The 63,700-nt window shown below is 46.7% G+C and overlaps 5 protein-coding genes and 2 pseudogenes across 6 annotated transcripts; 4 read left to right on the plus strand and 3 right to left on the minus strand.

Annotated features, from left to right (window-relative positions):
• Nucleotides 1–12,240: 12,240 nt before the first annotated feature.
• Nucleotides 12,241–13,929, plus strand: LOC125541139 (GDSL esterase/lipase At1g28570-like; annotated as a pseudogene). The gene is made up of 3 exons (XR_015615031.1): nt 12,241–12,585; nt 12,705–12,947; nt 13,024–13,929. The product of XR_015615031.1 is annotated as a GDSL esterase/lipase At1g28570-like (transcript).
• A 2,978-nt stretch (nt 13,930–16,907) lies between these two features.
• LOC147984088 (uncharacterized) lies at nt 16,908–23,674 on the plus strand. Its single transcript, XM_087543369.1, has 2 exons — nt 16,908–17,273; nt 18,382–23,674. Exon 2 carries the CDS (start codon nt 21,184–21,186, stop codon nt 23,344–23,346), a length of 2,163 nt encoding a protein of 720 aa, XP_087399495.1. The 5' UTR covers nt 16,908–17,273; nt 18,382–21,183; the 3' UTR covers nt 23,347–23,674.
• Nucleotides 23,675–30,596: 6,922 nt separating this feature from the next.
• LOC125535213 (GDSL esterase/lipase At1g28570-like) lies at nt 30,597–33,100 on the plus strand (annotated as a pseudogene).
• Nucleotides 33,101–34,330: 1,230 nt separating this feature from the next.
• Nucleotides 34,331–46,719, minus strand: LOC147984089 (uncharacterized). Its single transcript, XM_087540976.1, has 4 exons — nt 45,532–46,719; nt 44,872–45,138; nt 34,998–35,693; nt 34,331–34,381 (listed from the first exon to the last, which is right to left on the minus strand). Exons 1-4 carry the CDS (start codon nt 46,717–46,719, stop codon nt 34,331–34,333), a joined length of 2,202 nt encoding a protein of 733 aa, XP_087397102.1.
• Nucleotides 46,720–48,423: 1,704 nt separating this feature from the next.
• LOC125536027 (octanoyltransferase) lies at nt 48,424–52,884 on the plus strand. Its single transcript, XM_048699103.2, has 6 exons — nt 48,424–48,654; nt 49,682–49,735; nt 49,810–49,843; nt 51,992–52,032; nt 52,471–52,530; nt 52,624–52,884. Exons 1-6 carry the CDS (start codon nt 48,589–48,591, stop codon nt 52,681–52,683), a joined length of 315 nt encoding a protein of 104 aa, XP_048555060.1. The 5' UTR covers nt 48,424–48,588; the 3' UTR covers nt 52,684–52,884.
• A 1,358-nt stretch (nt 52,885–54,242) lies between these two features.
• On the minus strand, nt 54,243–56,314 carry LOC125536026 (4-coumarate--CoA ligase 5). The gene is made up of 3 exons (XM_048699102.2): nt 55,196–56,314; nt 54,682–55,094; nt 54,243–54,570 (listed from the first exon to the last, which is right to left on the minus strand). Exons 1-3 carry the CDS (start codon nt 56,186–56,188, stop codon nt 54,348–54,350), a joined length of 1,629 nt encoding a protein of 542 aa, XP_048555059.1. The 5' UTR covers nt 56,189–56,314; the 3' UTR covers nt 54,243–54,347.
• Nucleotides 56,315–56,965: 651 nt separating this feature from the next.
• LOC147984090 (uncharacterized) lies at nt 56,966–59,748 on the minus strand. The gene is made up of 2 exons (XM_087543370.1): nt 59,342–59,748; nt 56,966–57,618 (listed from the first exon to the last, which is right to left on the minus strand). The coding sequence occupies exons 1-2, from the start codon at nt 59,746–59,748 to the stop codon at nt 57,363–57,365; spliced, it is 663 nt and encodes a 220-aa protein (XP_087399496.1). The 3' UTR covers nt 56,966–57,362.
• Nucleotides 59,749–63,700: the final 3,952 nt, after the last annotated feature.

A 63,700-nucleotide genomic window follows, 5' to 3' on the forward strand; every position in this document is an offset into this window, starting at 1 on the left:
ATGATGATGGCCATATCATGTCACATATTTTTGATTGCATGTGATGTTTATCCTTTATGCATCTTATTTTTCTTAGAACGACAGTAGCATTATAAGATGATCCCTTCACTTAACTTCAAGATAAAAGTGTTCTCCCCGAGTATGCGCCGTTGCTAAAATTCGTTGTTTCGGAGCACCTCGTGATGATCGGGTGTGATAGACTCTACGTTCACATACAACTGGTGTAAGACATTTTTGCACAAGCAGAATACTTGGGTTAAACTTGACGAGCCTAGCATGTACAGACATGGTCTCGGGACACTAGAGACTGAAGGTCGAACACGAGTCATATGGTAGATATGATCAACATGAAGATGTTCACCATTGGAGACTACTCCATCTCACGTGATGATCGGACATGGTTTAGTTGATTTGGATCATGTATCACTTAGATAACTTGAGGGATGATAACTTAAGTGGGAGTTCATTAGTAATTTGATTAATTGAACTTAATTTATTATGAACTTAGTCCTGATAGTATTTGCATGTTTATGTTGTAGATCAATAGCTCACGATGTAGCTCCCCTATTTTTGATACGTTCCTAGAGAAAACTAAGTTGAAACATGTTGGTAGAAATAATGCGGATTGGGTCCGTGATCTAAGGATTATCCGCATTGCTGCAAAGAAGAATTATGTCCTTGATGCACCGCTAGGTGACAGACCTATTGCAGGAGCTGATGCAGACGTTATGAACGTTTGGCAAGCTCGATTTGACAACTACTTGATAGTTTAGTGCGCTATGCTTTATGGCTTAGAATCGGGGCTCCAAAGACGTTTTGAACGCCATGGAACATATGAGATGTTCCAAGAGCTGAAATTGGTATTTCAGGCTCATGCTCGTGTTGAGAGGTATAAGGCCTCTGACAAGTACTTTGCCTACAAGATGGAGAAGAATAGCTCAGCTAGTGAGCATATGCTCAGAATGTCTGGATACTACAATCGCTTGAATCAAGTGGGAATTAATCTTCCAGATAAGATAGTGATTGACAGAGTTCTCCAGTCACTGTTCCCAAAGCTACTAGAGCTTTGTGATGGACTATAGTATGCAAGGGATGACGAAAATGATTCCCAAGCTCTTCGCGATGCTGAAACCGGCGGAGGTAGAAATCAAGAAAGAGCATGAAGTGTTGATGGTTAGCAAAACCACCAGTTTTAAGAAAAAGGGCAAGTAAAAGAAAGGGAACTTCAAGAAGAACGGCAAACAATTTACCACTCACGTGAAGAAACCCAAAGCTGGACCCAAGCCTGAAACTGAGTGCTTCTACTTCAAGGGTAATGTTCACTGGAAGCGGAACTGCCCCAAATATTTGGCGGATAAGAAGGATGGCAAAGTGAACAAAGGTATATTTGATATACAAGTTATTGATGCGTACCTTAGTAGTGCTTGTAGTAGCCTCTGGGTATTTGATACCGGTTCAGTTGCCAAGATTAGTAACTCGAAACAAGGAGTTGCAGAATAAATGGAGACTAGTTAAGGGCGAGGTGACGATGTGTGTTGGAAGTGTTTCCAAGATTGATAGGATCACCATCGCACACTCCCTCTACCTTCGGGATTAGTGTTGAGCCTAAATAAATGTTATTTGGTGTTGGCGTTGAGCATGAACAAGATTAGATTGTGTTTATTGCAATACGGTTATTCATTTAAGTCGGAGAATAATTGTTGTTCTATTTACATGAATAAAACCTTCTATGGTCATACACCCAATGTAAATGGTTTATCGAATATCGATCATAGTGATACACATATTCATAATATTGATGCCAAAAGATGCAAAGTTGATAATGATAGTGCAACATACTTGTGGCACTGCCGTTTAGGTCATATTGGTGTAAAGCGCATGAAGAAACTCCATGCGGATGGACTTTTGGAATCACTTGATTATGAATCATTTGATACTTGCGAACCATGCCTCATGGGCAAGATGACTAAAACTCCATTCTCCGAAACAATGGAGCGAGCTAAAGACTTACAGGAAATAATACATACCGATGTGTGTGGTCCGATGAGTGTTGAAGCACGCGGCGGGTATCGTTATTTTCTAACCTTCACAGATGATTTGAGTAGGTATGGGTATATATACTTGATGAAACTCAAGTCTAAAATATTTGAAAAGTTCAAAGAATTTCGGAGAGAAGTAGAGAATCATCGTAACAAGAAAATAAAGTTTCTACGATCTGATCTCGGAGGCGAATATTTGAGTTACGAGCTTGGCCTTCACTTAAGACTATGGAATTGTTTCACAACTCACGCCACCTGGAACACCACAGCGTAATGGTGTGTCCAAACGTTGTAACCATACTTTATTATATATGGTGCATTCTATGATGTCTCTTACCGATTCACCACTATCGTTTTGGGGATTATGTATTAGAGACAACCACATTCACATTAAATAGGGCACCGTCTAGATCCGTTGAGATGACACCGTATGAACTGTGGTTTGGCAAGAAACCTAAGCTGTCATTTCTTAAAGTTTGGGGATGGGATGCTTATGTCAAAAGGCTTCAGCCTGATAAGCTCAAACCCAAAGCGGAGAAGTGCGTCTTCATAAGATACCCTATAGAAACTATTGGGTATACCTCTACCACAGATTCGAAGGCAAGATCTTTGTTGCTAAGAATGGGCCATTTCTAGAGGAGGAATTTCTCTTGAAAGAAGTGAGTGGGAGGAAAGTAGAAATTGATAAGGTAGTTGTACCTTCCCTCGAATTGGAAAGTGGCACATCAGAGAAAACTATTCCAGTGATGCCTGCTCCAATTGGAGAGGAAGCTAATGATGATGATCATGAAACTTCAGATCAAGTTACTACTGGACCTCGTAGGTCGACCAGAGCATGTTCCGCACCAGAGTGGTACGGTAATCCTGTCCTGGAAGTCATGTTATTAGACCATGGGGAACCTATGAACTATGAAGAAGCCATGATGAGCCTAGATTCCGATAAATGGCTTGAGGCCATGAAATCTGAGATAGGATCCATGTATGATAACTAAGTGTCACTGGTGCGCGTCGGTCCTAAACAAACGGTTTTAACCCCTTTCTGCGACGGCATCTGGAACTGTCGCCAAGTGAGTGTGGGTGATAGGAGGGTCCTTCCCACACGACCCAGAAACCGTCGGGGATATGCCCTCCTGGCACACACCTTCGACAAAATGAGGTCGTGTGCGACCGACGAGCACTCAAATACGGAAATACATATAGTAGAACTAAAAAAATACAATTATATGGTGAAATTGTTTCCGGTCGCAAGTACATCCCACACAGTCAGTCCCCGCCAAACCTTTCCGTTCGTATGCACATCCCACACAGTCGCTCCAAGGAAAATGTTTCCGTTCGCAGGTACATCACACACAATTTTTCCCGTTAAATCGTTTGCGTTATTGAATGTATCACACACGGTCCGTAGAAGAAACTGTGTGGCAAAGGCTGTCCATCACACACAGTTTTTATGTGGTAAATGATTGCGCAAGGTGGCCTAACACAAACAGTTTTCAAGAGAAAGTCATGTGTGATTGTTCATTGATCCAACACGGTTTATTCCTAGAAACTGTGTACGTTGCCTGAGGTCATCGCCCACGGTATTTTTTCAATAACCGTTTGCAATAGCAAAACATAATTAGCAGGCTAATTCGCCATTAGTAGGCTAATTATCCGATTATTCATAATCCATTTATTAATCTAACTGACATTTCATATTAAGCACACAATATATTTCATTTCCATATTAAGGAAGCATAATTTCATAATTGAAATACATCAGAGTACAACATGATATAGCTTCAGCACTCAGCTACTCCATTACACAACTGTAGCAGCAGCAAGTTCCACATGCAACATGTAGAACCTTTTGAAATTAGCATCATAGACGGTATATAGACAGATGCATCTCATCTGGAAAATTGCTGAAGCGGAAGGCGAACATTGAGCCTTCATTCATGTTGAAGGTCTTTGCAACTTTAGGCCAGTGCCTGTGGATGATTGACCGTCCGTCCTTCGTCCTCTTCAGGAACACTTCAATATTGAACTATGGTTGTTGTATGAAAACCTTCCTCGCCTCCTGACCATAGAGGTGGTTTGAGAGGTAATCATCAGTGAACTGCTTTGGAAAGGCCTGAAAACAAGGATGTGCATAAATATCTTCTCTATATTGGAAATGGGGCAAAAGAATAAAAAAGGCAAGGTATAATAGTTAGTACCATCTTGTAGTGAACTGATGTCTTCTTCATTGTGCAGACAAAGATCTTATTGTTTTTTGTCGCTAATTTCTTTATCCTAACAATCTTTCTGAGTTTCTTGATTTGATTGATATTCATGGACAACTCATTTCCCCATATGCAAAAAGGGTCAAACAGTGGGTCAAAACCTCTGACAGCAGGACCTACATGTGCAAGACCAAATTGTTAAAAACCAAAATATTAGAATGGTTCATGCAATTGCACAATAATGTGCTATTAGACAACAGACCATGCACGTGCTAACCTCGATCGTAAACCTCAGTGCTTCCCATTGTTTCCCTGCAACACATATAAGGTAGTTAGTCATCAGGTTAAGTAAGGGTTCGCATGCTACCAGTAAAATATGTTGATGAAAAATAAGCACATTGCAGATTCATTAGATTGATTGAAGCCACACGGAAAACCCATTTACCCAAACCAAGCATGATTAAGAACTAGGAAATATAGTACTTGTATATGTTTCTCATGTATTAAGTGCAGCCAAATTCAATTTATTCCTCACATGCACAACAATACAAAATTCTACCCACGACAATTGGACATCGCATTGCAGAATTGAACCAATCAGTTAACTAAACACCACAACAAATGAACCAAACATTAACTGAGTACCACATTGCACAATATAATATACTCCTAATAGAAGATCAGAGAGTTAACCAAACAGTTAACTACAGCCAATTGTAGCAATTGTATTTGTTTCTCATGTATTTACTACACCAAATTCAATTTATTCCTCACATGGTATATAATAACAGAATGCACCCACAATTTTGTAAAGATAAATTCAATTTATTTCTCACATGGAAGACAATACAAAATTGCAGCCTGAAGAATTGAACATCACATTTGCAGAATTGAACCAAACAGTTAACTAAAGACGACAACTAATTAACAAAATAGTTAATAAGTGAGCACCACACTGCACGACATATAGAACATATACACTAGAGCAACAGATTGCATGGTGAAATTAGATAGCACAATTCACTAGAATTTGTGAAGGAAAGGCAGGAGCAGCACACGCAACGGGTAAACCGAGCATGCTTGACCGACGTAGCTAGCAATTGGCAAGGTGCTCCTTCAAGATCTGGGGGTCGGCACGAATGGTAGCCATCGCGACCTCATCCACGCGTGCGGCTGCGATTTGCTTCTCTGTTGCCAAATGCTCCTTCAGGTCCTGGCTATACCGCATCACAATGGCTTAGGCCGGCGCTTTTTTGGTGGAGGGGTCGGTGATTTGGGTGGAAGGTGTCGCGCTCGCACCGACGGTCGGGGCATGTGGAATGTGGAAGGAGGAGGAGGATGGGGGTCGGGTGTGGATTACCTGCCTGGATAAAGGAGGCCGAGCAGCGTGAAGGAGGGTCGTCGGCGAGGAGGCGGCAGCACTGCAAGCAAGGAGTGAAGGTTTCAACTTGGAAAGGAAGGCAGAAAGAGGGGAATATGGCTTTTGGGTCAGGGGGAGGGGGTGAGGAGGTAGATATTTCCATGGAAGCCGAAAATTTGGAATCGCTTCAGCCAAAAAACTGGCGCGCAAAATGTCATCAGACACGGTCCCTTATTCAGAACCGTGTATGATATGTGGACATCACAAACGATTCAGATAGCTTAACCCGTGTGTGATGAGTTTGAACTTCAAAAGTTTTGGTTCGAATTTTCATGGTTACAGTGGTCATCCACGTCATTGCATAATTTGGGTACACAAAGGAGACTCCAACACGCCCACACTTCTTAATCGATCAAGTTCAGCAATTAAACAGAGCTAGCTGACCTAAACATTACTCTAACAAATTAAAGACCAGCGCTCTTAATTAAACAAAACAAAGAGTACTACTACGGCTGGTGCTCGTTGATCTCCGCCGCCGCCTCCATGTCCAGCTCGCGTCCGACGGTCTCCTGGGGAAGGGGCTCCATGGCATCCATCGCACCATACTCGGCAAGCATCTCGCCATCCGCGTCCGCCATCTCTTTGGAAAAGTCTGCCACGAGCTGGGCGTGGGAGGACGCGATCTGGGCTTGGACGGGCTCCGTCGTAGCAAGGTATGCGGCGGAGGAACGGACGGCTGCTCGAACGCTCTCGGCGATTGCTAGCTCTTCGGCCGTGGGTTGCCGACCGTTGTCGGAGAAGATTCGTTCGATTTGTGCGGTGACCTCCAGGAGCTAGGAGTGGGCGGCCTCGACATGGTCGTGGGCGGCCTCCATTAGGGCTAAGGCCGCCGCTGCGAAATGGACAGCTGCTGTGCCGCTCTCGCCAGTTGCTATCCCTGAGGCAGATGTTGCTGCTGCCACCTGAGAAGTAACAACAGCCGTTTGGGCTGCCTTTGCCGCCCGGTCGCAAATTGCGGCCGCGCTCATGCACCTTGTTAGCACGCGCATGGCGGCTGCGGCCGTGCTCTCGCCGGAGTGGGCCACCGAAGTTTCCCTCACGACGCGGGTCCATGTGCCCATCTTTCACCGGCAATGATTGAACAGTGAAATGATATTTGGGGAGCAAGCTAGTGTGCTTGAGACGCCGGCTGTGGACTGTAGCCGATGCACCTTCTCGCGTAAGCCATAGGCGTACTATACACCGACGGTGCTCCAAGATATTTTGTACTACATCTCACACGGATGTTGATAATAAACTATGTGTGATCTACTTGATTTTTCATCTTGATTTGAATAACATAATGGGGTCACAGCGGCAAAGGACGGTGTTTGAATTGCTAGACCTTTTATCTGGAGTGAACATGCAACTATATGTGTGTCGTAAAAGAATTGCAATTATTCAGGGTTCGTTTGAACATTTTATACATTAAATTGGTTTTCTAGCCATTTCTGGTGAACAATTCAAATTTGAACTACATGCACATGCTCCAGTGCATATAAATTGGTTGAAAAATCAAATATGTGTCCTTGGGTGCATGCTTAGGTCCCATGCAAGAAATGTGAATGAATTTCAAACACCAGGGCACCGTTGATTGTCGGCAAAACATTGAAGATGCCTGGTTTTTAAATTCTAGTAAATCCAAAACTCGTCTGAAATTCATGAAACTTGGCATGCTATCATGGAGCGGCATCAACATGCTGTGGTATAAATTTTGTCCCATTTGAGGCAGGTTTGGGTATATGTTTCTCACAAACCGGAGCTTCTCACAACAAGCATGATGGTTTTTGGTAGGGAACATCCCACCTTTGGGGACGAAACAATATCCATTGCCTCTTATATATTGCTTTCAATTTTTTTTCTCGTGTCAAGATAGATCAACAACAGGAGTGTTGTGTGAAACTTTTGTGATTTTTCAGGGTTCGTTTGGACATTTTTATGCATTAACTGAGTCTTCAATGCATTTATGTGCATAATTCAAAGGCCGGCTGGGAGGCGAGCGGGAGGGAAATTGGCGGGAGGAAAGGAGAAAATAGAAGGGGAGTGGGGAAAAGCGGGAAGAAACGGCGGGAAGAGGCGCTCGAATTGCCGATAGGGCGGACCCACGCGCTCTTTTCGCTTGTGTCGGCGCCCCGGGCGCCCCCAGGGCGCCGGGTTTGCCTGGGTCCGCCGGCACCAGTTTCGGCCCGAGCTGGCGAAAACCGGGCTTCTGGGGGGCGACTGGGCCATTTTTTCGGCGCCAGCGCGGCAAAAACGCCTGGGGAGGGCCTGTTGGGGGCGCGGCTGGAGATGCTCTTAGGAACATAGGTAGTTTTATTTTACATCATTTGTGCAATCTCAGTTTAGCTTCTAGCATTTACTGGTTGCTTGTAGGTACATATATGCGGGGTACTGATCCATGCTCCGATCCCTTTTGCGTATGAGGCAATGAGATATTCATGAACAAGCGTTAAGTGAGGAAACTAAGAAAGATTGTTAGGCGAAAGAAACGGGTGATTGAAATTAAGCTCTTTATTTACACTTTGTTAAAGACAACAGTGAACTTTAGGATGGTAAGTAATGTGTTGCCTTTTTCCCGTGCCCGCAACAAGTTACTCTATTAGACCTCAGTATCTGATATTTTTCTCTTTTCAGTGGTTTCCGAAGCTATTTACTGATAATTACCTTGCAAACTACATGACCGAAGTGGAGGCAACTAAGGTTAAAGTATATAATTCATGCTAGCATGATACTACTCCAGAAGTCTTCCTGAAGGTGGTGAAGGATGGGCGAGCGATCGCCACAAGGGGTTGGACAAAAGTGGTTCGTGCCTATGGCATGCAGGAAGGCACATTATGGGCATTCCGCTTCTTCAACACCGTCAGCGGTCAAAATGATTTACACCTGCCTCTTCACCTTTACCGCCTTTAAATGTTGCGGTTCATCATAGTTAATTGTTGCCTAATCCTGTAATTACTGAACATATTGTACTGGCAATTTTATTTATGGATTCGTTGTTGAACCATTATGCTGAGAATTTGAATTGTACGTTTCATATTTTAAAATTTCCAATTAGAATAATAAATTACAGGCTAAAATAAAAATAAAACAGACGGTCATGGACCTTTGCAAACGGTTCTAGCAGTAAAAGCACCTGCGATGGATAGCCTAATGCCACACAGTTTTCTACATCAAATTGTGTGTGATGTAGTTAATGAAAGTAAACAGTTAACCAAGGCAGAGCGTGTGTGATAGTTACACTTTTCACACACGAGCGTATACATAAAACCGTGTAGGATGTACATCCGAACGGAAACGTTTTCTCTGAATTGACTGTGTGGGATGTACATAAGAACGAAAACGTATTCCTCGGATTGACTGTGTGTGATATACATACGAACGGCAATGTTTTTCTAGGATTCACCGTGTGGGATGTACATACCTACGGAAATGGTTTTCTCGAATTACCGTGTGGGATGTACATACCTATGGAAATGATTTTCTCGGATTACCATGTGGGATGTACATACCTACGAAAATAATTGGATTTCGATGCCTCGCCCGATCGCACACGGCCCCACCCTGGGTCCAGGAGGGCCTATCCCCGACGATTTCTAGGTCGTGTGGGAAGGACACCCTATCGCACACACTCACTTCACGACGGTTTCAAATGCCGTCGCGGAAAGGGGTAAAAAAACCGTTTGTTCAGGACCGACGCGCACAAATGGTGGTGGTTGTGTGGGCAGAAACTAGTTCGCCCACACAGCGCAGCTGGCAGCCACTTGCTGTGGGACGTGTGGGCGACCTCTCCAACGCCCACACACTTGCCTTGTCCTACGTGGCACGCGAAAACTGCCTCGGTGTGTCAAGATTCATGCAAACTTAATCCGGTCGTGTGGGCGAGTTGCAATGTTGCCATACGTGTGGGCGTTAGTGTTTTCGTAAAAAAAATGTTTGACTACAAATGTATGTGTCATGTGAATTTAAAGTTACCTATAACTCCAATTAATAGTGTATATGCAATGTCAATTTAAAGTTGCGTACAGCTCCAATTCATGGTATTTTTCATGTCAATTTAACTATATATCCGATTTTTTACGAACAAGACTTAGAGTTTGACCCTGTCTAGCTAAGTTTGTGGGTAGTACTAACATGGATGAGAAAAAACGTCACCACATCCTATTCTCTCATTGCCATGACAATGATAGCAAGAAAAAAAAGACATTCATAAACAAACAAAAAGATGGGAATTTCATCGCTACCTAGCTCTCTTGTTTGTTGAGACGACACAAGGATCTAATGCCGACAAAATGATGGAAACAAGCATTCATAAACAAACAGATTTTGTTTTTCTTTCTTCTTTTCTTCAGTTTTTCGGTTTCATCTTTTTTGCTTCGATTTTTCTTGTTTCTTTGGTTCCCTTTCTTTTCTCGCACTTTTTTTTTGTTTTATTATTTAATTTTATAGTTTTCTTGGGTTTCCTTCGTTTCCTCATGGATTTTCACAGTTTCCTTTCAGTTTTTTTAGGTGTTTATGTCTTCGGTTTCTCGGTTTTCGCCATTTTTTCTTCAATTTTGTCTGTTGCTTTCTCAGTTTTCATCAGTTAATTCTCTCGGTTTTTATACACCTTTTTTTATATCTAGTATATTTTTCTAATACATGTTTAACATTTCTTAAATACAAGATAAACATTTTTTGAATACATGGTCAATATTTTTTACAAACATTTAATATTTTAAATGCTTGATTAACCTTTTTCAATTTTTTTGAATACATGCTCAACATTTTTTCAAGTACAAGTTTAACAATTTCACATTTTTCAAATACAAGTTTAACAATTTTACATGGTCAAGATTTTTTTGATAGACATTTAAATTTTTTTAATTTCTTGATTAATATTTTTTTTCAAATGCAATATTAACATTTTCTAATATATGATCAACAATTTCTTTATATACATTTAACAATTTTTTAATGCTTAATTAAAATTTTTCTGATAAAAGTTTAGTTTTTTTTAATACAATACAAGATTAATTTGTTTTGATTACATGCTCACCATTTTTTCTATACACATTTAATTTCAAATGCTTGATTAACAGTATTCAAATACTTGTTTAACATTTTTTTTCAAATGCTTGATTTACATTTTTTAGATACATGATTAAATATTCACACACATTGTATATTATTTATATACATTTTTTCATATACATGAGAAACATTTCTCTATACATATTTACCATTTTAGAATGCTTTGTTAACATTTTTATTCAAATATGTTAATTTACAGCTTTTAAATATATTTATTTATTTGAAGTAAGCTAAATAAAAAAATAGAAACATAGAGAAAACAAAGAAACATGGATGTGTCTCCCACGCGTCTGGGCCGGCCCATCAGGCGTTCCCTTGATGCGAGGTTTCCCTACGTCCGCTCTAAGTGAGACGTAGGGGCGCCCAGTTTAGCCGGTTGTGCTTCATGATGCCAGCCCAACCTAGTAAGCTTTTCTAGAATGAGCTAGGACGACCCAGGGCCTACTAGACTGACTCGTCGTCTTGGGCCTACCCGAGGGATCCCCGTTAGCGATGACAAGAGATCATAACTCAAGTGCTAAAAAAGCCCAAAAAAAAACTCAAGTACTCAAAAAAGGAAGAAGATCACAACTTACTGTTAGTGTGTTGGTTAGGGCATCTTCAAGAGAGACCCGTGTCCGACCGGACAATTTGTTCAATTTTGTAATCCAATAGAGACCCTTATCGGTCCGCGAAGTGATCCAAAGTTTCAAACATTCGTTTTTCAATAAAAATGAGACAAACATAGAGGAGCTATACCGGAGTTCGGACATCCATTTGACTAACCAAAAGCTTTCGTCTTGTCTTTCTCTTTTCTCTCTCTTCACATGCATGATCCCCTCTCATTTCTCTCCTCCCAAGTGGACACTAAACCACAAATATTCCACCGCATGCATGGTCATCATCTACTTTTTCTCCTCTCAACCGGATACTTTGTGATTAACATTAGACGTGTCACTCCAGTATCATGTCCGCGGACCACGTCCGGACACAAAAACGGATATATGCCGAAGATATTTGCAGGACGGCGTTGGAGATGCACTTAGTTGTTTTTGGAACTATAGTCCTTGTATACTACTCCCTCCCTTTTATATAATTCTGTTTAAAAAATTAATATAGACAGATTTTAGAGTAGTGCACATTGAAATATCTAAAAAGGCTTTTATTTAGGAGCGGAGGAAGTATTTCCTAGGTTATGGTAGATGAGCTTTCAGTCATGGTTGTCACAAACTTTTGTGTAGTACGGAGTATTATACAGAGTTAAAGAATGTTTTGGCTGACTTATATGTACAAATACGCCCATGAAGTCCGTGTTCGATTTGACATGTCAACCAACAGCATTCTCCCCTATAGCCGTCATACCTCAAGAAGTCAAGAGTCAATGACTCCATTTTGTACAGTAGTGCAAGCTTGCACAAAGTCAACTTCACCGTCGATCAATCTAATTCCTTGAATTAAAAGCTGGTTATATACTTCACCGTCGATTAAAAAATGCTAGAGGCGTACTTGGCCTGTCAGCCAAGCCTTGCCTAATCATACAAGAGCTAGGCAGCTGCGTATCAGTGAGTCTAGCTCGAGACTTAAACCATTACTTTCCATTCATCCACCACAACAATGGCGGTGGCGTCGACTCTCCCTGGGCAGCTCGTGGTGGCGGCCGCTCTTCTTGCGCTGTCCGTGGCCATCACGGCGTCGGCGTCGGCGTCCCCTGCGCCTGCGAACCGGAGCAGCTGCTACAAGCATCTATTCAGCTTCGGCGACTCTCTGATCGACACCGGCAACTCAATCGTCAACTTTACTCCGCCGCCCCCCGTCCTAAAGCTGCCCTACGGCGAGACCTTCTTTGGCCGCCCCACCGGCCGCTGGTCCGATGGCCGCCTCGTCGTGGACTTCATCGGTAAGTGCACTCATATTTTTTAATAATATAGAAGGGATTTCTCATTAACGAAACCCAAGTAGAAATCTGGTGACATCTTAGTAAGTCCATACATGATGCATGATAATTGGTACGCGCAGTGGAGAGGCTGGGGTTCCCGTACTGGCCGGCGTACCTGCAGGCGGCTGCCGGGAAGTCGCCGGCGGAGGAGTTCCGATACGGCGCCAATTTCGCGGTGACGGCCGCCACGGCGTTGAGCCAGGATTTCTTCATTAAGAAGAACCTCAGCGTTAACCTTCGTCCCCGGATCCCCCTTTACTCCTTGGGCGTCCAGATCGGCTGGTTCAAGAAAGTGCTTGCCGCGCTCGGCACCACGGACCAAGGTAACGTGTAGCTACAAAATCGGTGGCATGCGTGGCGCCATGGCTACCCAAACGCACTGACCATGGACGCATGCAGAGAGGAAGGAGGTGATGGAGAGCTCGCTGTTCCTGGTGGGAGAGATCGGCGTCAACGACTACCACCACCCCTTCGTGCAGAACAAGACGCTCGAATGGGTCAGGCCCCTCGTGCCTCAGGTCATCAGCTCCATCGCTCTCTCCATCGAGGCTCTGATCGATCTCGGCGCCAAGACCATATACGTGTCGGGCATCTTCCCGCTGGGGTGCACCCCGCAGTACCTCGCACTCTTCCCCGGCGACGACCGCGACCCTACCACGGGCTGCCTCTGGTGGCTCAACGACCTCATCCTCGTCCACAACCACATGTTGCAAGCCAAGCTCGGCGAGCTCCGCCGCGGCCACCCGGCGTGTCTATCACCTATGTCGACTCTTACCAAAATGTCCTCGGCCTCATCACCAAGCCGGCGGAGAACGGATTCGGCGTGGAAACGGTGCTGGAGGCATGCTACCCTCTCTTGAGCCTTGGGCCGGCGGCGGTGCCGTGCTCGGACCCGTTGAGGTACGTGTCATTCGACGGCCTGCACATGACCGAGGCAGCGTACAAGATCATGGCCAGCGGGCTGCTCGACGGCCCGTTTGCCACGCCACCCATCATGTCGACATGCAACCACATCTGCTAGACCTGCGTGCGTGCACCCTAAAAAAACCTGCGCGCGTGCGCTCTGAAAAAACCCTGCGCGCGCTTCGTCTCGTCCTTCTTCACTTGTGGTATTAACTCATTTTTATCTTTTTTTAGGGAAACTCATTTTTATCTAGCATGTTATTGTAGTTAGTTGTTTCGTTTTAGTTTATCTATGTTGGCTTGGGTTTCAGTTTATGTGTTGTTGGTGTTTGTTTTTCATTTGTATATTCTGTTTGGCTGTTGTTCAAGATTGTATTTGTTTTAAGAGAAGGGTGAAGTTGATTGTTGCGTGGTTGTGGTGTTTTTGTACGTTTTGACACTGATGTCAGCCGGTGATGGCTGTGCGATCGATCCCTTAAGAGCCCTTATTCCACGTTTCAATCATGGAATTGCTGCTACAACACTCCCATGGGCTGGCCAGTGAGACTCTCACTCGCTCAGCTTGGCTTCGTGCTCCGCTCGCATAGCTTTTTTTTTCCGGCTTGCTTCATTGCTAGCTTAGAAAAAAATGACAAACATATTTATACTCGAAAAGTATGTTAAATAAAAATATGTTCAAGAATTTTAAAATATTCATGGATTTTAAAAATTGTTGTGAAGTGATAAACTAAAATAATAATTTTTTAAATATTCATGCATTCCAAGCAATATTCGTGAATTTGGAAAGAGGTTCACAAATTTTAGAAAATCATGTTCATGAACTAGCTACAAAACTTTTCGAAGATGCATTTATTGAAATGTAATAAAACAATACCGAATATTAATTTGACGGTCTGACTTGAAATGTTTTTTCATTAGAAAATAAATTTAATTTATTTAAAAATTCTCAAACCGTTAAGTTGCAAAAACATTAGGACGCAGTAATAGTTTACCGGTTGAACAAATGGCGTTGACTTTTAGCTGACATATGGGCTAAACTGTCTTGAGATAGAGCTGACATATGAGCTCCACATGTCATAATGTCTAACGTACCGGTCAAACAAGCGGTGTTGACTTTCAGCACCACATCAACGCTTACATGCAGGCCATCCCTGTCATAATCGGGTTTAAAATGGCTGAACTGGTAGCATAATAGAAATGGTAGTTTTTCCCACAAATTAGACTCAAAGTGGTAGTTTTTTTTAAGTTTGTAAAGTGGTGGTTTTTTGTCACGATTGGTCGAATCGTGGTAGTTTGTTTAAATACTCATTCTACAGCTACATGTTTCTGAGTATTTAATAAAAAGCGTTTCCCCCCGCTTTAGATTATAAAACAAAGTCCAACCGATACAACCAGCTTGCTGGGGCCGCAGCACAAACAAGCCCAAAAAAAAAGGAGAGAAAGAAAAAAAAACAAATGCCGACGCCGGCAGCTCAACTAAGCAAAGATGGCCGACATCCGCTGCACCCACCGAAGAAGAACCACCGCCCGCCAAGCACTCCAAAGCCTCGCGTACCAAGCAACATCTTCAGGAAAAAATGCGACGACAACGCCGCTGCTGCCCGGACAAGTCCTAGGGTTTCCCCCGGTACGTGGATGGCAGTGGGGAAGGGGGTATCACCGATGCCCGAACAAGCCGCCAGAGATTTCTCCCGCCCGAAGCCACCACCGCCACCTCAGACAATCGGAAGCGCACCGCCCAACAAGCCGCCCACCAGCCTGTGCCACCACGGATATCGCACCATCTTCACCGTTTCACTGAGGCCACCAACACGAGGCCTGGAGGTAGGACGAGAAGACATCGGGCACGGAGGCAACCGCACCGCAGCCGACAGGAGGGAACAACCTCCACCGCCCGCGGAGCCGACCGGACATGGCAACAGGGACTTGCCGGGCCACCACCGGCCCGGACGAACCCCAACGGGTCCGGACAGTCCCTGCAGCCACGTTGCAGCACGCCGGCCGCCAGAGCCACCACCACCGCAGCCACGACTCCCTCGTCCCACCACCAGGGAGCCATGTCGTCGCGCACCAGACTGCAGGCCCGCCCCAGCCCAGATGGGGCCCGAAAGGGTCCAGATCTGGGCTGAGCGGGCGCCACCGGCCAGCCGCCCACCGCGCCGCCCCGCAGCCAACGGCTACGCCGCCGCGTCGAGGGCACCCGAGGCCCGCAGGACGCCGCCGCCGAGCCTCACCGCCGCAAGCCGAGCAGCACCGCCGCCGGGGAGGAGGGAGCCCCGACTCTCCCTCCCGGCACGCGGGGAAGGGACGTCCGCCGCCGCCGGCGCCCACCCGGACACGCCGGAGGCCGCAGCCGGCGGCGGCGAAGGGGGATGAGGAAGGAGGAGGACCGAGACGGGGGGAGGGCAGGGGGGCGCTCCGCCGCCTCGGGGGCGGCAGGAGCGCCGGGGGAGGGCGAGGGGGAGGGCAGAGGAGGGGGAGGCGGGGGGCGCGCGCGAGGCGGCCGGCGGCGGCGGGAGGAGGCGAGGGAGGCCGGCGGCGGCGGGGCGGAACCCTAGCGCTGGTCGCGGGAGGCGAGCCCTTCTTCTTATCGTTTCTGAGTATTTCCACAACAACGCATAGAGAATCGTCTCGTTCTATACAGTAGTGCAAGCTTGCACAAAGTCAACTGCGATGTCGATCAATATAATTCCTTAAATTAAAAACCTGGTTATAAACTCCATTTGCCACCAGTTCCTTATCCAGCCGGCCAGATTTAAAAATGCTAGAGGTTTCAGTTAGCCAGTCAAACAAGCTTTGCTTCATCATACTAGAGTAGTAGAGTGTAACGCCCGGATAATTAAGCTACAGTAATCCTCTGCTAATGATGCCACATCACCACGACTACTGTTGTTACTCGCGTTGTTTCAAAACCGATTCAAATTCAATTTTCAAATGCAAGTCAAATAATTAAATTTTTCAGAAGGTAAAATAAAAATGTTGGTTTTATTGTAAATAATCACTAAGGAATTTTAAAATAAGAACAAAAATCGGTTGAGGTAATTAGGTGCTCCTGACCTATTTAAAACAGGACCAAAACAGCCCCATATAGCTCATTTCTATTAAAAATAAAATCCTGCGAAGTCTTTTAAATATAAAACCTTTTTTGCAGACCAAGTATAGTACCTAGTATTTTTGGGCCAAATTTCTTATTTAACTAAAGTCATTTGGTCTTACAAATAGATCTCTAACAGAGTAAAAAAAAGGATTAAAGAAAGAGAGGCAATATGTAACATAACACTGTGCACTCGGCCTGCTCGCTATAGGAGCCGGCCCAGCCCAGCCGACATCTCCTTCTACCTCCTGTTCACCCTCGCGCCGTGGACGCAGGGCGTGCGTCCGTGACCAGGATCGCCACACGCCGTCCATCCGTTGCTTCCTGGCGTTTACTAGACCCCCTCGCTCGTTCCCGCAAACCCTAGCCCACCGTTTTCCCCTCTCCATCCCTCGTTCTCTCCCTCTGCACCTCGCCGACGCTGCCGTCGCCGTGCACCGCTCGATCCCGCGGCACTGGCACCCCCGAGCGCCGAGACCTTGACTACGACGTGCGCCGTGCACTGCTTCTTCCTCATGGACCACCAGCTGGAGCCGGGAAGCTCTCCTCCGCCGGATTGCCTCGCTCCACCACCGTCGGCATCGCCACTACCGCCGCCTCGACCCGCAACTTCGGCGCCCCCCGACCTCTCCAAGCACGCCCCGACCTCACTGTGAGCCCCCCCGACCGATTCCCCTCCTTTCCCCCTCGTATCCATCGCCGTAGACGTCGCACATCACAACGGCCAGACTCACTGGAGCTCGTGCTCACAGCCGTTGAGCGCGCCCTGACCGTCTCACGCTTGCGCCGCCCGCGCCGGCAGCCCCCTCCCTGCGCGCGCACCTCGAGCCGCCGGCCCGCGCGTGGCCGTCCCTCCCGCTGCTGCCCCGCTAACTGCTGTTGCCGCTTCCACCCGCGCCTCGCCTCGCCGTGCTTCCTGCTGCTTGTCGCCGCCCGTTGCTGCGTGCGCTCGCAGCTGCTCCCACCTGCTTGCTACTGCTGCTGTTGATTCGCTGCTACCGCTACTGCTCTCTGCTCCTTGCCGCTACTGCTCCCTCCTCCTCCTTGTAGCGCTGTTGCTTTGCTGCTACTACTGCCTACTCTGGTTACTGCTCTGTAGTACTCATGCCGCTGCTACTGCTGATGGCCGTGGCCACGGCCATGGTCGTGTGTGTGTTCGTGTGTATGCACGGCTGTGCCACGGCCGGCCCTTATTTTTTTTATTAGGCTAGGCTTAATTAGTAGTACTAGTTTAGTGCTAAGTTAGTCTAGTAGTAGATGACATGTAGGCCTCCATTAAATAAGTTAGGTTTATTTATTTGTTTAGGTAAATAGTCTAACATGTGGGCCACATCTACCCTTTTGACTAGTCAAGTTGACTTGGTCAATTCAGATTAAGCTAGATATAATAATTTTAGAAAATCTAGAAAATTGTTTAAAAACTTTAAAAATTAATATAAAATAAACCGTAGTTCGGATCAAAAAACTTTGTACATGAAAGTTGCTCAGAACGACGAGATGAATCCGGATACGTAGCCCGTTCGTCCGCCACACATCCCTAGCATAGTGAACATGCAACTTTTTCCCTCCGGTTCATCTGTCCAAAAACGCGAAACTTCGGGGATACTTTCCCGGATGTTTCCCCACTTCGACGGTATCATCTAATACCGCGTTAGGGCATACCTAGCACCGCGTATTACCTCGTTATGCTTTGGGATGCTTTGATTGCTCTGTTATTTATTGTGTTCCCCCTCCGTTACTTCTTTCCGGTATACCCTGAGGCTGCCGACGACCCCCAGTTTGACTACGGTGTTGATGACACGTCCTTTTTGCCAGAGCAACCAGGCAAGCCCCCCCTGTGATCATCCCGATATCGCCCATTCCATTCTCTCATGCTTGCATTAGATTTTGCTACTGTTATTGTTTGCTCCTATTCTGATGCATAGCCTGCTTTTGTATCTGCTGTTGTACCTTATCTGTTTATCCTAAACTGCTTAGTATAGGTTGGTTAGTGATCCATCAGTGACCCCTACTTGTCCTTGTTGCCCCTGCTTCATCATCGACGACTCGATCTACGTGATCGAAGACCAGGCCCCGACACCGCACATCACTTCCCCTTAGTTGCTCGACACTACTGGGTTACTATCGAGTACTGAGGGTGGACCTCTTCAGCACTTTTAATGTTAACCCTGTAGTGTAGTCATTCGGTCGTGGTCATCGAGGGTGATTTCCTCCTTAACCACTTCCGATACGACTCTGTCGTGCAACCCCTCAAGTGTGAACATCGGGGGTGATTCCTCTTACGTTCACCTTGATGATTACATCTAGTGGAATTCATCGGGGGTGATTCCTCGGGTTTTCCCCTTGATGTTTGGACACACGGATACTTGTACTTTACCACTGTTACTTGGAAAGACAGGTCGACCCTGAGGGGTACCCGCGCGAGCTTAATTGCGAGTGATGTGGAGTCGGGCGGACCTGGAAGGTGCCCGCGAGATAATTACGAGGCGTGGCCGGGCATTCCTAGCCCTTGCCGCAAGTCCTCGAGACGGGGCAACGGGGTCACCTCTTTCGTGAGTCTCTGCTTGTTACCGCGCGTTCCTAATCCACTACGATTTGGATATTTGATCCGAGGGGCCTCTGGCCTGATAGCACTAACCATCACGTGGGCATAGTATGAGCGTTCTGCGTCGTATACATCAGCCGAAGCTTAATAGACATCAGTGAAAGTGCAACTATCCCTAGGTGGTTTTGGTAATTCACAACAACATATAGCTCATTGGGCTAATGCTATTCCAAGATGATTATTTCAGGAAAGCTCAATGATTGGCATGGCATGGATGTGAAAGTGGAACCCTCAAAATGCTAAGGACAAAGGATTGGCTCAAGCTCAAAAGCTCAAGACTCTTCATTTCATATTTTAGCGATCCAAGATCACATTGAGTCTTCAGGAAAAGCCAATACTATTAAGGAGGGATGAGGTGTTGCTTAATGAGCCTCTTGCTTCATGTGCTTAGTGATATGCTCCAAAAACCCTCAACTACTTTCCCATATCCACATATGACCTTAACCCTAAGCCAAACTCGGTCCTACCGATTCTTCCTATCCGGCGCCACCGAGTTTCACTTGTCATTAGCCACTGCCAAACCCTAGCAATTCGGTCCTACCGATAGGGATCTCGGTCTCACCGAGATGGGGTTGCAAACTCTCTGTTTCCCTTTCGTAACTTTTCGGTCCCACCGAAAGAGCGAATCGGTCCCACCGAGATTGCAATGTAAACTCAGTGTTTCCCCTTTGTAACTTTTCGGTCTCACCGAGTTCCACTCGGTCTCACCGAAAGAGCAAATCGGTCCCACCGAGTTTGCCTGACCAACTCTCTGGTTAGCTAATTACCAAATTCGGTCTCACCGAGTTTGTGTAATCGGTCTCACCGAGATTACGTTATGCCCAAACCCTAACCATATCGGTCCTACCGAGTTGCACGTCAGTCCCACCGAAAATCACTAACGGTCACTAGGTTTACATTTTCGGTCCGACCGAGTTTATTGATTCGGTCCCACCGAGATTGGAAAACTGTGTAACGGTTGGATTTTATGTGGAGGCTATATATACCCCTCCATCTTCTTCTCATTCAATGAGAGAGCCATCAGAACACACACACCATTTCAACTCATATGTTCTGAGAGAGAACCACCTACTCATGTGTTGAGATCAAGACATTCCATTCCTACCATATGAATCTTGATCTCTAGCCTTCCCAAGTTGCTTTCCACTCAAACCCTCTTTCCACCAAATCCAAATCCTATGAGAGAGAGTTGAGTGTTGGGGAGACTATCATTTGAAGCACAAGAGCAAGGAGTTCATTATCTACACATCATTTGTTACTTCTTGGAGAGTGGTGTCTCCTAGATTGGCTAGGTGTCACTTGGGAGCCTCCGACAAAATTGTGGAGTTGAACCAAGGAGTTTGTAAGGGCAAAGAGATCGCCTACTTCGTGAAGATCTACCGCTAGTGAGGCAAGTCCTGTGTGGGCGATGGCCATGGTGGGATAGACAAGGTTGCTTCTTCGTGGACCCTTTGTGGGTGGTTGCTTCTTCGTGGACCCTTCATGGGTGGAGCCCTGTGTGGACTCGCGCAACCGTTACCCTTGGGTGGAGCCCTGTGTGGACTCGCGCAACCGTTACCCTTCGTGGGTTGAAGTCTCCATCAACGTGGATGTAGGATAGCACCACCTATCCGAACCACGGGAAAAACATCCATGTCTCCAATAGCGTTTGAATTCTTCAAACCCTTCCCCTTACATTCTCGCAAGTTGCATGCTTTACTTTCCGCTGCCTATATACTCTTTGCATGCTTGCTTGAATTATGTGATGATTGCTTGACTTGTCCTAAATTAGCTAAAATCTGCCAAGAACTAAAATTGAGAAAAGGTTAAGTTTTTTCTTTTATTTGGTCAAGTAGTCTAATCACCCCCCTCTAGACATACTTTCGATCCTATAAGTGGTATTAGAGCCTTGGTCTCCATTTGCTTGATCTCCATAGCTTTTGGTGGTCATAGCCTTAGTTTCACAACCTAGGAGAGTATGGCGTCTAGCGAGGGAAATTATCACCGTAGAGGTCCTTACTTTGATGGTACTAATTTTGCTAGTTGGAAGCATAAAATGAAAATGCATATTCTTGGACATAACCCCGCCGTTTGGGCTATTGTGTGTGTTGGTTTGCAAGGTGACTTCTTTGATGGGAGAGAACCGAACCGTGAAGCTACCGCGAATGAGTTAAAGATGTTGCAATACAATGTTCAAGCTTGTGATATTCTCTTCAATGGATTGTGCCCCGAAGAATTCAACAAAATCAGCCGTCTTGAGAATGCAAAGGAAATTTGGGACACCTTGATTGATATGCACGAAGGTACCGACTCCGTCAAGGAATCCAAGTTGGATGTGCTTCAAAGCCAACTTGACAAGTTCAAGATGAAGGATGGTGAAGGTGTCGCTGAAATGTACTCTAGGCTTGCTCTCATCACAAATGAGATTGCCGGCTTAGGAAGTGAAGAGATGACCGACAAATTCATCATCAAGAGGATTCTAAGAGCCTTGGATGGAAAATATGATACTGTGTGCACATTGATCCAAATGATGCCCAATTACAAAGATCTCAAGCCAACAGAGGTGATTGGAAGAATTGTTGCTCATGAGATGTCACTTAAGGATAAAGAGGAACTTCACAACAAATCAAGTGGTGCCTATAAAGCCTCATGTGAAGCCCCTACATCATCAAGTGAGAAACAAGACTTCAATGAAGAATTGAGCTTAATGGTGAAGAACTTCAACAAGTTCTACAAGAGTAGAAGCAAAGATAGAAGCTCCAAGTCAAGGTCCTACAATGACAAAAGATCTTCTAGTCGAGAGCGAAACTGTTACAATTGTGGAAGACCCGGACACTATTCCAATGAGTGTACGGCTCCCTACAAGAGAAGAGAAGATTCTCCAAAAAGAAGAAGCAAAGGATCACCACCAAGAGAGAGAAGGAGTAGAGATGATCGTTATGAACGAAGATACTCACGGAGAAGTAAGGATTCGGAAAGGAAGGAAAAATCATCAAGGAGCTACACAAGAATAAGACATCAAGCTCATGTTGGTGAATGGGTATCCGGCTCCGACTCCGACAGCCACTCCGAGAGAAGTTATCACTCCGACTCCGAAGATACTCAAGATGAAGGTGTTGCCGGTCTAGCACTTGTGTCAACCAACTCCTACGACATATTTGACTCACCAAATGAAGGAATTGGAAGATGCTTCATGGCCAAAGGTCCTAAAGTAACACACCCCGAGTATGTTGATTTCAATAGTGATGAAGATGACTTGTTAGGTGATGATTTGCTTGGTGACAACTCTAGTAATGAATACTATGATGAAATGTCATTTAAACATGCTAATCAAGATAAAACAAATGACAATGATAAGGAGAATATTGAGGCCCTAACTAAAGAACTAAACACTCTTAAGTTAGCTCATGAAACCATCTTCGAAGATCATCGAGAACTTTTAAGAGCTCATGAGAAATTACGCTTTGAGAAGCTCAATCTTGAGCAAGAGCATGAGTTCTTAAAAGCAATCAATGATGATCTCCGCAAGAAAAGTTCTTCTTACATTGCCAAGCGTTTACTCTTATCTACTTACATGCCTCAAGTCAAGTCTAGCAACAAGAAAGATTCTTCCTCTAGCAGTAACAATGATAATGTTAAATCCAATATTGTTGCTTCTAGTAGTTCTCTTGGTTCCACTAATGATTCTCTTAGCCAAGTTACACTTGAGCAAGAAAATAGCTTATTGAAGGGAATTATAGAGAAAGGAGTGTACAAAAGCCTTGCCGGGAGTAAGCAATTCGAGGAAATTGTGCGCAAGCAAGGAATGCACCGGAAGAATCAAGGTATTGGTTTTGAACGAAAGTTCAATGCCAATGGAGTTGAGTGGGAAGAAGATCAATACCCCAAGACAAAGTTTGTCCCTCAACAAGAAAAGTATGCTTCTTTCAAGGGAACACAAGCTCAAGATGATCTTCCACCACAAGACTATGAGCAAAAAGGCAAGGACAAGCTTCAAGAGGAAATTGATGCATTTGAAGAAGCTCCTAAGACCTTAGTCAAGTGGATCCCCAAGACTACTTCAAGTTCCACTTCATCAAGTACAACTACAACTCCAAGGATTCCCATCAAGATGATGTGGATCCAAAAGAAGAAGAACTAGAGAGTTCTTGAGGGTGACTCCGCCAACATATTTCACTCTTATCATTCTGGCAAGAACAAGTGCAATCAACTTCCACATCTTGCACTAGTTCAAGGAGTCACAAACCCTCTTGTTGGTAAGACAAGGGACAAGGTAACCTAAAAGTTTTCATGGACATCATCTTTTGTGTGCATCACTCTATGTCTATGGATATCCTTGCTTGTTCCTTGTGGAACTAACCCATGTAGGTATTGAAAGTGCAATTCACTCGAATGGATAGCTCCAAGAGATCTACATCAACATTGAGCATCCACATCGTCAACATCTACATGAAGTCATCATCGACAAAACCCAAGGTTAGTTCATCCCTCTTAGGGGGGGTATCACATCTAGGGGGAGATTTACTCTAAGACTTGAGCTAAAGCAACTCTAAAGATGTGAACACAACAATGCTTTATGTAAAAGTGGTAACCCCACTTGGACTTAAACGATGAGTATGACCTATGATCAAGTGTTCTCACTTGACTCCTAAGTTAATATACTCATATATAGATGACCTAGTCATCGCAAATTGCTTGATAGATGCTAGTATTGGTTGTGCATGTCTTGTCACATATTTCATTTGCCATCTTATTGTGTGAGCATGCTGGATTGCATATTTTACTCATTCGAGGACATCCACTTGTTGTTTTGATTGTTTGGCTTTATCTTCTTTTGCCAAGTGGATGGACAAGAATGCCTAAGAACCTCCTCTAGCTATCTATGCTTTTCTCGTCTCAAACTCTATTCATGCTGCATCACAAAATTTGATCAAGTCAGATTCGAACCACTCTGTGTGAGGAGCGCTCGGAGTCCCCGATTCGTCATAGACTTAAAATTCCAAAACCTCCTTATGATTCTCGGTCTGACCAATACTCCACTTTCGGTCCTACCGAGATCATTAAGTTGATCTAGGTTTTCGATCTCGGTGCAACCGATTTGAACTTTTCGGTCACACCGAGTTTCAGTAACTGCACACAGTTATGAATCTCGGTGCCACCGAGTTGTTCCACTCGGTCACACCGACAGGGTCGGGCTATATATAGTCACGGGCAAAATTTTGGAAATTTCTCCGAACCCCTTCGCCCGCGCGATAGCCTGCTCTGCCCTTGTGGTCTCCGGATCGTCTTCTCGCCGCCAGCAGCCTCCAGTCGCTGGTCTCCATCGCCGTCAACGGGAATTCTGCCCCGCCGTTGCCGCCGTAGCAAGTCCCCGCCGAACTAGGGTATGGACTTGATCTTTGTGCTATTCCTCAATCTGATTCCTAGCACATTGTGATCACATTGATTCTAGCCACGTTTGATAAACTTCTATCCAGTCAAAACGCCCGTAGATTAGGTTTGATTCGAAAATTCTAGGTTTAGGTTTCCGCTGAAACCATCTCGGACCCACCGAGTTGAAAAACTCGGTCCCACCGATTTTGCTCTTGCCATTGCACAAGTGAGACTCGGTCTGACCGAGAATTACTTATCGGTGTGACCGATTTTTGAACTCAGTGAAACCCTAGCAGTCTCGGTGCCACCAAACTATGAGTCGGTCCTACCGAGTTCACTAGTTTAGGTTCCAAAACTGCTTCGGTATCACCGAGTTTGAAAATCGGTAGATCCGAGATGATTTCAGTGGGAAACTAAAACTAAGTTTTTGGATCATTCTTTTGCAAAAATCTCTGCATTTTGTGATGCTCATCCACTCTATCTCTTCTATAATCTATTCACAGGGTCAGCAGTCAGTTTGCAGCATGTCTGATCAAAGTGATAGCCAAAATATGTCAGAGCAGCAAGTGGTGATGAGTGAGGGCACTAGTCCCTCCAGTTCATTTGATGAAGGCAGCAGGGGCACTCCTAGCAATTTGCCAAAGGCTGCCACGAGACAACGGAAGAAGAAAACTTCAGACTCTGAAGATGAGGACTATGTGGCAGAGGAAGAGGCCACTTCCAAGAGAGTTGAGCCAGCTCAAGGCACTAAGCCAGGTCTGAAAATCAAAAGGCCAGCAGGCAGGCAGCCCATGTCAAAGGCTAGAGCCTCAACTGAGAAGCCCACTCCCCAAGAGCCAGTTGCAGCTGAGGGCAAGAAAAGGAAGGAGAGGGTGAAGAAGACTGTGGCTAGAGTGCTTGGAAAGGCTTCCATCATGGAAGAAGAAGAGGAAGAAGAGGTAGCTGCACCAGCACCCAAGGCACCCAAGCTAATGGGTGATGCCATAAGGTCAGGGGCTACTTCATCTAAGCCCAAAGCTGCCTCCAAGCCAAAACCAAAGAGGAATACAAGGAGCATTCCTGCAGCTGAGAAGAACAAGGCCCCAGTGCCTGAGACTGTAGCTGAGGATGAGGAAGAGAATGTCCTGAGAAAGCTAAAGCCCAAGATCCCAGACCACAACGATGCTCATCTTGTGGCTGAGGACATGAAGCTCAGGAGAGATTCAGGGCTAAGGAAATGGAGAGAAGCAGACCCATATGCTTTAAGAAGAAGGACTGCCGTGGACTACATGTTTCACACCAAGGAGCAGCAGGATTTTTATGAGACTGTGCTGCTAGATAAGAAGCCCATTGTCTGTGACATGAGATGGGTTGACTGGACCTACATGAGGGAGAAGGAGGAACACTACCCAGGAGTATATGACAGCTTTCATGCTTGTGGAGTAGCTGACTTTGTTGGGCAGAAGCTCACAAAGTGGAACGAGGAGCTTATCATGCAGTTCTACTCCACGGCACACTTTTATCCAGATGGGAGGATCACATGGATGTCTGAGGGTACAAGGTACCAATCCACAGTGGCTGAGTGGGCACAGATCATTAATGCCCCAGAGGAGCAAGATGATGACTTGGATATCTATGCCAAGAAGAAGATGGATCATAACTCCATGTCCAATATGTACAAGGAAATCCCCAATGAAGCTCTTGACACCTTCAAGTTTGGCTCTGTGCATTACCTTCTGTCAGGGCTCCCAACGATCAATTGGATACTAAGGCACACCTTATTGCCTAAATCTGGAGATCACAAGATGATCAGAGGCCATGCTATCAACTTGCTACATGTGTTTGATGTGCCTCAAAAGTTCAAGGTGATGAGCCTCATAGTGGAAACAATTAAGAGGACTGCAGCAGATCAAAAGAGGAGCTGCGGATATGCCCCTCAAATTCAGGAGCTCATCAACTCCAAGATGGGCACGGGCATATATCTGTTGGACAAGGAACACCTGCCCATCCATCCAGATTTCGAGGACAATGAAGTTGTCATGACTGAGAACGAGCCATCATCTGCCCAAGCATTTGCAAAGAAGGAGAAGGCGAGGAAGGAGAAAGCTGCCAAGATGCCTACCCAAGAGGAGGCATCTGAATACTTCTTGAAGACCAAACAAGAGCAGCTTGGTTACTTGATTGCATCCACTTTGAGGATTGAGCAAAGTCTGGCCACTCTCACTCAGAATCAGCAGAGCCTAGAGAGAATCATGGAACAGAAGTTCTATGACTTGGATGTCAAGGTGACAGAAGTTCAGTCTGCAGTGGAGCAGCTCCAGGAGGACATGCAGGAGAGGAGAGGCAGGACTACCACTCATACCTTTGCCAGAGTGCCACGAGGCCCGAGGTCATCTGCCGTGCCAGTTGCTGACACCAGAGCCACCACTTCAGCACCAGCTACAGCCTCAGTTCCACCAGCTCCAGCATCTACTTCAGCTCCAACTCCAGCGACTACTTCAGCATCTACCGAAGCCTTCGTCCTTGGAGTGATCCGGACTCCACCACCACCTGAAGATCAAGCCTGAGCATCGATCTAGTGCTATGCATTTTCTACGAACTTTTTGGTAACTTGTTGCCAAAGGGGGAGAAGATGTATAGATCATAGGCTTCGAGAGAGAGTGTGTTGCTTTTCTCTCTTGCTTTATTTGGTGGTTTTTCGAACTTGTTTGCTTTTGAGTGCTTGAGATACTGCGCCATTACTTGTGAAACATTGATGATCATGTGTTTGATCATAAGCTACACTTAATGCTTGCTTAATATTACCATCTTATCTATCTTGTGTGATCATTCACTTTTCTTGATGATGAGTGCATGTATTTCAGTCTTATCATTTTGAGCGCTCCACCAAGATGTATGTGACATGGAAGAGTAACCCATGACTCTAACTCTTTGTGCATTTGCAGTCCAAAGCAAATCTTAAATATGCACAAATTTAGGGGGAGCTCTTACTTATCACATACTTCTCAAAGCAACGATATAATTCTTGCTTATTATCATTTGCCGAAGCTTTGATCTATATGTTGTCATCAATTACCAAAAAGGGGGAGATTGAAAGTGCAACTATCCCTAGGTGGTTTTGGTAATTCATAACAACATATAGCTCATTGGGCTAATGCTATTCCAAGATGATTATTTCAGGAAAGCTCAATGATTGGCATGGCATGGATGTGAAAGTGGAACCCTCAAAATGCTAAGGACAAAGGATTGGCTCAAGCTCAAAAGCTCAAGACTCTTCATTTCATATTTTAGTGATCCAAGATCACATTGAGTCTTTAGGAAAAGCCAATACTATTAAGGATGGATGAGGTGTTGCTTAATGAGCCTCTTGCTTCATGTGCTTAGTGATATGCTCCAAAAACCCTCAACTACTTTCCCATATCCACATATGACCTTAACCCTAAGCCAAACTCGGTCCTACCGATTCTTCCTATCCGGCGCCACCGAGTTTCACTTGTCATTAGCCACTGCCAAACCCTAGCAATTCGGTCCTACCGATAGGGATCTCGGTCTCACCGAGATGGGGTTGCAAACTCTCTGTTTCCCTTTCGTAACTTTTCGGTCCCACCGAAAGAGCGAATCGGTCCCACCGAGATTGCAATGTAAACTCAGTGTTTCCCCTTTGTAACTTTTCGGTCTCACCGAGTTCCACTCGGTCTCACCGAAAGAGCAAATCGGTCCCACCGAGTTTGCCTGACCAACTCTCTGGTTAGCTAATTACCAAATTCAGTCTCACCGAGTTTGTGTAATCGGTCTCACCGAGATTACGTTATGCCCAAACCCTAACCATATCGGTCCTACCGAGTTGCACGTCAGTCCCACCGAAAATCACTAACGGTCACTAGGTTTACATTTTCGGTCCGACCGAGTTTATTGATTCGGTCCCACCGAGATTGGAAAACTGTGTAACGGTTGGATTTTGTGTGGAGGCTATATATACCCCTCCACCTTCTTCTCATTCAATGAGAGAGCCATCAGAACACACACACCATTCCAACTCATATGTTCTGAGAGAGAACCACCTACTCATGTGTTGGGATCAAGACATTCCATTCCTACCATATGAATCTTGATCTCTAGCCTTCCCAAGTTGCTTTCCACTCAAACCCTCTTTCCACCAAATCCAAATCCTATGAGAGAGAGTTGAGTGTTGGGGAGACTATCATTTGAAGCACAAGAGCAAGGAGTTCATTACCTACACACCATTTGTTACTTCTTGGAGAGTGGTGTCTCCTAGATTGGCTAGGTGTCACTTGGGAGCCTCCGACAAAATTGTGGAGTTGAACCAAGGAGTTTGTAAGGGCAAGGAGATCGCCTACTTCGTGAAGATCTACCGCTAGTGAGGCAAGTCCTGTGTGGGCGATGGCCATGGTGGGATAGACAAGGTTGCTTCTTCGTGGACCCTTTGTGGGTGGTTGCTTCTTCGTGGACCCTTCGTGGGTGGAGCCCTGTGTGGACTCGCGCAACCGTTACCCTTGGGTGGAGCCCTGTGTGGACTCGCGCAACCGTTACCCTTCGTGGGTTGAAGTCTCCATCAACGTGGATGTAGGATAGCACCACCTATCCGAACCACGGGAAAAACATCCGTGTCTCCAATAGCGTTTGAATTCTCCAAACCCTTCCCCTTACATTCTCGCAAGTTGCATGCTTTACTTTCCGCTGCCTATATACTCTTTGCATGCTTGCTTGAATTATGTGATGATTGCTTGACTTGTCCTAAATTAGCTAAAATCCGCCAAGAACTAAAATTGGGAAAAGGTTAAGTTTTTTCTTTTATTTGGTCAAGTAGTCTAATCACCCCCCTCTAGACATACTTTCGATCCTATAGTCAGCGACTGAGCGGCGCGCGCCGGGTTGGACTGCGTAAGCGCCTGCCTTGTTGAAGGAGGTAGCTAGGTCTGCTCACCGGCCACGTTCGCAACATGCAGGAGTTCCCGGGGAGATGGCCCATGACCCCTGGGGCATAGGTTTAGTCCGGCGTGCTGGCCTCTCTATTAAGCCTAGGTCGGGTTGCGGCGTATTGTTTGGCCGAGGCCGGGCATGACCTAGGAAAGTGTGTCCGGCCGGAGTTAATCGAGTGTGGTGGGTAAGTTGGTGCACCCCTGCAGCCTGCAGGGAAGAAAACATCTATCGATAGCCTGTCCTACGGTAACGGACACTTGGAGTTGTATCCCGATCAATACAACTAGAACTGGAGACTTGTGATGAGAACTGGATGGTGATGATAAATGGATTGTGATGATAACTGGATAGTATGGCTCTGGGGTTGCTTTCTCGCAGGGAGTCGAGAAAGGATCTCTGGCCGAGGTTGATAACACTACTACTACTTTACCTTATGCTACTCTACTCCCTCCTGTTGCTGCCAGATGGTGGTTTCCAGAAGATGCCAGTCTTTGATAGGACTAGGCCTTCTCTCTATTCTGGCATTTCTGCAGCCCAGTCCACATATACAGCCTTCCTTTGATAATGTTGCATATGTAGTGTAGATCCTTGCTTGCGAGTACTTTGGATGAGTACTCACGGTTGCTTTGCTCCCCCTTTCTTCTCTTTCCGGTTGATGCAACCAGATGTCAGAGCCCAGGAGCCAGATGCCACCGCCGATGCCTACTACTACGTGGAGACCGCCGACGACTAGGAGTAGTTAGGAGGCTCCAAGGCAGGAGGCCTTGCCTTTTCGATCATTGCTACTTTTGTGCTAGCCTTCTTAAGGCAAACTTGTCTAACTTATGTTTGTACTCAGATATTGTTGCTTCCGCTGACTCTTGTGTTTTCGAGCTTATGTATTCGAGCCCTCGAGGCCCTGGCTTGTAATATAAAGCTTGTATTATTTTAATTTGTGTCTAGAGTTGTGTTGTGATATCTTCCTGTGAGTCCTTGATCTTGATCGTACACATTTGCGTGCATGATTAGTGTACGATTGAATCGAGGGCGTCACATAGAGTACAAGCTAGCTAGCTGCGGATCACATATAGCCGCCCTCCTTTTCTTTGACATATACAAATGGAAGTCCGGGCAGCAGGGCAGAACTGAGTGAGTCTAGCTCGAGACCAAAACAATTACTTTCCATCCGTCCACCACAATTGCGGTGGCGTCGACTCTGCCTGGGCAGCTCGCGGTGGTGGCCGCTCTTCTTGCGCTCTCCGTGGCCATCACGGTGTCGGCGTCCCCTGCGACTGAGAACCGAAGCAGGTGCTACGAGCATCTATTCACCTTCGGTGACTCTCTGATCGACACCGGCAACTTCATCGTCCATAGCTCCACTGATTCGGGGCCCGTCCTGGAGTTGCCCTACGGCGGGACCTTCTTCGGCCGCCCCTCCGGCCGCTGGTCCGACGGCCGCCTCATCGTCGACTTCATCGGTAAGTTCTTCGACGAACATCGACATCTTATTACGTACATGCATAATGAATGATAATTGGTACAATACGTGCAGTGGAGAGGCTGGGGTTCCCGTACTGGCCGGCGTACCTATAGGCGGCAGCCGGGAAGTCTCCGGCAGAGGAGTTCCGGCACGGCGCCAATTTCGCGGTGGTGGCCGCCACGGCGCTGAGCCAGGATTTCTTCATGAAAAAGAATCTCAGCGTTGACCACTTTCGCAGATCCTCCCCTACTCTCTCGATGTCCAGATCGGCTGGTTCAAGAAAGTGCTCGCCGTGCTCGCCTCCACGAACCAAGGTAACGCGTAGCTCGAACAAAATCCGTGGCCGGCATGCGTGGCGCCATGGATATTATCTCCTACCACACCATCACGGCCATGCACGTATGCAGAGAGGAAGGAGGTGATGGAGAGCTCGCTGTTCCTGGTGGGGGAGATTGGCGCCAACGACTACAACCACCCCTTCTCGCGGAACAAGACGCTTGAATGGGTCAGGCCCCTCGTGCCCCAGGTCATCAGCTCCATCGCTCTGTCCATCAAGGCCCTGATCGAGCTGGGCGCCAAGACCGTGTACGTGCCGGGCATCTTCCCTCTGGGGTGCACCCCGCAGTACCTCGCACTCTTCCCCGGCGACGACCGCGACCCTGCCACGGGCTGCCTCCGCTGGCTCAACGACCTCATCCTCATCCACAACCACATGTTGAAAACCAAGCAAGGCGAGCTCCGCCGCGGCCACCCCGGCGCAGTGGCGGAGCTATGTTGTAAGCTGCAGGTGCCATGCCCCCCCCAGCTTTGGTATAATATGTGAAGGAAATTTTTTTGGGGAAGAAAGATTGGTGAAACTAGAGTCTTTTGGTCCCCCCAAACATTCATATTTATCTTTGCCCCCCCCCTAAAAGATGTTGCCTAGCTCCGCCAGTGCCCCGGCGTGTCCATCACCTACGTCGACTCCTACGACAACGTCCTCGGCCTCATCATCGCGCCCACACAAAACGGCAAGCCCTGGCTTCTAGCTAGAATCCTACCATGGCAACACATCATCGTCCAGAACGGCTTTGATCTTATTGTATTCGTGCTATGCATTCAGGGTTCGACAAGGAAACGGTGCTGGAGGTGTGCTATCTTGGGCCGGCGGCGGTGCCGTGCCCGGACCCGTCGAGGCACGTGTCGTTCGACGGCCTGCACATGACGGAGGCGGCGTACAAGCTCATGGCCCGTGGGATGCTCGACGGCCCGTTCGCCGCGCCGCCCATCATGTCTACATGCAACCACGGCGCTAGGGCTGGATGTGTACGTATATATTGCTGCCGCCAAACCACTTTTTGGTTGGTGTCTGTTTGACGCGTGAAATAAATGTAAACCGGATTGCTAAATCTCGGTCGGCTGAGACTTACATGAAGATCTGTGCAAAAAATTTATTATGTTTTTTTATATATTGTGTCAGTTGACTGAGACCTGATCTACTGAGATCTGCCACACCTGTAGGTACGTAATAGGGCAATAGAGTATTAGCAAAATAAAAAGAGAAACAATCATGAGTTCATTGTTCCTGGCGGGACAGATCGGCGGGGCCGCTACAACTAGTCCCTGTTCCAAGGCAGGCCGGTCCGCGAGGTGAGCTCCTACGACATCCCCAACGTCGTCACCGGCATCAGCGCCTTCGTCACCTTGCTGATCGAGTTGGCGCCAAGGCGGTGGTCGTCCCCAAGACCCTGCCGCTAGGATGCAACCCGGGGGAGCTGACCAAGTTTCAGACCAATGACATGACGTGCTCGGTTGCCTCAGGTGACTCAACGACTTCGTTGGGCTGCACAACCGCACGATCAGGGTGGACTGCTCACATTCTGTTGGCGTCACCCTGGCGCGGCCGTGGCCATGGAGACTTCACTGCGAACCCACGCAGACACGGGTTTGGCGGGCAGTCGCCGGTGTCGTGCTGCGGCGGCGGGGCCCGTACAACACCGACCTGATGGTGCGCTGCGGCGGCCACAATGTGTCGCGCCCCATGCAGGGTGTTGTCGCGGGACGGGTTCCACCTTCGTACGAGTTCGTTGCCCATGGCTTGCTGTGGGGCCCAGTGACCTGCGCCCGCTGCCGCGTCGCCGGAGCATCACAGTGGCAGCTGTGAGCCCGGTGACACATTGTATGTGTGTTTACTGAGAGGAGACGTTTTCATTGACTACGAATGTGTCTTTTACAAATTCATATATCTCAATATGATGTGTCGTCTTAGCCTTTCAAAGATGCTCATAAAGATAGGATGTGTGTGCTTGTGTTTATAGGAGTGAGTGTATGCGCATGTACGACTTTTATTGCACCGTGTTAAGAAAAAGTTATCATTTGCGAACCAACCTGTGACTGAATGGTTAGGTGGACAGTAGTATCCTCAGCCCACCATGGTTCAAGTCCTGATGCTCGCTCAAAGCCAAAGATGGCGACGGCTGTTGCAGGTGTGTTGGATTAATGTCCATGCCCTTTCAGTGCTGGTGTCAAGAAAGGAGGAAGCAGCATGGCGACAATTACACCGTGGTCGAAGATGATGACCTGCTTGCGACTGGTTGCAGATCCTTCTGCTGCAGGGGTCTTCTCTCAAGATTCAGGGATGATGACATAGGGCTCTGGAGATCTTCTTGTGTTATGGTTGTCTTAGGGTACTCCAGGTGTTCATGGTCCTTTGTGTTTGCGTTTCAGTGTGCTTGTAAGGGTCAACTTTTTGTACTGATTCGTGATATGAATGAAAAAAAATCTCAAAGAAAAAAAAGTCATGATGCTCGCATTTATCCTCCCACTGAAAACAAATCACCGAAAATACTGAAATAAATCTAGAAATAAATGCGAGCATATGGTTGTCTTAGGGTACTCCAGGTGTTCATGGTCCTTTGTGTTTGCGTTTCAGTGTGCTTGTAAGGGTCAACTTTTTTGTACTGATTCGTGATATGAATGAAAAAAATCTCAAAGAAAAAAAGTCATGATGCTCGCATTTATCCTCCCACTGAAAGCAAATCACCGAAAATACTGAAATAAATCTAGAAATAAATGCGAGCACCAGGATTGAACCCTTTTTTTAGAACCGCCCTCAAAGGCCTTTATTCATTATTAAGACAGTTTACATCCGATTGCGCTAGGGCAATCAATGAAGCAGGGAAAATATCAAGAAATTTTACAATCGAAGTACTAGCCAGACTCTCTCTGGCGCACCAGTGAGCTACCTCATTGGCATCTCTTCTAACAAAGTTTAATTGCAACCCCTGAAAGTGTTGGAGATAGGATTTGATCTCGCTAATGATCGGGCTTCCTGTCGACCTGCACTCCGTTGCCATATACTCGCTTATAACAGTTTTGCAGTCTGTCTCGACGATCACCCGCGTCCAGCCCTTCTCCATAGCCAGACGCACAGCCTCCCTGACAGCTAGCAGTTCAGCACAATACAGATCAGTTACCTCGGGCAGCTTGCGGCCTCCCGCTAGCTTCAATTCTCCGTCGTGGCCCCGAGCCACTAGTCCGATCGCTGAGGAAGACCCGCTCACGTCCACCGCAGTGTCCGTATTGATTTTACACCATCCTTCTTCCGGTGGCTTCCATCTCTCCTTTGTGGTACACCTCCCTTCGGCAGTATCGGGCGGGATGTACAGAGCTTGAATGAGTTCCCTCACTAGGACCATTGATCTCCCGGGCTGATATTTGATTTCCTCATGAGTGTATTTGTTCCTACTTGACCAGATTGCCCACATGATTGAGATAATGATACCCGCCCGGTCTCTCCCGATAAAACTGGAATCAAGCAAATCCCTCGACCACGTCGCTGGGTGTAGCCGTGGTATTTTGAACTCGAAGAAATCTTCTGCCTCTGTCCAAAACAGTTTGGCATGATTGCATGTAACCAGAGAGTGAAACAGCGACTCCTCCTGATTGCCGCACATTGGGCAAGTGTGATCTTCCCCTATATGTCGTCGGCATAACTCTTCCTTCGCCGGTAGGAATCCTTTAAGGACCCGCCACCAGAAAATTCGAATCTTGGGCTGCACCTTCAGCCTCCATAGTGATTTCCACACCTCCTCCCCTTGGGAGGAGCTGCCAACCTGGTTCAACTCATTTTCCCGGGCTTCCATCAGCATTCTGTACGCTGAACGAACCGTGAAAATCCCGGACCTCTCATAGCCCCATGCCCAAAAATCAGGTAGAGCTACCCGCGGCCTCGGCATGTTAATGATAGCTTTCGCATCCAGGGCGATGAAGGTTCTCTCGATAATTTCCTCATTCCAGTCACCATCCTCCATCATCAAATCGGACACAAGATGTATGGGCTCGCTTCCCATATTACACACAGGTTTGAAAGTATTGCTCCCTTGTATCCAATTGTCATGCCATACCTTCGTAGTAGTTCCGTCACCAATTCTACGTATCAACCCCCTCTTGAGTACTTCTCTGCCGGTGATTATCGCCTTCCACGTAGTGGAGGCTCTAGCAGGGCATCCTGCCTGCAAGAAATCTCCATCTGGGTAGTACCTACCCTTCAGAACACGCGCGCATAGACTATCCGGTCTATCCAGCAATTGCCACGCCTGTTTGGCGAGCATCGCATCATTGAACATCTCCAAATCCCGGAAGCCCAAGCCTCCTTTGGACTTAGATACATCCATCTTCTCCCATGATTGCCAGTGCATTCTCCTCTTATCAAGAGATTCATCCCACCAAAACTTTGACATCACTGTCGTGACTTTCTGGCATAAGCCTTTATTGAGTTTGAAACAACTCATAGAATAGGCCGGTAGGGCTTGAATCACCGCTTTGAGGAGAACCATCCTAGCCGCGATTGACAGGAGCCTCTCGCAATATCCTTGCACTCTTGACCTTGCTTGTTCTTTCACATGCACAAAACTTCCCTCTGTTACCCGACCTGCCGCCATGGGCTGAAGGAAATATGCCCTAGAGGCAATAATAAAGTTATTATTTATTTCCTTATATCATGATAAATGTTTATTATTCATGCTAGAATTGTATTAACCGGAAACATAATACTTGTGTGAATACATAGACAAACAAAGTGTCACTAGTATGCCTCTACTTGACTAGCTCGTTAATCGAAGATGGTTATGTTTCCTAACCATAAACAAAAGAGTTGTTATTTGATTAACGGGATCACATCATTAGGAGAATGATGTGATTGACATGACCCATTCCATTAGCTTAGCACCCGATCGTTTAGTATGTTGCTATTGCTTTCTTCATGACTTATACATGTTCCTATGACTATGAGATTATGCAACTCCCGTTTGCCGGAGGAACACTTTGTGTGCTACCAAACGTCACAACGTAAATGGGTGATTATAAAGGTGCTCTACAGGTGTCTCCAAAGGTACATGTTGGGTTGGCGTATTTCGAGATTAGGATTTGTCACTCCGATTGTCGGAGAGGTATCTCTGGGCCCTCTCGGTAATACACATCACATAAGCCTTGCAAGCATTGCAACTAATGAGTTAGTTGTGAGATGATGTATTACGGAACGAGTAAAGAGACTTGCCGGTAACGAGATTGAACTAGGTATGGGATACCGACGATCGAATCTCGGGCAAGTAACATACCGATGACAAAGGGAACAACGTATGTTGTTATGCGGTCTGACCGATAAAGATCTTCGTAGAATATGTAGGAGCCAATATGAGCATCCAGGTTCCGCTATTGGTTATTGACCGGAGACATCTCTCGGTCATGTCTACATTGTTCTCAAACCCGTAGGGTCCGCACGCTTAAGGTTACGATGACAGTTATATTATGAGTTTATGCATTTTGATGTACCGAAGTTTGTTCGGAGTCTCGGATGTGATCACGGACATGACGAGGAGTCTCAAAATGGTCGAGACATAAAGATTGATATATTGGAAGCCTATGTTTGGATATCGGAAGTGTTCCGGGTGAAATCGGGATTTTACCGGAGTACCGGGAGGTTACCGGAACCCCCCGGGAGGTACATGGGCCTTAATGGGCCTTAGTGGAAGAAGAGGAGAGGCAGCCAGGGCTGGGCCGCGCGCCCCTCCCCCCTAGTCCGAATAGGACAAGGAGAGAGGGGGCCGGCGCCCTCTTCCTTCTCTCTCTCTCTTTTCCCACCTCAAGAGTCCTATTCCAACTAGGATTGGGGGAGAAGTCCTACTCCCGGAGGGAGTAGGACTCCTCCTGGCGCGCCATATGTGGCCGGCCTCCCCCTCTTGGTCCTTTATATACAGAGGCAGGGGCACCCCAGAGAGACAGAAGTTGATCCACGTGATCTTATTCTTAGCCGTGTGCGGCCCCCCTGCCACCATAGTCCTCGATAACATTGTAGCGGTGCTTAGGCGAAGCCCTGCGACAGTAGTACATCAAGATCGTCACCACGCCGTCGTGCTGACGGAACTCTTCCCCGGCACTTTGCTGGATCGGAGTCCGGGGATCGTCATCGAGCTGAACGTGTGCTAAAACTCGGAGGTGCCGTAGTTTCGGTGCTTGATCGGTCGGGCCGTGAAGACGTACGACTACATCAACCAAACGCTTCCGTTGTCGATCTACAAAGGGTACGTAGATCACACTCTCCCCTCGTTGCTATGCATCACCATGATCTTGCGTGTGCGTAGGAAATTTTTTGAAATTACTACGTTCCCCAACAATGGCATCCGAGCCTAGGTTTTATATGTTGATGTTATATGTATGAGTAGAACACAAGTGAGTTGTGGGCGATATAAGTCATACTGCTTACCAGCATGTCATACTTTGGTTCGGCGGTATTGTTGGATGAAGCGGCCCGGACCGACATTACGCGTACGCTTACGCGAGACCGGTTCTCCCGACGTGCTTTGCACATAGGTGGCTTGCGGGTGACAGTTTCTCCAACTTTAGTTGAATCGAGTGTGGCTACGCCCGGTCCTTGCGAAGGTTAAAACAGCACCAACTTGACAAACTATCGTTGTGGTTTTGATGCGTAGGTAAGATTGGTTCTTGCTTAAGCCCATAGCAGCCACGTAAAACTTGCAACAACAAAGTAGAGGACGTCTAACTTGTTTTTGCAGGGCATGTTGTGATGTGATATGGTCAAGACATGATGCTAAATTTTATTGTATGAGATGATCATGTTTTGTAACCGAGTTATCGGCAACTGGCAGGAGCCATATGGTTGTCGCTTTATTGTATGCAATGCAATCGCGCTGTAATGCTTTACTTTATCACTAAACGGTAGCGATAGTCGTGGAAGCACAAGCTTGGCGAGACGACAACGATGCTACGATGGAGATCAAGGTGTCGCGCCGGTGATGATGGTGATCACGACGGTGCTTCGGAGATGGAGATCACAAGCACAAGATGATGATGGCCATATCATATCACTTATATTGATTGCATGTGATGTTTATCTTTTATGCATCTTATCTTGCTTTGATTGACGGTAGCATTATAAGATGATCTCTCACTAAATTATCAAGTAGTGTTCTCCCTGAGTATGCACCGGTGCGAAAGTTCTTCGTGCTGAGACACCACGTGATGATCGAGTGTGATAGGCTCTACGTTCAAATACAACGGGTGCAAAACAGTTGCACATGCAGAATACTCAGGTTAAACTTGACGAGCCAAGCATATACAGATATGGCCTCGGAACACGGAGACTGAAAGGTCGAGCGTGAATCATATAGTAGATATGATCAACATAAAGATGTTCACCAATGAAACTACTCCATCTCACGTGATGATCGGACATGGTTTAGTTGATTTGGATCACGTAATCACTTAGAGGATTAGAGTGATGTCTATCTAAGTGGGAGTTCTTAAGTAATATGATTAATTGAACTTAAATTTATCATGAACTTAGTCCTGGTAGTATTTTGCAAATTATGTTGTAGATCAATAGCTCGCGTTGTTGTTTCCCTGTGTTTATTTTGATATGTTCCTAGAGAAAATTGTGTTGAAAGATGTTAGTAGCAATGATGCGGATTGGATCCGTGATCTGAGGTTTATCCTCATTGCTGCACAGAAGAATTATGTCCTTGATGTACCGCTAGGTGACGGACCTATTGCAGGAGCAGATGCAGACGTTATGAATGTTTGGCTAGCTCAATATGATGACTACTTGATAGTTTAGTGCACCATGCTTAATGGCTTAGAATCGGGACTTCAAAGACGTTTTGAACGTCATGGAGCATATGAGATGTTCCAGGAGTTGAAGTTAATATTTCAAGCAAATACCCGAGTTGGGAGATATGAAGTCTCCAACAAGTTCTATAGCTAAAAGATGGAGGAGAATCGCTCAACTAGTGAGCATATGCTCAGATTGTCTGAGTACTACAATCGCTTGAATCAAGTGGGAGTTAATCTTCCAGATAAGATAGTGATTGACAGAATTCTCTAGTCACCATCACCAAGTTAGTAGAACTTCGTGATGAACTATGATATGCAAGGGATAACGGAAACGATTCCCAAGCTCTTCGTAATGCGGAAATTGACGAAGGTAGAAATCGAGAAAAACATCAAGTGTTGATGCTAGACAAGACCACTAGTTTCAAGAAAAGGGCAGAGGGAAGAAGGGGAACTTCAAGAAGAATAGCAAGCAAGTTGCTGCTCAAGTGAAGAAGCCCAAGTCTGGTCCTAAGCCTGAGACTAAGTGTTTCTACCGCAAAGGGACTGGTCACTGGAAGCGGAACTACGCCAAGTGATTGGCAGATAAGAAGGATGGCAAAGTGAACATAAGTATATTTGATATACATGTTATTGATGTGTACTTTACTAGTGTTTATAGCAACTCCTCAGTATTTGATACTAGTTCAGTTGCTAAGATTAGTAACTCGAAACGGGAGTTGCAGAATAAACAGAGACTAGTTAAGGGTGAAGTGATGATGTGTGTTGGAAATGGTTCCAAGATTGATATGATCATCATCGCACACTCCCTATACTTTCGGGATTAGTGTTGAACCTGAATAAGTGTTATTTGGTGTTTGCGTTAAGCATGAATATGATTTGATCATGTTTATTGTAATACGGTTATTCATTTAAGTAAGAGAATAAATTGTTGTTCTGTTTACATGAATAAAACCTTATATGGTTACACACCCAATGAAAATAGTTCGTTGGATCTCGATCGTAGTGATACACATAATCATAATATTGAAACCAAAAGATGCAAAGTTAATAATGATAGTGCAACTTATTTGTGGCACTACCGTTTAGGTCATATTGGTGTAAAGCGCATGAAGAAACTCCATGCTGATGGGCTTTTGGAATCACTTGATTATGAATCAGTTGATGCTTGTGAACCATGCCTCATGGGCAAGATGACTAAGACTCTGTTCTTCGGAACAATGGAGCGAGCAACAGATTTGTTGGAAATCATACATACTGATGTATGTGGTCCGATGAATATTGAGGCTCGCGACAAGTATCATTATTTTCTGATCTTCACAGATGATTTGAGCAGATATGAGTATATCTACTTGATGAAACATAAGTCTGAAACATTTGAAAAGTTCAAAGAATTTCAGAGTGAAGTGAAAAATCATCGTAACAAGAAAATAAAGTTTCTACGATCTGATCATAGAGAAGAGTATTTGAGTTATGAGTTTGGCCTTCAGTTAAAAACAATGTGAAATAGTTTCACTACTCATGCCACCTGGAACACCACAATGTAATGGTGTGTCCGAACGTCATAACCGTACTTTATTAGATATGATGCGATCTATGATGTCTCTTACCGATCTACCACTATCATTTTGGGGTTATGCATTAGAGACAGCTGCATTCACGTTAAAAGCGCACCATCTAAATCTGTTGAGACGACACCGTATGAACTATGGTTTGGCAAGAAACCAAAGTTGTCGTTTCTTAAAGTTTGGGGTTGCGATGCTTATATGAAAAAGTTTCATCCTGATAAGCTCAAACTCAAATCGGAGAAGTGCGTCTTCATAGGATACCCAAAAGAAAATGTTGGGTACACCTTCTATCATAGATCCGAAGGCAAGATATTCGTTGCTTCGAATGGATCCTTTCCAGAGAAGGAGTTTCTCTCGAAAGAAGTGAGTGGGAGGAAAGTAGAACTTGATAAGGTAATTGTACCTTCTCCCTTATTGGAAAGTAGTTCATCACAGAAATCTGTTCCTATGGCTACTACACCAATTAGTGAGGATGCTAATGATGATGATCATGTAACTTCAGATCAAGTTACTACCGAATCTCGTAGGTAAACCAGAGTGAGATCCGCACCAGAGTGGTACGGTAATCCTGTTCTGGAGGTCATGCTACTTGACCATGACGAACCTACGAACTATGAAGAAGCGATGGTGAGCCCACATTCCGCAAAATGGTTTGAGGCCATGAAATCTGAGATGGGATCCATGTATGAGAACAAAGTATGGACTTTGGTTGACTTGCCCGATGATCGGCAAGCAATTGAGAATAAATGGATCTTCAAGAGGAAGAAGGACGCTGATAGTAGTGTTACTATCTACAAAGCTAGAATTGTCGCAAAAGGTTTTCGACAAGTTCAAGGTGTTGACTACGATGAGAGTTTCTCACTCGTATCTATGCTTAAGTCTGTCCGAATCATGTTAGCAATTGCCGCATTTTATGAAATCTGGCAAATGGATAAACAAAACTGCATTCCTTAATAGATTTATTAAAGAAGAGTTGTATATGATACAACCAGAAGGTTTTGTCAATCCTAAAGGTGCTAACAAAATATGCAAGCTCCAGCGATCCATCTATGGACTGGTGCAACCATCTCGGAGTTGGAATATACGCTTTGATAAGTTGATCAAAGCATATAGTTTTATACAGACTTGCGATGAAGCCTGTATTTACAAGAAAGTGAGTGGGAGCACTACAACATTTCTGATAAGTATATGTGAATGACATATTGTTGATCGGAAATAATGTAGAATTATTCTGCAAAGCATAAAGGAGTGTTTGAAAGGAATTTTTCAAAGAAAGACCTCGGTAAAGCTGCTTACATATTGAGCATCAAGATCTATAGAGATAGATCAAGACGCTTGATAAGTTTTTTCAATGAGTACATACCTTGACAAGATTTTGAAGTAGTTCAAAATGGAACAGTCAAAGAAAGAGTTCTTGCCTGTGTTGCAAGGTGTGAAATTGAGTAAGACTCAAAGCCCGACCACGGCAGAAGATAGAAATAGAATGAAAGTCATTCCCTGTGCCTCAGCCATAGGTTCTATAAAGTATGCCATGCTGTGTACCAGATCTATTGTATACCCTACACTGTGTTAAGCAAGGGAGTACAATAGTGATCTAAGAGTAGATCATTGGACAGCGGTCAAAATTATTCTTAGTGGAATAAGGAAATATTTCTCAATTATGGAGGTGACAAAAAGGTTCGTCGTAAAAAGTTACGTCGATGCAAGTTTTGACACAGATCTGGATGACTCTAAGTCTCGATCTAGATACATATTGAAAGTGGGAGCAATAAGCTAGAGTAGCTCCGTGCAGAGCATTGTTGACATAGAAATTCGCAAAATACTTACGGATCTGAATGTGACAGACCCGTTGACTAAAATTATCTCACAAGCAAAACATGATCACACCTTAGTACTCTTTGGGTGTTAATCACATAGCGATGTGAACTAGATTACTGACTCTAGTAAACCCTTTGGGTGTTGATCACATATCGATGTGAACTATGGGTGTTAATCACATGGTGATGTGAACTATTGCTGTTAAATCACATGGCGATGTGAACTAGATTATTGACTCTAGTGCAAGTGGGAGACTGAAGGAAATATGCCCTAGAGGCAATAATAAAGTTATTATTTATTTCCTTATATCATGATAAATGTTTATTATTCATGCTAGAATTGTATTAACCGGAAACATAATACTTGTGTGAATACATAGACAAACAAAGTGTCACTAGTATGCCTCTACTTGACTAGCTCGTTAATCGAAGATGGTTATGTTTCCTAACCATAAACAAAAGAGTTGTTATTTGATTAACGGGATCACATCATTAGGAGAATGATGTGATTGACATGACCCATTCCATTAGCTTAGCACCCGATCGTTTAGTATGTTGCTATTGCTTTCTTCATGACTTATACATGTTCCTATGACTATGAGATTATGCAACTCCCGTTTGCCGGAGGAACACTTTGTGTGCTACCAAACGTCACAACGTAAATGGGTGATTATAAAGGTGCTCTACAGGTGTCTCCAAAGGTACATGTTGGGTTGGCGTATTTCGAGATTAGGATTTGTCACTCCGATTGTCGGAGAGGTATCTCTGGGCCCTCTCGGCAATACACATCACATAAGCCTTGCAAGCATTGCAACTAATGAGTTAGTTGTGAGATGATGTATTACAGAACGAGTAAATAGATTTGCCGGTAACGAGATTGAACTAGGTATGGGATACCGACGATCGAATCTCGGGCAAGTAACATACCGATGACAAAGGGAACAACGTATGTTGTTATGCGGTCTGGCCGATAAAGATCTTCGTAGAATATGTAGGAGCCAATATGAGCATCCAGGTTCCGCTATTGGTTATTGACCGGAGACATCTCTCGGTCATGTCTACATTGTTCTCGAACCCGTAGGGTCCGCACGCTTAAGGTTACGATGACAGTTATATTATGAGTTTATGCATTTTGATGTACCGAAGTTTGTTCGGAGTCCCGGATGTGATCACGGACATGACGAGGAGTCTCGAAATGGTCGAGACATTAAGATTGATATATTGGAAGCCTATGTTTGGATATCGGAAGTGTTCCGGGTGAAATCGGGATTTTACTGGAGTACCGGGAGGTTACCGGAACCCCCCGGGAGGTACATGGGCCTTAATGGGCCTTAGTGGAAGAAGAGGAGAGGCAGCCAGGGCTGGGCCGTGCGCCCCTCCCCCTAGTCCGAATAGGACAAGGAGAGAGGGGGCCGACGCCCTCTTCCTTCTCTCTCTCTCTCTTTTCCCACCTCGCGAGTCCTATTCCAACTAGGATTGGGGGAGAAGTCCTACTCCCGGAGGGAGTAGGACTCCTCCTGGCGCGCCATATGTGGCCGGCCGGCCTCCCCCTCTTGGTCATTTATATACAGAGGCAGGGGCACCCCAGAGAGACATAAGTTGATCCACGTGATCTTATTCTTAGCCGTGTGCGGCGCCCCCTGCCACCATAGTCCTCGATAACATTGTAGCGGTGCTTAGGCAAAGCCCTGCGACAGTAGTACATCAAGATCGTCACCACGCCGTCGTGCTGACGGAACTCTTCCCCGGCACTTTCTAGATCGGAGTCCGGGGATCGTCATCGAGCTGAACGTGTGCTAAAACTCGGAGGTGCCGTAGTTTCGGTGCTTGATCGGTCGGACCGTGAAGACGTACGACTACATCAACCAAACGCTTCCGTTGTCGATCTACAAAGGGTACGTAGATCACACTCTCCCCTCATTGCTATGCATCACCATGATCTTGCGTGTGCGTAGGAAATTTTTTGAAATTACTACGTTCCCCAACATGGGCAAGCCTAGGTACTTCTCGGCAAGAGTTTCTCTGTATATCTGCAAGTTACTCCTGACCCCTGCCTTCGCCGACGCCCTTGTGTTTGGGCTGAAAAAAACCGAGCTCTTGGCTTTGTTTACACATTGTCCCGACCCCAGGTGATAGGCTTGAAGGATTTCATTCAACCTTTGTGCACTCCTTGAATCTGCCTTCATAAAAACTAAATAGTCATCCGCAAATAAGAGGTGCGAAATCCAAGGGGCTCTCAACCCAGGCCGTATCCCTCTATCGATCCATCCAGCATCATAGTTTTTCAACAAACATGAGAGTCCTTCCCCACATAGAAGAAACAAATATGGGGAAACGGGATCACCTTGCCGGATACCTTTGGATGGGCGAAAAGAGGGCAACAATTCTCCATTCATCTTCACTTGAAAAGTAACAGAGTTTACACATCTCATTAATAGAGACACCCACTCCTCCGAGAAACCCAGCTGCAGCATGATTCCTTGGAGATACGACCACTCCACGCGATCGTACGCCTTCATCATATCCAACTTCACCGCGCACCACCCTTGCTTAGTTCTCTTCCTCTTCATTGCATGGATGCATTCAAAAGCTGTGATGGTGTTGTCCGTAATCAACCGCCCTGGAACAAAGGCGCTTTGCTCCTTCGCGATGATCTCATCTAGGATCTCCCTCAACCTGTTAGCCAGCACCTTGGAACAGATTTTGTAAATGACATTACAGAGGGAGATTGGTCTATACTGTGTAATATTCCTTGGGTTCTTGACCTTTGGTATAAGCACTATTACAGTTTTATTAATAGCTTCCGGCATGTGCCTGCCGTTTAAAAAATTTAAAACTGAGCGGGTTACATCCTCCTTTATAAGTGACCAGTGATGCTGATAGAAACCCGCATGAAATCCATCCGCTCCCGGCGCCTTCGCCGGTGCCATTGCGAATAGTGCTTTCTCTACTTCATCGGCACAAAAGGGTCTATCCAGCCGGCCATTCATCTCATCCGTCACCATACATGGTACATGGTGCAACACTTCGTCCATGACCACCTCATCTTGAGTTGTGTATAGCTGTGTATAAAAACTTTGTACCTCAGCTCTCACCTCATCCCTACTATCCACAATCGTTCCATCTTGTTTCTTGAGCACCAGGATTTTATTTTGATGCTTCCTCCTTGATGCTTGAGCATGGAAAAATCCAGTATTCCGGTCGCCGGCCTTAAGCCAGTCAGCTCTCGACCGTGCTCTCGCCATAATTTCCTCCTTTAACAAAAGACCATTCAGTTGCCTTGCTAACTCCTTCTCCCTTCTGGACGAACCGCGGTATAGCGAGTTCGCCTTCTCCCTCTCAAACTCCTTTCTCACTTTCTTCAGTTTTCGTTTTATGTCCCCAAACTTCTTTTGTTTCCAATCGGTGAGTTGGCCCTGCATGTTATTTAAAGAGGAGTTGAGGTCCTCAAGTGTAAGAGCTCCCTTCTCCCATGCAGCCACCACCGTGGGCTCATATGACTCCTCCCGTCTCCATGCTTCCTCGTAAACAAAACGGCGAGGTCCGATGTCCTCCCACTCCACCAGCTTCTTGATTTTAATGACTAGCATGCAATGATCCGACTGTGGGGATGGAACGTGCCTCACTCCCGTGTCTCCATGCATCTGGATGAAGCCCGGGTCGGCTAGGTATCTGTCCAAGCGCACCTTTACATTCGCCACGCCTTCTTGACGGTTATCCCACGTGTACGGGATTCCGTTAAACCCCATGTCCTGAAACTTGCATTCATCAATGGTCTCCCGAAAACCTTGCATTTGCCATTCCGCTCTTTCATTGGCCCCGAAATATTCCATGTTGTCTGTGATCTCATTAAAGTCCCCGCCACACAACCAAGGGACGTCACTTTGACACCGTAACCACTTTAAAAGTGTCCAGCTCTCACTTCTTTCACTCCTCTTTGCTTTGGCATAAAAGCCTGTAAAACGCCACTCCTTCTGGTCGCTGCCCACATTTCTTACCATAGCATCTATATGCTGGTTTGACAAATTGTTGAGCTTAACATCCACCTCTCTAGACCAAAAAAGGGCAAGTCCTCCGCTCAGCCCGTTACTGATGACAGTGATACATCCTTTGAAACCAAGTCTTGCTTTCATATCTGCTACCTTATTTCCCTCAATCTTCGTCTCCGATAAGAAGACTAAGGTGGGCGCTTCAACCCTCACCAAATGGTGAAGTTCACGAACTGTCTCCGGGTTCCCAAGCCCGCGACAGTTCCACGTTATGCAATTCATTTCTCCAGGCGGGGTTGTGCATCAGCCACCGCCTGCTCGCTAGTAGTTCCTCCTTCGACGGGCTTTTTCTTTTTTGAATCCCTGCTATCTTCCTTGGATGTACCCGGCTCATCGCCTTCCATGGCTCTCTTCTTATTCCAAGTGTCCTGATCCAGGATCATAAGCTGGTTTGATGTGTTGGTGCGGCCTTCAGGCCCCATATCCACTCGACGGTACACTCTCTCACGGCCTCTACCTCTACCTCTGTCATAGCCTCTTCCAGGCCCAGTGCGGCCACCCTCGCCGCCCCGGGCATTAAACTGATACACTGCGTTCCTGACCATTCCTTGCTTGTTTTTCAGTGGTGAAGTAACCTCCTCTCCCTTCTCTACTTCCTCTTCTTCAGCATCCCACTCCTCTTCTCTCCTGGCGCCCTGCCTTCCCCCGTTGCTGCTCATTGGGGGTGCATTCGCCTAGTTCTTGCGAGGTCCAGCCCACCTAAGTTTCTCCCCGTACGGTAGGCACCCCTCCTCATACCTTTCCCCTGGATCCGGGCAAAAAGCGTCAGCGTGTCCAAGCCGGCCACACGAGAAGCAGAAATACGTCAGTCCCTCATACTGAATATCATACAGTACAGATTCTTTTGTCCTAGCCGATTCTAGCTGCACCCACCTCATAAGGGGTTCATGTACCCTTATCCATATTCGTGCTCTAAGGCACTCACCAAAGGCAAAACCCTTTGAGTCCACATCCAACTTGATTACTTCTTCCAACATCCCTGCTATGCGCTTAGGCCATGGCGGGTATCGGAGATTAAAGGGCAGATTGATTACCCTCGCCCAAATCTGCAGCTTCTCAAACTTCCAATCAGATGGACTTCCAATCAGATGGCCGGGCCCTAAAATCAAATAGTTCCAAGATTACTGCGTGTTTCCCCACCATCCACGGCCCGCCTCCATAGATGCGATCTCGATCCCGTTGATTCTCCAGGTTTGCAACAAAGGTGTTCTCCCCTACCGGGTTAAAGCTCAATCCCCTCGGGTTACCCCAGGCCGGTCGGAGGGCATATGCGATAGAGTTTACATGGATGAACTTACGGTGCAATACCCGGCCCACCAGCGCCACTGGAGGTGCCTCTCCTTCCACCTCTTGATCATCTACGACCAACTTCTTGTTTTCCTTGTCTGTCAGCTTCATCTTCTCCATCATATGCTCCACCTTCTCCCTCGACTTCCTCGATTCCTCTGACGCCATGTCGCCGCCCCATAAAACCCTAGATGCCACCTCTCCCTTCGTGTTCCAAAGGTGGGTAGGGGTACCAGGACCCCCCCCCCCTTGATCACCCCGAGAGCAGCCGTAGGGGAAGCGCCGATCAGGGCTTGGGTATAACGTGGAGATCGTCCAGGATGGGTGCGCGCGCGTGGGAGATCGCGATCGCCGCCGCCGTCGCCTGTCCTGCCACTAAACCCTAGAAAACGGTTCAGGCTTTAGTATGGTGTGAGAAGTCCGAACTTAGGTCTGGAGGTTCGAGCACCAGGATTGAACCCTGATGGGCTGGGGATATCACAGTCTCTCTAACCATACAACCACAGGTTGGTTCGCATGTTAAAAGAAAAGTTGTCATTTCTCTTGTACGCTGTCACGCAATATTTTTTCTGTTATTTGCTTTGGGCCGAGAGAGGCCCTAATCTGCACAAACCCTGCATGCGGCTCAAAAAAAAGGCCGAAACTGTCTTGGGCCCTTGATTAAGAGCACAAGCGCGGCGCAGTCGTCTCGGGTGGACTCGTCGTCTCCTCTGAGCTCGAGACCGACCGAAACGCACCGGCGTCGGAGCGGCTAGGCGAAGGCGGGGCCCAACGCCGGCGAGCGGCGGCAGCGTGCTCGCCGCCATGGACGAGCAGGAGTTCCGGCGCATGCTCGACCTCTTCCCCGTCGTCCGATCCCGCGACTACTGCGTAATCCATCTCATCCCCGCTCCTCTAATTCTCTCCTGTTTCCTGAGCATGGGGAATTTTTCGTGTGTTTGCGGCGCGGTAGTGGTGGCCCTCGCCCTTGCGGGTCTTGAATCGGAGGCTAGAGAAACCGCGATTTTGCCGGGGTAGGGGATTTTGGTGCGGGTGGCTGTTGATTGGACTTATCCTAGGTTTGTGCGCTTGGAATATGGCTCTGGATTTGGGTAACCTTAGGGTTGGTTCTGGCGACCCGTTAGATCACGCGAAGCCTATGGTATCACTACGCTGATCTTGGAAGTGTTGGTCTTGTAGCAACCCATGGAGTTCACGAGATGTAAATCTTCCATCGACAAGGCGAACATCAGATCCACAAGTAATTATCAGATCGATATTTCTGTAGTAATAAAGCAAATAAAAGAAGGAAAAATCCCGTTAAAAGTCTTCAATTGAAATAAGAATATAAAGGCCTTGTTAACAATGAGAGCGTTTGTGAGCGCGATAAAAGTGTGTATGTATTTGTGTCCTAGCAAGACATAAATGGCAACTCTTTGTCTGGTCTATTGTCTGTATTTCTGAATTTCCCAGATTCCATCAGTTACTCCTACTTCTAGCCCCTCAAAGCATGTGATCCATGTGATTATGTCTCCTCTCCTGTGTCATTTAAGTAAACATGCTAATATTAGCATCTGGCTAATATTAGTTAAGAATGTTAGTACAGCATCGTCAAGGTGCCGCGTCTCTTTCAAATAGTGTGTTTGCCATGGATATTTGATGTTAGTCGAGTTATAGCCCTGTGGTTAAGAGACGGTTAAATGCGCTCACGTATATAAATAGAAAGTGTATATAAATAGAGACGTGGGTCGAACGGTAACAAGGATTGCAGTAGTAAGTAACTTGACATGTAATCCTAAACATTCATGGTCAATGCTTCATTGCAGAAGTAACCGAAGGAAACATGGTAAGTGCTTGTTATGTTGTTACAAGACCTTGTGGTTATGAACTGATGCCAACTTTTCTTGCCAAAATGTAGAAGGATGAAGTGGAATCATCAAGCGAAGGCACCACACAGCAAACACGAGCTCAGGTATGGTTGATGTGATCAGCTGTGTGCTGCCTGATTATACTTGAAAATAATTCCGACGGGGCTATTTCTTGCAGGAGATAAAAGGAACCAAAAAGAATGCTGCAGAAGGTATATGGATCAGCATTTTTATGTTTCTCTGATAAATTTTTACCAGAGTTACATCTCATAACTATTCCGGAACCACATCATCTGCCATTATCATTGTAGCGGCCTTTCACTTTGTTCATGTGAATCACATGGACAGTTATTCATTACCCCACACCCCTATCCCTAATTAGCCTTAGATCTATAACATGCATCCCCGAACCCTTGGGAATTTGTTCGTGACCACACATCCCTAATCTCTAATTGGTCCTAGGTCTTAAGCCTGTGCCCTGTTGCTGTTGGCTTTCGTCTTTAGTCTCAATTCTTCCTCTCACTAGTCTACGTCATGGAATTTTGTTCCTTCTTAGGGTTAATAACTCTTAATCTTATATCAATTTCTTATTTTCTTCTATCTTTAAATCTTTTAGAACAAGACTTCTCACATAGGGCTGTTTGCACTTTTGACCACATTTTCGCCCCATATGGCACATGTGGGATTCAAAGCTGGGTGGGCTGACTGCTGCCTGCAGAAACCAGCTAACTGAGGAACATCTCGGTCCTATCAACTTCTACACTTAATAGTGAACTCATCTGATTTGTTATGAATTGTGTTCTCGAGCAACATAATGTTCATTAAGGCTTTCAAACATTAAGAACTAGAACACCCCGCACGTTGCTGCGGGATTTTCTGATAAATTTTATAAAAATTTGGCTGATACATAAAGCAAAGTGAAACGGTGCACTCCAAGGCATGGCAACGGTGTATTCAACCATGAGAAATCCTGAATGTATGAGATAAATTGCAAACTATTTAAAGAATTTTATAAACAGTTCTGAGGTGTAAAGCTAAGCTATATTGTGCATCATTCCTGAAAATAAATATTGCAAATGTCTCACAACATGGATCAAGATTTTGTGTCAGAAAACAGAATGAACTCTGATGTTAAACCTAGATTCAGAAATTGGAAGGTATAAACAAATTGCCTGTGTAAGCATGGCAGACCACCTTAGGTAAATTAGTGCGCGCGCACACACATGCAAAAACGATAGTAAATGTGTAGTTCATTGTGTTTCGCTGCATGCATCCCTCTCAGTTGTCTTCACAGGCTGCACTTGAGATGAAACTTCGTTGGCAATGCAGAATCTGTTAATCAACACTGACATAAGATTTCCATAAAACACTAAGCAAAAGGAAAGAACACCCGCCAAAATAAAATTAATAATAACAAATTTTGCAAACGAAAACTGTACAGAGTTTCTGACTTCATGAGACGAGCATAACCGGATTAGAGAGAAAGATGAGCTATGCTCCAATGCCTACCTGGTCGCATGCTTCTGTTGTAAACATCAGATTGAATCCCAAAAGTTAATAGGAGAAGAGGATGGGAGTTCTGCACCTAGAAGATGGGGATGTCGTTTGTGATCCTGTGTGGAGCTGGAGCCACGAGGACATAATGCCGATTGGTTACTAATTGCCACAGACTAAAAAGGAAACCGAAGAGGCAGAAGGGGGAACAAACTAATTAGAATCGAGCAACTGTCTTAGGAATTGGACGCGGGGATTTGATTGATAATACAATCAAACGGCTCAGTTTTAACAGGTGACGTGGAGGTCTGTGTACAAAATGCATGTATACACGACGAGAATTGCTGACGTGGCTAGATAATGATGTGGAGGGGCTGCATGTTGAGAAAATTGGTTGTAGTGGGGATCAACTTCTTAAGAATGTAAGATTCAATTTCATTTCCGATAAAATCAAAACTAAGTTTATTTACTTCTAGAAAAACTATGTTTAATTAAGGTTGCATGCACAAACCTGTATTTTCCTAAACTGCCAGCCAAACTATGTTACGAATACGCAGTCCTTTATACCATATCAAATTAGTTGGTTTTTCCCTAGTTTTCAAGCTTATGCACACTTCGACACGTGGTCATAGAGGTTAACCGAGATTTAGGGAAGCCAGGGCAAGGAATAGCAGAGAGTGTGCTTGACCAAAATTTTGGCTTGCCAAATGTTTGGTGGGGCAACCCTGGGCTCAAACCAAACAAGGAATAACAGAGGGTGTGCTTCTCAACCAACAAGAAATAGCCGAAAATAGACTCAGTTATCTCTGCTAACATGCCATAACACACCAGTATATTAATGATGAATTCTGTGGCATGTTCGACAGCTCTATTCCTGCGGAAATTGAAGATGGCTGCTGAGAAAAAGGTAACCTTTCTTTTGCTTTTATATCAGGAAGCTAGCAACTCAGCAGAAAGTTGAAATATTTTAAAAGCATTACGTGGCATTTTGTGTCATTTATATTTATTAACAGATTGTTCGTATACATGAAGTATATACTTACGGATGCAAACAAAGATATCATAAACATGTCACTCTCTGGCTGGGATGGTAGATGATAATCTGGCAAAATGCTTGTGAGCTTGGTTAGCATGCTTGGCCTTTGTTGGATATATTTTAGTTTACCTTTTCAATTGAGTAATAGCCCTACAGCAGCTATCTAGAATATATAAAATACAGTTACCGTTTTCCCGCAGATCTGGATGGAATAAATATTCGGACAAGGGGGTGTAATTGGCTGATTCGGTTACTCTAGTGCTTACTTTCTGATTGGTTACTAAATAATGTTATTATTCGCTGTCTCAGGTTGGAGCAACAAAGGCAGAACTATTCTGCAAGACATTCGAAGAAGCTCACGAGAAACTTGTATTGACTTCTCTTTTCCCGGAACCTACTTCGTGATAACGTCTCTACCATCTTTCTTCCTGGCGGTCTTATGGGATTGTTCTGTTTGGCCAGGTTTACAAAGAACTGGATCTGGATGCTGCTCAAAGGTTCCTGAATGCCTACAAGAGCTGATGATGAGCTGTTGCTAGATGCCTAGAAGATTTGGTTTTCATTCATCAGAAACTGCTGAAGATGTGATGATGTTAAGATTTCTGATATTTCCTTTGTGGTTCCCATCTTCTGCAAAACCATGTAGACAGCCCTGGTCAACCAGCTACATTATTCAGATGTACTGTGTTATCCTTAACATAGACCACATGTATTTTTCTTCCAGCTGCGATCTGTTCGCCCTGTTCTTCAGAGATAGAACTAGCATGTTTCTTCTGTTTCCAATGACAAAAAGTCTGAATCGGCAAAAAAAAGAAAATACCGCAGATGGTACAATTTTAACTAGGGATTTTTTTGGCGGGAAACTAGGGATTTTTTCAAATTGCCGCAACGTTGAACCCGATGCCACCATATACGGATGAACAACATCTTGGAACAAAATATCCCTGTTCAAGAATTCATCCGATGATTAACCCGTTAACTTGCCGATTCATCCCTACTTGTAGGGTTACCGAGTAGCAGATAAACTTTATCGTCCAATTAATTGATTAAATTGCTGATTAATTTGCCGATTAGCCTATTAATCCCCTATTCGCCAGCCAACCGAGCAGCTACCAGTTAACGATTTCTTCAACAATGCAAAATATTTTTACCAAACTTGCCACGACGCTGCAATGGTACTTCCAAAAAAAAAATTATACTGTTTCTTCCAGTTCATTGATATTTTTCACAAAAGTGCGAATACAATATCTGGAGTATATCCAGAACCCCAGAAACACAGTATGCCATGCACATTGGCGACTGATCGATCCTTGCTCACACTCTCTTCGTGGTATTTTAAATTAGGGATAAGTATATTTTTTGTCCCTCAATTTTTTCGAAAGTATAGAAATGATCCCTCAACTCCAAAACCAGCAAACTGTAGTCCCTCAATTTTTAAAACCGGATAAGTTTAGTCCCTCATACCACTTTGGTTGATTTTTTGCTGACGTGGACTGGTTGTTGTTTGGAACTGTGGGACCAGCTTGTTAGTGGTCGAAATTTGAACAGTATGTGGTGTAAAAAAATAAAAGACACGCAGAAAATATAGCTACTTCATTGTGCACATGAGTACAGAAAAAAAACATATATGCAGAGGATTGAAACTGAAAAAAATAAATCACTTTTAAATGAGTTAATATCATTGTACAGCGAACATGCTTAATATATGCAAAACTACAAAAGATTTTATACTTGTCTGTGTAATACTACATAGTATCCGTGGTATGGTGGTTACCTACTGATCTGGCCTACTTCCGGTATTAAGTTCGAAACATGTGGCATACATTTTATTTTAAGCTATTATTCTTTCTTCCTGGGGCTGACATGTGGGACCCTGCACATTTGTACACGCTGATGTCACGGCCCAGCCTATAGGATGTATCTAGTTTTAGTCAAAACCACTCCACGTCAGAAAAAAAACAGTCAAAGCGGTATGAGGGACTAAACTTATCCGGTTTGAATAGTTAAGGGACCAAATTTTGCTGGTTTTTTAGTTGAGGGACCATTTCTATACTTTTGAAAAAGTTAAGAGACGAAAAATATACTTCTCCCTTTAAATTAGCATGATTTCATTAAAAAAATAGCATGATGACGAGAACAAAAACCGAACCGATTATATATTTCGTGTACAAATATATCAAGCATCATCAGCACGATCCGACGGCCAGCTTTGCTCGGAGGTCCTTCCTCAGAATCTTGCCCGACGGCGCCTTGGGGATGGTGCTCACGAAGAAGACCTTCTGCAGCCTCTTGTAGAACACCACCTGCTTCGCCACGTACTGCTTGATCTCGTCCTCGGTCATGTCGGCGCCGTCCGACGACGGCACCACGAACGCCACAGGGACCTCGCCGCTGGCGTCATCCTTCATCCTGATCAAGGTAGCCGGCCGTTGTTAAGAATCCATAACTCTTACAGCTCAATGAGGACCCATGCATTAATATGAATTCAAGTTCGTGCCGGAGTAAGAAGTTGGTGCTTACGGGACGACGGCGGCGTCGGCGATGCCGGGGTGGGCGATGAGCATGGCCTCGAGCTCCGCGGGCGCCACCTGGAACCCCTTGTACTTGATGAGCTCCTTGAGCCGGTCCACGATGAAGATCTCGTCGTCGGCGTCCACGAACCCGACGTCGCCGGTGTGCAGCCACCCTTCCTTGTCCACGGTCTCCGCCGTCGCCTCCGGGTTATCGAGGTACCCTTTCATGATCTGCCTCCCCCTGATGCAGATCTCCCCGGGCTGGTTGCGCCCGAGGCACACCCCGGTCTCCGGGTCGACGATCTTGAGCTCCGCGTTCCTCACCACCGTGCCGCAGGCGCCGGACTTCACCGGCGACGGCTCCTTGGCGAACGCCATGCACATCGACAGCACCGGACCTGCCTCCGTCATCCCATAGCCCTGCTCAAACGAAATGACAAACAGATAAGTTTAACTGGCATGGTCGTCGTCTAGACTAGTCATGGTCAAAGCACGAGGAAGGAAAGGTTAGGTATGTGTACCTGTCCGAGCACGGCATTGGGGAGCTTGGCGTGGATGATGTCCTGCAGCTCCTTGCCCATGGGCGCGGCACCGGAGATGACCATGCGCACGGAGGAGAGGTCGTGGCGGTCCATGGCGTCGCCCTTGGCCATCTCGACGACGATGGGCGGCACGAGCGGCGCGATGGTGATGCCGTGGCGCTCCACCAGCTGCATCATCTTGACCGTGTCGAAGCGCTTCATGACGACGAGGGCGGCGCCGGCGCGCAGCCCGCAGAGCAGGATGGAGTGCAGCGAGTAGACGTGGAACATGGGGAGCACGCAGAGCACCACGTCGTCCTCCCGGAGGTGGAGGTTGGGGTTGTCGCCGTCGACGAGCTGCGCCACGCTGGTGACCAGCCCGCGGTGCGACAGCATGACGCCCTTGGGGAGCCCCGTGGTGCCCGACGAGTAGGGCAGCGCCACCACGTCGCTGGCCACGTCGATGGGCGCCTCGTGCAGAGCCGAGTCGTCGGCGGCCGCGAGATCGGAGAACGAGGCGCAGCCCTCGGCGCCGTCGCCCGTGGCGACGATGACCACTCCCGCGAGGCCCCGCACCTTGGCGACGAACGCCGGCTCGGTGACCACGAGGGTGGCGCGCGACGCCGCGGCCTGCTTGGCGATCTCGGGCGGGGTGTGGAGCGGGTTCGCCGTGGTGGTGGCGGCGCCGAGGCGGGACGCGGCGAGGAAGGCCAGCGCGAACTCGACGCAGTTGGGGAGGAGCAGCATCACGGTGCTGCCATGGCGGACGCCGAGGGAATACAGCCCCGCCGCCACGCGCCGGGAGAGGCGGTGCACGTCGCCGACCGTGAGCGTCTCGCCCGTGGCGCCGTCGATGAGGCACGCGCGGTCGCGGCGCTCCGCCAGGCGCTCGAAGACGTAGTCGTGGAGCGGGAGGTGGTCCGGGATGACGATGTCCGGCAGCGTCGACCGGAAGACGACCTGCTGCTGCTGCTGCTCCGGCAACGAGCCCATTTCTCGCCGCGTCTGTCTGTACTGGATCGTTTACGGCTGGATTGGTTGGTGGAGCTGTGGGATCAGTGGAACAGTGGGGGCACTGGTTGCGAGATCGACCGAGTTGTCCTGAGGAGTGGAAGGAGCTCGCGGGGTGGTACTTATAGATAGCGGAGGGAGGCAGTGGCGTTTGGTGGGGAGCTCGCCGGAGCGGTTGTTGTCCGGGAGAGGATGACTGGACCTGGTCCAGCTTCGTGGAAGAAAGCTCGGTGCGAATTTCTAAACTCTAGCCGAGCAGCATAGGACATGCATTTCACACGTGCGAAGGAACCACACCTCCGACGTCGGCACATGAATAAACTTGATAAATATAAAATGTTTTTCTCCTTGGGTGGGATGTATATAAGGTATTCCCTTCATTTTTATTTACTGCGCGGACTAGCTTTGTCTAGAGTCAAACTTTGTACATTTTAATCAAGTTTGTAGAAAAATTAGTTGCAACAAAAAGTTTGTAGAAGAAAACATTTTTTTACAAGTTTGTTATTGTAAATGTTTGTACTATATTGTTTATAAACTTAGTTGAATTTTATAAAGTTTGACTTCAGTAGAATCTAATATGTCGACTAAATAAAAGCGGAGTGAGTACTACTCCTCCGTAAAAAAAGGTAAGAGCGTTTAGATCACTAGTAATGATTTAAATGTTCTTATATTTTTTTACGATGAAAGTAATAATATAAGATATAAATAAAAACTTGATTAATGTCACACATCTAGCTTTATCCCTATTTTCCGGGCATGTGCAGAGAAAGAGTAAGGTATTAGTTCTTAAATTCTACGACGACATTTAGAGTCAATGCATGTACCATACATTGTCTCTTAAGTCGTTTTGCTTTGGAAAAATTACAGCTACAAAAACATCATCAGACGAACTCACTAAAGGCTGGAGCTTCGAGTCTTAGAGCATCTCTAGCCGTTCAGCCTCCCAAGGTGCCAAAAAAGAGCGGTCTGGGGGCGAATCAACGCTAGATTGGCTCTTGGGGGCGATCTAGCTCCCAGCCACGCTCCGAGACGCCGCCCCCAGCCGCGGTAAATTCAAACATAGTCTCATTCCCGCTCACAAAATAGACGCCATAAATCCGGCGATCAAGCGGCCACAAGTTCGACGTACAAAAAGCAGAAAGGACACACGTCCGCATCAGACGGCGAGGTCGGCCTCCGGCGTCGGCGGAGTCGGCGTGCGCGGGCTTGGCAGGGTCTCTGCGCTGGGCGGCGTCGGCATGGCTTCTGTGCTGCGGGTAGTCTCGGCGGCATCATTAGTCGGGCTTGGCGGCGGCGGCGACGTGGGTGTCGGCGTGGGCGTCGTCGTCAATGGAAGCTGGTTCAGGATGATGCGACGCTCCGCCAAGTACCACGCCTTGACCGCCTCGTCGTTACTCTGGAGCATGTCCGCCCTGAAGGAAATATGCCCTAGAGACAATAATAAAGTTATTATTTATTTCCTTATATCATGATAAATGTTTATTATTCATGCTAGAATTGTATTAACCGAAAACATAATACATGTGTGAATACATAGACAAACAGAGTGTCACTAGTATGCCTCTACTTGACTAGCTCGTTGATCAAAGATGGTTGTGTTTCCTAACCATAGACATGAGTTGTCATTTGATTAACGGGATCACATCATTAGGAGAATGATGTGATTGACTTGACCCATTTCGTTAGCATAGCACTTGATCGTTTAGTTTGTTGCTATTGCTTTCTTCATGACTTATACATGTTCCTATGACTATGAGATTATGCAACTCCCGTTTACCGGAGGAACACTTTATGTGCTACCAAACGTCACAACGTAACTGGATGATTATAAAGGTGCTCTACAGGTGTCCTCGAAGGTACTTGTTGGGTTGGCGTATTTTGAGATTAGGATTTGTCACTCCGATTGTCGGAGAGGTATCTCTGGCCCTCTCGGTAATGCACATCACTTAAGCCTTGCAAGCATTGCAACTAATGAGTTAGTTGCGGGATGATGTATTACGGAACGAGTAAAGAGACTTGCCGGTAACGAGATTGAACTAGGTATTGAGATACCGATGATCGAATCTCGGGCAAGTAACATACCGATGACAAAGGGAACAACGTATGTTGTTATGCGGTCTGACCGATAAAGATCTTCGTAGAATATGTGGGAGCCAATATGAGCATCCAGGTTCCGCTATTGGTTATTGACCGGAGACGTGTCTCGGTCATGTATACATTGTTCTCGAACCCATAGGGTCCGCACGCTCAAGGTTTCGATGACAGTTATATTATGAGTTTATGAGTTTTGATGTACCGAAGGAGTTCGGAGTCCCGGATGAGATCGGGGACATGACAAGGAGTCTCGAAATGGTCGAGACGTAAAGATCGATATATTGGACGACTATATTCGGACATCGGAAAGGTTCCAAGTGATTCGGGTATTTTTCAGAGTACCGGAGAGTTACGGGAATTCGACAGGGAGTATATGGGCCTTATTGGGCCATACGGGAATAGAGGAGAGAGGCCAAAAGGAAGGAGGCGTGCGCCCCCCTCTGGTCCGAATTGGACAAGGGGTGCAGCCCACTTTTCCTTGTTCCTCTCCCCCTCTTTCCTTCTCTCCTACTCCAACACGGGAAGGAGGAGTCCTACTCCCGGTGGGAGTAGGACTCCCCCCTTGGCGCGCCCTCCTCCTAGGCCGGCCACCTCCCCCCCTTGCTCCTTTATATACGGGGGCAGGGGGGCACCCCATAGACACAATAATTGATCATTGATCTCTTAGCCGTGTGCGGTGCCCCCCTCCACCATAATCCCCGATAATATTGTAGTAGTGCTTAGGCGAAGCCCTGCGACGGTAGAACATCAAGATCGTCACCACGCCGTCGTGCTGACGGAACTCTTCCCCGACATTCTGCTGGATCGGAGTCTGGGGATCATCATCGAGCTGAACGTGTGCTAGAACTCGGAGGTGCCGTAGTTTCGGTGCTTGATCGGTTGGGCCATGAAGACGTACGACTACATAAACCGTGTTGTCATAACGCTTCCGCTTTCGGTCTATGAGGGTACATGGACAACACTCTCCCCTCTCGTTGCTATGCATCACCATGATCTTGCGTGTGCGTAGGAAATTTTTGAAATTACTACGTTCCCCAACACGCCTCGCCCAGCAGGAAAGCCAGGTCGGTGTTTCTCTTCTTCGCGACAACGTTGGTCCGGAGTAGGTCGAGCTTGACGGCGCTGCTCGACATCAACGCCGACCACCGCGCCTCGGTCTTCTCTTCACGAAGGGCGGCCCGGGCCTGTGCGTCGGCGATGCAGTGCTCGATGGACTCCTGCACTCGAGCGGTGGCCGCGTCGGCGTGTTTCCCCTTCTTGGCAGATTTGTTGCCGTCCGGCCGCTCTTCTGACGCGCCTGGAGTCGGCGCGTCCGGCTTGTAGGTCTCCTTGGCCTTGTCGAGGGTGCGCCGGACTTCCGCCCACTTATCGCATTTGTCAATGCGCTTGTAAACGTGGAGGTACTTGAATTCGGCGTCGTTGTTGCCCTGCCGATACATGGTGAACATGCGCAACAACTTCGTGGAGGAACAAACAGTTGGTGGGCGCACACGACGAAGAGAGGCGGGAGACCGGCGTGCCATACCTGATCCTCAATGCTGGCGCCGCTCTCTGGGCGAGCCGCGACCTCCCCGACGATCCCATGCCATTTGTTGCACGCCCCCTAGATACTCCCCCAATGGTTCGGCATCACCTTCGCCCCGTGCTGCATGTAGACGCCTTTAAAGTAGGGGTTGACGAGTTTCCGCTCGTCGAACTCGGCCTTGATCCGCTCCCAGTACGTCTCGATGCTCTGGTTCGTGCTGGTGGTCGGGTCGAGGCAGACGACTTTTCATGCTTCGGCGAGGCATTCCTCCTCCTTGGACGCCCACTTGATGCGCGGTTCGCCGGACCTGGCCGCCCGCTTCTTCTTCTTGCTCCTCCTCGCCGGAACAGTCGCCGGCTCCTCCTCCTCCTCATCCTGCTCCTCCTCGCCGTAGACGTAGCCGAGCTTGCCGTCCATGCCGCCGCTCAGATCCACCGTGTCGTTTGGGGTGACGAACCCGGGAGACGCGGCGGCCGCGGCCGAGCCTGTCGCGATGATGTCGTCCATGTCGGTCTCGGTCTCGTCGGTGTCGCTAAGGTGCGAGAAGGGCAGCGCGCCATGGCGGAGAGGGGGCGTCGGGGAGGACGCGTAGGCGGGCAGCGAGTAGTTGTATGGAGGGTACTGCACGCCGGTGAAGGCGGGCGAGGGCGTCCGCTGGGCCGGGTGTCCATGGGGGAGGTGACGTTGGGGTTGAACCCACCGTGCGCGTCCCCGTCGGCGTAGCCCGGTGAAGGCGTGCATCCCCATGGCTGCGGTGACGGAGAACCGACGCCTTGCTGGCCCAGGGCGCGTACTGGGCGTGGCTGCCGGGTGGATTCATCATCCCCGCGCGAGTCGCCTCGGCCTCGGCTTGGTCCGCCGAAGCCGCAGCCGCACGCGCCGTGTTGTCACGGGCCTTCTTGGCGATCGCCCTGTTTCGCCGGTCGGCGGTGACAGCCTCCCGTCGCTGAACTTCCGCCCTCCACTCGGCGTTTGTCATGCCCGGTGGCTTGGACGGCGGCGCCCTCGGCTTCCTCTGCTTCGGCTGGGCGACAGAGGCGGTCGCAGTTGCCGCGGCGCGGGGGGCGACGTACTTCTTCGGTGGCATGGCGGCGGAGGCGAGCGGGAGATTGGCGGGAGGAATGGAGAGAATGGGAGGGAAGTGGGGGGAAAGCGGGATGAAACGGCGGGAAGAGGCGCTCGACTCGCCGACAGGGCGGACCCACGCGCCCTTTTCGCTTGTGTCGGCGCCCCTAGACGCCCCGTAGGGCGCCGGATTCGGTCTGGATCCGCCGGCACCAGTTTCGGCCCGAGCCGGCGAAAAACGGGCTTCTGGGGGCGCGACTGAGCCATTTTTTCGGTGTCAGCGAGGCAAAAACGCATAGAAAGGGCCTGTTGGGGGCGCGGCTGGAGATGCTCTTACTGTCGATGTAAGAGCCACTTCCCTTCTCTTCTTTCTAGTCAATTGACATCATTATAGCTTTGTGCCCTCTCGATACAATAGCTTCGCCCAAACAAACTAGATACATTCGTTTGAGCGCCATTTAATACGAGATGGGGGAACTACATTTGTAGTAAGTGCTAGGAGAATACTTTGATGTTAAGATAGGAAAGATTATCTTTCTTTTTGCGGGTAGGAAAGATTATCTAGCATCGAAGCTAAGATATGTAAGTATATTATAGATGCCAGGGTTAAAAATGATTACAATAGCGCTAAGCAATCACCTAAAGTCATGGTAATTTAAGCAACCCTTTGTTGTTCCTTGTTGCCCGTTTCTGAATTTTGCTGTGCACCTGCTGTGCCACTGCCTTGTGGGCCTAACACGCAACGGAGCCGTCCTATTGGAGATGGTTGGTGGCAGTCTTCTTTGGGTAGATGGTTGTTGTGAGTTTGACTGGAGCAGCAGGACCAAACATTTGGTCAGCCAAGTCAGTGCTCACCAACCGTGCGTGCGTTGAGAGGTGGTGGAACCGGCGTGCCGCAACGGATCACTCCAGTGACGTCAACGCTAGGACTTGGTTACATGGTAGCTCCTCCGTTTGGGGCGATGGTAGCTGTCGGATTACAAACATCGCCAATCCTGTCCGTAGAAAACAGACATGTTGCTTTCTGTCTCTTTTTTAGAAAGGTGCTTTCCGATCCAAATTAATCGGTACACACTTGTACAACTTTGTACTAAGGGCATCTCCATCGCAAGGCGCCTAATCAGGCGCTTGACTAGGAGTAAAAAAGGATTTTTCTCCTAGCGCCTCGGCTTGGAGTCCAGGCATGCAACGCTCAGAGCTAGTATACGGGCGCTACGCGCAAAATTTTGAATGGGCAGCTCGTTTAGCGCTGGTGACTCTTATGGCATCGACGCTAACCAAATTTCGGAATTTGGACGGGATTAGGAGGAAACGGCCAGGATCCTGACCCTAGCGCCTGGCTTTAGCGTCTGTATTGTACATGCCCTAAGGTTGTAGTAATTATACGTCAATTAATATGAATGGGGGGGGGGGGGTACTGGTATGAATCGTGGTGCGATTCTCTCTCCTTCAACAACGTGAAGGTTGTGCTCCTCCCCACCTTCCTCGCCACGGTTTTGTTGCACATGCACTCCGACGAGATTTTTCTTTGTCTTCTCATTCTCTTCTTATTCCATTCATCCCCATCACAGGTGATGCCTTTACAAGGCTGCCCGTTTTGCCGGGTAAAATGACATGTGCGTGTGTGGAAACACATCTGCTAGCTACTGTCGCTGATTCCAACGAATCTGTGCGCCACGGACTATGCCATCATACCACCAAGAGAACGAAAGAGGAGAAGGACACGTTCAGGTGAATAAGTGTACACACAGTGGCCTGAGAAGAAGGAATTTCACTGACTTTCTCAATTCCATCATCAAAGTGCCCAAACTGTGGCCCGGGAAGTACAAATTTCACTGACTATTTTGATGAATCTATGAGTAGTATCGGAGGGTATGAACCATATATAAGTTGGAATACAGTAGATATTACATCAATATGAATTTAGAATGAGTTCACAACAGTATCTAAGTGGTGATTTATTTTCTTATACTAACGGAGCTTACGAGTTTTCTGTTAAGTTTTGTGTTGTGAAGTTTTCAGGTTTTGGGTAAAGATTCGATGGACTACGGAATAAGGAGTGGCAAGAGTCTAAGCTTGGGGATGCCCAAGGCACCCCAAGGTAATATTCAAGGAAAACCAAGAGCCTAAGCTTAGGGATGCCCCGGATGGCATCCCTTTTTCGTCTTCATTCATCGGTAACTTTACTTGGAGCTACATTTTTATTCACCACATGATATGTGTTTTGTTTGATGTGTCATTTTATTTTATTTTGCTTTGCTTGCTGTTTGGATAAAACACCAAGATCTGAAATTCTTAAATGTTAGAGAGTCTTCACATAGTTACATAATTATTCAACTACTCATTGTGCTTCACTTATATCTTTCGAAGTAGTTTGTCATTTGCTCTAGTGCTTCACTTTTATCCTTTTAGAGCACGGAGGTGGTTTTATTTTGAAGAAATAGATGAACTCTTGTGCTTTACTTATATTATTTTGAGAGTCTTTAGAACATCATGGTAGTTTGCTTTGGTTATGAAATTAGTCCTACTATGATGGGCATTCAAGATGGGTATAATAAAAACTTACATACATAGTGCGTTGAATACTATGAGAAGTTTGATACTTGATGATTGTTTTGAGATATGAAGATGGTGATATTAGAGTCATGATAGTTGAGTAGTTGTGAATTTGAGAGATACTTGTGTTAACGTTTGTGATTCTCGTAGTATGCACGTATGGTGAACTGTTATGTGATGAAGTCGGAGCATGATGTATTTATTGATTGTCTAAGTGGCAGTCGGGGACGAACGATGGTCTTTTCCTACCAATA

The sequence above is a fragment of the Triticum urartu genome, chromosome 2A, assembly GCF_056163025.1.
Source record: "Triticum urartu cultivar PI428250 chromosome 2A, HENAU_Tu73, whole genome shotgun sequence".
NCBI lineage: Eukaryota > Viridiplantae > Streptophyta > Magnoliopsida > Poales > Poaceae > Triticum > Triticum urartu.

Bases quoted from the DNA above. Each gene is read 5' to 3' on its own strand.
- LOC125536026 (XM_048699102.2), bottom strand. From the start codon at position 56,188: ATGGGCTCGTTGCCGGAGCAGCAGCAGCAGCAGGTCGTCTTCCGGTCG. The intron at 55,095-55,195 runs GTACACATACCT...TCGTTTGAGCAG, and splicing joins CCAATGCCGTGCTCGGACAG to GGCTATGGGATGACGGAGGC. The intron at 54,571-54,681 runs GTAAGCACCAAC...TACCTTGATCAG, and splicing joins GCCGACGCCGCCGTCGTCCC to GATGAAGGATGACGCCAGCG.
- LOC125536027 (XM_048699103.2), top strand. From the start codon at position 48,589: ATGGACGAGCAGGAGTTCCGGCGCATGCTCGACCTCTTCCCCGTCGTC. The intron at 49,736-49,809 runs GTATGGTTGATG...TATTTCTTGCAG, and splicing joins CACAGCAAACACGAGCTCAG to GAGATAAAAGGAACCAAAAA. The intron at 49,844-51,991 runs GTATATGGATCA...CATGTTCGACAG, and splicing joins CAAAAAGAATGCTGCAGAAG to CTCTATTCCTGCGGAAATTG.
- LOC147984088 (XM_087543369.1), top strand. From the start codon at position 21,184: ATGGCGTCTAGCGAGGGAAATTATCACCGTAGAGGTCCTTACTTTGAT.
- LOC147984089 (XM_087540976.1), bottom strand. From the start codon at position 46,719: ATGAATTGCATAACGTGGAACTGTCGCGGGCTTGGGAACCCGGAGACA. The intron at 35,694-44,871 runs GTAAACTCTGTT...GGCTTATGCCAG, and splicing joins TGTCTCTATTAATGAGATGT to AAAGTCACGACAGTGATGTC. The intron at 34,382-34,997 runs GTGCAGCCCAAG...CTGAACTGCTAG, and splicing joins AATCACTATGGAGGCTGAAG to CTGTCAGGGAGGCTGTGCGT.
- LOC147984090 (XM_087543370.1), bottom strand. From the start codon at position 59,748: ATGTTCACCATGTATCGGCAGGGCAACAACGACGCCGAATTCAAGTAC. The intron at 57,619-59,341 runs GTGTTGGGGAAC...TATTTCCTTCAG, and splicing joins GCTTTCCTGCTGGGCGAGGC to GGCGGACATGCTCCAGAGTA.